General features: G+C 36.7%; 2 protein-coding genes and 1 non-coding gene across 3 annotated transcripts; all 3 read right to left on the bottom strand.

Moving 5' to 3' along the window:
- Positions 1–27374: 27374 nt before the first annotated feature.
- On the bottom strand, positions 27375–30368 carry LOC145064259 (uncharacterized). Its single transcript, XM_079011741.1, has 5 exons — positions 29962–30368; positions 28830–29256; positions 28283–28523; positions 27848–27910; positions 27375–27561 (listed from the first exon to the last, which is right to left on the bottom strand). Exons 1-5 carry the CDS (start codon positions 30257–30259, stop codon positions 27505–27507), a joined length of 1086 nt encoding a protein of 361 aa, XP_078867867.1. The 5' UTR covers positions 30260–30368; the 3' UTR covers positions 27375–27504.
- Positions 30369–35600: 5232 nt separating this feature from the next.
- On the bottom strand, positions 35601–43362 carry ALATS (Alanyl-tRNA synthetase). The gene is made up of 22 exons (XM_079010937.1): positions 42860–43362; positions 42404–42642; positions 42184–42324; positions 41959–42105; positions 41713–41865; positions 41483–41612; positions 41241–41337; positions 40965–41085; positions 40514–40624; positions 40338–40433; positions 40140–40241; positions 39921–40043; positions 39616–39759; positions 39120–39191; positions 38952–39027; positions 38526–38668; positions 38325–38433; positions 37455–37642; positions 37214–37303; positions 36524–36706; positions 36272–36451; positions 35601–35849 (listed from the first exon to the last, which is right to left on the bottom strand). Exons 1-22 carry the CDS (start codon positions 43218–43220, stop codon positions 35778–35780), a joined length of 3078 nt encoding a protein of 1025 aa, XP_078867063.1. The 5' UTR covers positions 43221–43362; the 3' UTR covers positions 35601–35777.
- A 4573-nt stretch (positions 43363–47935) lies between these two features.
- LOC145065130 (small nucleolar RNA R71) lies at positions 47936–48042 on the bottom strand. Its single transcript, XR_013688280.1, has one exon. It is a non-coding gene; the product is annotated as a small nucleolar RNA R71 (small nucleolar RNA).
- Positions 48043–72089: the final 24047 nt, after the last annotated feature.

Below are 72089 nucleotides of genomic sequence, written 5' to 3'. Positions count from 1 at the left end.
TCACTATAACTCATGGTGAATTTGTAGCCTCTGCATCAAATCGATATAGGATCATGGTGAACAACATAACGGCACATGGAGTAGTCTGAACTCCACTCGTGTGCAAACTCAAGTTCATCAACAATCTTGGAAAAGGATGGGGAAATATCAAGTCATGTCTTCAAAGTAATTGATATCTAAAGAAACTGAAGCTTTGTCAGTTGTTTGATGAACTGCAAGGTCATGAATCCAAAGTTGCTCAAATGTTGAGAGAACTTGTAGCACCTGGTTCTTGGTATGTATTATGTTACTAAATCTTCATTTATTTTTTCATTTTTGGCCTTGGACTCGGCGAGTCGAAGGGCTGACTCGCCGAGTAGAAGCGGGATGAGGCATGGGGTTTAAGTTGCAGACTCGGCGAGTCGAGTCCCGGACTCGATGAGTAGAGACAGGTATGAGGTCTGATGGAAGGATAGGGACTCGGCGAGTTGGCGAGCCAACTTGGCGAGTCAGGTCAACTAGAAGTTGACTTTGACTTTGACTTGATCAAGGGGTAACGTGGTCATTTTACCCTAAGGGTAGATGTCAGTTTCTAACTAAGTGTTTTGTGGGAATTATAGCCGGAGGATTTCCGGAGCAGCAGCGGCAGCAGTCAGAGGATTCCCGCACAGTTTAGCAGCTATGAGGTGAGTTACCTTCCAGTAGGGGTGGGTCTAAGGCCACAATGCCAGCCCACCATTGAGGAGTATTTAGAAGATAATTGTCTTTGTGATAAGTTATCATGGTCTGGTATGCGTTTGGTTATGAGTTATATCTGTATGCTATGTTACACGATAGGGATAGTTTCCCTGATAGTGGTCCTTAGGACCGAGGGGTAGGTCAGTACCCGGATATGTCTGAATGTGTGCTTATATCTTGCTATTGTATGCTAGTGGTAGGGGTGGAATAGTCCCCAGTTACCGGTTGAAAGATACCGATGACGATTACCGGTTGAAAGATACCGATGATGATTATCGGTTGAAAGATACCGATGATGATTACCAGTTGAAAGATACCGATGGTATTGTATGGTATGTGGTATGATGGGGGAACTCACTAAGCTTTGTGCTTACGGTTTCAGCTTTTGGTTTCAGGTACCTCTTCGTCTAAGGGGAAGGAGTCGGCGGCGTAGCATGGCATCACACACACACACATATGATTTTTCCGCATGGTGTTTTCTGGGATTGTACTCTGATATGACATTTGTTCGTGGTTGTGGGTTTCAATTATGATACTTGGTTTTGAGATGTCATGTTTATACAATACTTTCTAATGAATGTTTTATGAATTAATTAATCAAAAACGAAATTTTTGGGATGTTACAAGTTGGTATCAGAGCCCTGGTTTGAGGGATTCGGACACGCCCTCGGGGGTGTCTGGACTCAAACTGAGGGGCTAGAAGATTTTTACAATAAAATGGTTTTCTAAAAATCTAAACTAAATGATCTTACGAAAGACAAGGTGTGTGATGCATGCGACCGGCCGAGCTCAAGTAAGTTTTCCCCAAGATACCCATACATGTTATGTTATGCTATATGGCTTGATTAAGAATTGCATGCTAGAATAGGACTAAGGATCTAGGAAGCCGCCTTGAGTGCCTGATATATGATTCTGATAATCGCATGCTAGTTAGGGCTAAGGATATAGGAGGATGCCTTATATGCCTATTGTATGAGTTGTATGTTAGGGCTGTTTAGTCAGCAGTAGGATGGCATGTATAGGTTATGCCTGATTTGGTTACTCGATGCACGAATACTGCTCGCTTTGTGCTATGGGGGTTCTGGCTATTTCCAACTAACGAAGGAGCGGATATGTAACAGTACCTACAAGTTAGTTAGGGGGAAATGGTAGGGGCTCCTGTGCAGCTGATGGCGGAGAGTAGGTCGGAGAGTGCTCTAGGGAAGCCTAGGATGAGGTTAGTGGAAAGGCGTATCGGTAAAGGGACCTGGTGAAGTCGAAGCAATCCTTGAGGAAAGCACGGGTAGATGTGGAAGGTAGTATGGGCCCATACTACTGAAAGCAGAGGACCCGTACTCGAACCAAGGAGGGACTAAATGAAATCGAGAACCTTGGAGAGTGTGTTAGATCTCTCGAGTATATGTATGATCCTGACTTTTATGCGAGTGTTTTCAGTATCGTGACCACACGACTTGGAGCAGGAGGTTCCGGATCCGGATCAGGATCAGGCTCAGGTTCGGGATCCGATCAGGTTGATGTTGGGCTACGTGAGTTCATCGCGTCTGAGATCACGAAAGGCATCCTTGAGTCGACCCCTATCATCTACGGGTCGATCAAGGAGGGGATTGTTGAGCTGATGGAGGCTCGTCTCCTATCATTCAGGAGTGATATGGCGTCTAGCCAGATGGGTGCACGCACACTGTCCTCTAAGGACTTTCGGGGAAGTGGTGCGCCGGATTTCCATGGTGTGAAAGACCCCATTGCTGCTAGGAGATGGATCGCAGATATTGAGTCTGCGCAGCTGATGAGCTTCTGCCCAGAGGGTTCGAAGGTGCGATATGCAGCAGGATGCTTGCGAGACAGGGCTCGGGGTTGGTGGGAGTATGTTGGTGACTCATTGATAGCCTCGGCTGTTGAGGCTATGACTTGGTCGGACTTTGTGAACAGATTCAGGGCGGAGTTTGCGCCAGCTATGGAGCTTCAGCGGCTGGCCAGGGAGTTTTTAGATATGAGGCAGACTACGGAGACTGTGGCGGAGATCACCGCCAAGTTCCGGGAGAGGGCATTGTTGGTGCCCCAATATGCGGGTAACGAGGATATGAGGAGGACCCGCTACCATGACATGCTACGAGCTGACATTGGCGAGCATGTTAGTTTTTCGACTTGCCCTACCTTGGATTCCATGATTGCCAGGGCTAGGGAGAGGGAGATTGATTTGGAGCACGTCCTGAAGAGGAAGGCAGTGGAAGGGCTGACGACTGCGGCTTCGGGGAAGAAGCCCAAGGGATCTGATGGTAGGCCGAAAGGACAGGCAGGACGGGACCGCTGTGGGAAATGTGGTCGGTCACACGAGGGAGCTTGTCGCACTAGGCCGGGTTCAGGCTGCTATAAGTGTGGCAAGGTGGGGCATTTTGGCAGGGATTGTACTGCCCCCGCCCCTGCGGTACAGATGACAGACCTGATTTGCTTCCATTGCAATCAGATGGGCCATAAAAGGGCCAAGCAGCGTGAGCAGCAGTGCCAGCGGCAGCGCCGGTCTCAGCGACGGCGCGGGTTACAGATGGCCGGAAGTTCAAGACAGAGGTTCCAGTGGTGCGGAGCCGAGCATTTCAGCTGACAGCCGAGGAGGCACGCGTTGCACCTGATGTGGTGACGGGTATGATTCTTTCCCTCTGATCTTCTTTTTGTTGTGATTGTGTTATTGACATGTGCTCGGTTTAGGATCGTTCCATATGAACGGCATCCCAGTTCTGGTGTTGTTTGACTCGGGTGCTACCCGATCATTTGTGTCTGTTGCGCTTAGCAAGAGATTTTCCGAGTCTTCGGGCATGTTGGATTGCCCTCTAGAGATAGAGATTGCAGACGACCGTTCGGTGCGGGCATCGACGGTATTTCGAGAATGTGTGCTAAGGTTATTTGAGGAGCGCTACTTGGTAGACTTGGTTCCCATTCCATTGCGTGGGAACAAAGTGATTATAGGCATGGATTGGCTCAGCCCTAATAGGGCAGTGATCGACTGCGCGCAGCAGTTGGTGCGGGTCAGGACCCCAAGTAGGGGAGAGTTAGTGATTCAGGGCGAGAGGCCACAGCGAGGACCAGGTTTATGTTCAGTAGCGAGAGCTAGGCGTTACCTTCAGTAGGGTTGCGCAGGTTATGTCGCGTATGTTATGGATACCCGGGAAACGGGTAGGGAAAAGGTGGACGATATACCTGTGGTACGGGATTTTGCGGACGTATTCCCCGAGGAATTGCCTAGGATACCTCCGGAACAACAGGTGGAATTCAGGATCGACCTAGTTCCTGGTGCGGATCCGATAGCAAAGACACCGTATCGGTTGGCTCCTCCTGAGATGCAGGAGTTGTCTACACAGCTGCAGGAGCTGTTAGACAAGGGTTTCATTAGACCGAGCAGTTCACCCTAGGGAGCCCCGATTCTATTTGTGAGGAAGAAGGACGGGTCGCATCGGATGTGTATAGATTATCAGGAGCTGAAAAAGGTAACGGTGAAGAACCGCTACCCACTCCCGAGGATTGATGACCTCTTTGACCAGCTTCAGGGAGCATCTTGGTTCTCCAAGATTGATTTGCGATCAGGGTATCATCAGATGAGGGTCAGAGAGGAGGATGTGCAGAAGACTGCGTTTCGGACACGTTATGGCCACTATGAGTTTGTGGTGATGCATTTCGGGCTTACCAATGCTCCTGCCGCGCTCATGGATCTCATGAACCGCGTGTGTAGACCGATGTTAGATCGGTCTGTGATAGTATTTATTGATGACATCTTGGTTTATTCCAAGACGCAGGAGCAGCATGAGGAGCATCTGTGGGAGGTTCTGGAGACTTTGAGGAGGGAGAACTTGTATGCTAAGTTCTCCAAGTGTGAGTTCTGGTTGCGCGAGGTACAGTTTCTTGGGCACCTTGTCAACCAGAATGGGATTTCGGTAGATCCGGCCAAGGTAGAGGTCGTGATGAATTGGGAGGTTCCGAGGTCTCCATCTGAGATTCGGAGCTTTCTAGGTTTGGCAGGCTACTATCGGAGATTCATTCAGGACTTCTCCAAGATAGCGGTTCCGCTCACCCGACTGACTAAGAAGTCGGTGTTGTATCACTGGGGGCCTGAGTAGCAGGCCGCATTTGAGACGCTGAGACAGAGATTGTGCGAGGCGCCAGTTTTAGCCCTGTCAGAGGGCATGGAGGATTTTGTTGTGTACTGCGATGCATCCATCACAGGATTGGGGGCGGTATTGATGCAGAGAGGGCATGTCATCGCCTACGTGTCGAGGCAGCTCAAGCCTCACGAGGCGAACTACCCAACGCATGGATTGGAGTTGGGGGCTGTTGTGTTCGCCCTCAAGATTTGGCGTCAATACCTCTATGGGGTTCGTTGTACGATTTACACGGACCACAAGAGTTTGAGGTATCTCATGGACCAGCCAAATCTGAATATGAAGCAGCGTCGGTGGCTTGATGTGGTGAAGGATTATGATTGTGAGATCCTCTACCATCCAGGGAAGGCCAATGTCGTGGCCGATGCGCTTAGCCGCAAGGCAGCACTGTTGGGAATAAAACCCTAATTGAGATTTGATGAACAAGATGCGGAAAATAAGAACAAACACAAATATGAAGATTATGTCGAATGATCACTCGATTTATTCAAATATGAGGAATAAATTACACTTCCAGCATAGACTAAAGAATCTAACACTACATAAGAAACCTCACAACGTGGCGGCTACATTTTGCCTCACTCTTAACCCTAATTGTGAATAATACATGACTATTTATAGGGAAAAGACAAGTCTTGGGCTTTTAACCTAGAATTCATCAAAGGGGCCCATTGTCATCATCCATGGAGTGCTTTGAAACCCTACAATCTCCCCCTCAAAGTATGGAATGGATGACAATGCTTTAACTTCCAAAACAAGCATCTAGCAAATAAAAAGATCTGCAATGAGGAATATATGAAGCAATCCACGAATCTTGATTCTTCAATAGTCTTCAAACACGGGCTCTAGGATATATAAATCAAGCACTGAAGTAATGTCTTTAAACTTCATTTTCGAATGTAATCCCAAAAAATCTTCATGAAAACCAAACCCGCCATGAAAACCCACTTTAGAACAAAGAAACCGAATCACTTCTTGTCTTTGAAGAGCTCCCCCTCCAAGTCACAATGATCTTCAAATAAGATAATGATATAAGCCATCAAAAAAATATCATGTAACAACCAAAACTTTAAGATTCGTAATGTCGCTTGATCGAGAAAATACTAGAATTCGGGGATATAACAAGTCCTTAGCAGAGCTCGATAAAGAACTTCCGCTGTAAAGGATATTTCTCTGTAAAAGCTTTAGCAGAGCTCGATGAAGAACTTCCGCTGTAAAAGCTATCTTCATAATTCTACCACTAGCTTTATCAAAAATCTTCAAATTTGAAAAGTTACAAATATGTGACTTTCTGAACCACCAAGACTTTATGAAATCTTTATTTTTCTGTTCACGAAAAAATATGTGCATTAAAAAATCCAAAATTGTTCACCAGCCCTCAAATACGCAAACTTTTTTTGAAAAATGGGCTGAAACTGTCCCTTTTCTGAAATTCAGGGGACAAAATTAATAATTATGCACCATATTCTCCTTTATATGTAACAAAATCTGGAATGGTCCAAGAACGCCAAACTTTGAAAACAAAACAAGGATCAAAAGTGTCAAATCATTGAAGTTTCAGGGACCAATAACGTAACTTGATATCTTCATCCCCAATAAAACGTCTGATTAAAAAGAACCACTAGAACGGTGAATCAAATTATCGTTCGCGTACGAAACCTCAAGCCCAATTCCAATCAACCAATAACATCGTTCGATCCTTTCATTCTGTTCCTGATGTTCGTGCCTACTGGGACTCCGAATCCGAGTCCAATAGTGTCACCGTTCGTTCCAAATACACCCAAATCACAGTCAACTTTGACCTTTCGTTTTAGCCCATTGTTCATCCCAATGAGATTCGATTTCAATCGTTCGCAAGTGAGATTTTCAAACCAATTTTGATTTTCATTCATTCGTAGGAACTAATCATTCTCTCGTTCTTCATCACAATCCTTCTTGTGCCGATTGAGATTGTTTTGCTAAATACGATTCTGAGACCAAGCTCTAAACTTAACATTAACACTTTATCAACTTAAGTTCTGATTTCGATTGAGATATCTTCAATTCTGAAACCATTTGCAAGGTTTGATTTTGTGTAAATTGCGATTAACACCTTCTGTTCCGATCAATATCAAACACGACACTAATTCAGATTTGAGCAAATAAACCGATTCACATGATATCAATATTAAGAAAAAATTCAAATACTTGATAAACACCAGATTGATTTTCACAAATCGATTTCCAGATCAAATCCACTTCCAATTAAATTCATCACCATCTTCATCTGTTCTTTATCAGACTCTTCAAACTCAAAACATCGAATGACAATTCTAAATTCCAAGATCACAATCGACCATAATAACAAAAGGTGATTCATGTTCAAGAGTGTCCAGAAAAATCATCATTAATCAACAAACAAAGTCGATTTTGGAACATGACAGATTAGATCGACTCAATTCAAACATATAATCGAATTACAAAATCAAAATCGATTTTGAGAATGATAATTTTCAGAAATTTTGACTCAAGAACAGAAATCGATTAATAAATCAAATAAGCATAGTGAATCAAAATATAAGAATGAATCGCTTAATTTGAACAAAAGATTTCGAGATACAAGATGATTCGACTTGCGTGATACGATTTCAAAGAACCATATGTGGGCTAAACCACTGAGCAGTAATCAAGAACTATGGGCTCAAGAATGGAACGAATGAACAGTGAGAAAAATAATAAGGATCGGCTGAATGCATAGTGATTATATCAAGAATATGGATAAAAAACAATTCGGCTAGACGATTTGGTTTAGGGTAAGAAAGCATATCAGATCCAAAAACAAATTAAGAATGAAAAGAGACTTGGATCGAAATTATACCCGGATAAACAGTAGAAAACTTCATAAATATTCATGAACACTAGCTCGAACAAAAATCTTGATTCCAAAACGCCAAAACACCAATAAATCTTCAATAACTTGTGCAGAAAATCATCAAATCAAGAACCGATACTTCAAAAATCAATAGATTTTCAAAGACCCGCTCTGATACCACTTGTTGGGAATAAAACCCTAATTGAGATTTGATGAACAAGATGCGGAAAATAAGAACAAACACAAATATGAAGATTATGTCGAATGATCACTCGATTTATTCAAATATGAGGAATAAATTACACTTCCAGCATAGACTAAAGAATCTAACACTACATAAGAAACCTCACAACGTGGCGGCTACATTTTGCCTCACTTTTAACCCTAATTGTGAATAATACATGACTATTTATAAGGAAAAGACAAGTCTTGGGCTTTTAACCTAGAATTCATCAAAGGGGCCCATTGTCATCATCCATGGAGTGCTTTGAAACCCTACAAGCACCGATCAGGGATATCTGTCTAAGGATAACAGTGGTGACTCCGCTTCTGGAGCGGATCCGGGAGGCTCAACAGGAGGCTATGAAGGAGGAACATCGGAAGAGTGAGCGGATTGTGGGGCAGGTTTCCTCTTTCGACTATGATAGCCAAGGGTTATTGACTCTTCACCGTAGGGTGTGGGTCCCTTATAATGGAGGAGTGCGCCAAGTCCTGATGAAGGAGGCGCACAAATCTCGATTCTCAATTCATCTCGGGGCGACGAAGATGTATAGGGATCTTCATCTGGACTATTGGTGGCCCTGCATGAAGCGGGATGTGGCATGGTACGTGGAGTGGTGCTTGACCTGCAGGAAGGTCAAGGCCGAGCATCAGAGACCTCACGGCAAGATGCAGCCGTTGGATATCCCGCTGTGGAAATGGGAGGATATTGCGATGGATTTTATCACGAAGCTTCCCAGGACCGCGCGGAGGATGGATTCGATATGGGTCATCATGGATCGATTGACCAAGAGCGCCCACTTTATTCCAATTCAGGAGAGCATCTCGGCCGAGAAATTGGCTGATATCTATATTAGGGAGGTGGTGGCGCGACACGGAGTGCCAATTTCGGTGATTTCAGACAGAGACTTGCGGTTTACTTCCAGGTTTTGGAAGAGGCTTCATGATGATCTGGGTACTCGTCTGCATTTTAGCACCGCTTTTCACCCGTAGACGGATGGCCAGAGCGAGCGGACCATCCAGACTCTGGAGGATATGCTGCGGGCATGTGTTTTAGATTTCGGAGGTGGCTGGGATACCTACCTCCCGTTAGCGGAATTCTCGTATAATAACAGCTATCATGCGAGTATCAATTGTCCTCCCTTCGATATGTTGTATGGGAGGAGGTGCAAGACCCCGATATGTTGGGGCGAGGTCGGCCAGAGAGTCATGGGGAGCACTGAAGTAGTGCTCGCGATGACAGGGAAGATTCAACAGGTCCGGAGCAGGCTTCAGATTGCTCAGAGTCGGTAGAAAAGTTATGTCGATAAGCGTCGATCAGACCTAGAATTCCAGGTCGGAGATATGGTTCTCCTGAAGGTGTCGCCATGGAAGGGCGCCATCCGATTCAGGAAGCGGGGCAAGTTGGGCCCAAGGTATATCGGACCGTTCAGAGTTGTAGCCCGGGTGGGCAAGGTGGCGTAACGGATGGATCTGCCAGCCGAACTCAATCAGATCCATAGCACCTTCCACGTCTCTCAGCTACGGAAGTGCCTAGTGGACGATACGACGGTGGTACCCTTGGAGGACATTCAGGTTGATGGCAGCCTGAATTACATCGAGCGGCCTTTAGCGATCCTTGACCGGAAGTCGAAGGATCTGAGGAACAAAAGAGTAGAACTCGTGAAGGTGCAATGGCAGCACCGGAAGGGGTCGGAGTGGACTTGGGAACCGGTGAGTGAGATGATGGAGCACTACCCCGAGCTGTTTCAGGATCGAGCGGCAGACTTCGAGGACGAAGTCTAAAATAAGTGGGGGGATTTGTAGCACCTGGTTCTTGGTACGTATTCTGCTATTAAATCTTCATTTATTTTTGCATTTTTGGCCTTGGACTCGACGAGTCGAAGGGCTGACTCGCCGAGTAGAAGTGGGATGAGGCGTGGGGTTTAAGCTACGGACTCGGCGAGTCGAGTCCCGGACTCGACGAGTAGAGACAGGTATGAGGTCTGATGGAAGGATATGGACTCGGCGAGTTGGCGAACCAACTCGGCGAGTCAGGTCAACTGGAAGTTGACTTTGACTTTGACTTGGTCAAGGGGTAACATGGTCATTTTACCCTAAGGGTAGATGTCGGTTTCTGACTAAGTGTTTTGTGGGAATTATAGTTGGAGGATTTCCGGAGCAGCAGCAGCAGCAGTCAGAGGATTCCCACACAATTCAGCAGCTACGAGGTGAGTTACCTTCCAGTAGGGGTGGGTCTAAGGCCACAATGTCGTCCCACCATTGAGGAGTATTTAGAAGATAATTGTCTTTGTGATAAGTTATCTTGGTCTGGTATGCGTTTGGTTATGAGTTATATATGTATGCTATGTTACACGATAGGGATAGTTTCCCTGATATTGGTCCTTAGGACCGAGGGGTAGGTCAGTACTCGGATATGTCTGAATGTGTGCTTATATCTAGCTATTGTATGCTAGTGGTAGGGGTGGAATAGTCCCCAGTTACCGGTTGAAAGATACCGATGACGATTACCGGTTGAAAGATACCGATGATGATTACCGATTGAAAGATACCAATGGTATTATATGGTATGTGGTATGATGGGGGAACTCACTAAGCTTTGTGCTTACGGTTTCAGTTTTTAGTTTCAGGTACCTCTTCGTATAAGGGGAAGGAGCCGGTGGCGTAGCATGGCATCACACACACACACATATGATTTTTCTGCATGGTGTTTTTTGGGATTGTACTCTGATATGACATTTGTTCGTGGTTGTGGGTTTCAATTATGATACTTGGTTTTGAAATGTCGTGTTTATACAACACTTTCTAATGAATGTTTTATGAATTAATTATTCAAAAATGAAATTTTTGGGCTTGAATTTTGGGATGTTACAGAACTTTCAGGAGATCCTCTCGCTTTAGTTAGTTCGGTCAATCCATTAATTTCGAACTCACCTGTTTCGTAACCTTTTGGAGTCATCCCACCTGTTCAACCTACACCACCTATTACACCAACCTCTCTAGTTCCGAACTTTCCATTTGAAGAAAACCTTGATCCAGACTCTGCTGATTCTGAGCTTCGTTTCCAACATGATTTTGCACTTCTATCTATGAAATACAGACGCCCATGTAATCCTAGTCAAAAACCTACTCAAACCTGATTTCAAGCAAATTGTCTCTCGTCGGAAAACATCCTCTTCTGTTTTTATTGCTACGTCGGATGGCAAAAATTTAATATTGCAACAATTTCCAAAATCAAATGTGCCTATGGATGCAATGAACTGAGAAAAACATGTTTGGAACACTGATGTTCAGAAACCTTCTAAAGGTTCAAAACAAAAGTTTGATTGGAAAGTAAAAGTGTATGAAAACTTAATTCAAACACCTCTGAACACAGTTCTTCCAGCAACATCTCGGAAAAATCTTCTTCTGAAGAAAGTTGTGCCTAAATAACCAATGGTTGAATATGACTTATTGATAAATGAAAGGACTCTGACATTTTACGTCTTTCCAAAAGAATCTCGGAAAAAGCATTATGAGATACCAGTTGTTCAGAAATCTCAAACCAAGTCCAAAGCCTTGCTAAAGTCTCTAAATCTAACTTGGAGCCTAAAAACTCCAAAACTCACTGATTTTGCTGGTTTTCTATGCTTCAGAACAAGATACAATATGGTATATTGATAGTGATTGTTCCATGCACATGACTGGGTAGAAAGATTTTCAGCGTGATCTCAAACTTTCTCCAAATGTTGGTTACGTTACTTATGGAAATAATTTAAACTCTCAAATTCGAGGTTATAGCATCCTGACCAACAGGAATTTTAATGTCTCAAATATGGCCTATGTATCCGATCTTAAGCATAATCTGATCAGTGTGGCTCAACTTACTGATGCAAATCGAAGATTTGAATTTTTCAAGAATCATAGCTACGTTATGACAGAAGACTGAAAAGAATGTCTCATCAAGTCTAATCGCATTAAAAACATGTATCCTCTGAACATCAACATGGTCACTGGAAAGCCTCAACTTTGTCTTCTATCAAAAGTTGTTCCTGACGTCGGTTGTATATGGCATCGGAGGCTTGCTCATCTTAACTTCTGATACATGAATGATCTGGTGTCTGGTAAAATGGTTTGAAGTTTGCCTCTCTTCAATTTTAAAACGATCATCTTCACTTTCCAATCAAACTTTTGTTTTGAACCTTTAGAAGGGTTCTGAACATTTGTGTTCCTAGCATCTTTTTCTCAGTTCATAGCATCCATAAGCACATTTGACTTTGGAAATTGTTGCAATCTTAAATTTTTGCCATCTGACATAGCAATAAAAACAGAAGAGGATGTTTTCCGACGAGAGACAGTTTTATTGGATAAGGTCTCAGCGATAACATTTCTCACATTTGTGACAGATGTATTGAGAATGTATAATATTATAGTGTATAAGGGTTCAATTTTAACTTTTAAAATTCTAGGGGTTGGAACTAAAGTTTACTAGATGACTTTACATGTTCCAAAACTTGAGGGCAAGTTTTGTAACTTTACAAAAAATTTCAATTCATAACTTATGAGTTATTGTTTATTAAAAATGAATACTCTTCATTTTTTGTAACTTATGTTTTCTTTTAACGGATTTATTACAAAGTGACTTTTGGTTATCCATAACTTCAGGACAAGTTATGGACTCCATTAAAACACATCATGATCATGAATTAACTACCAATCAATAGCACATAATTCCTATGATCTTGCAAGAACTCATAAGAACATGAATATTCATATCAAAATTTCAAGAACATATGAGCACATACAAACATAGAATTTTAATATTAGCCATTGTAAATGGATTAGAACAACCATTACACCATCTAAAACAAGTTTTAAAACACCAAAACAGTTTAGGGTAATGTTTCTAGTCCATTTCCAGCAGCAAAAATCAAAAATCTGCACTCTGCCTGGCCAACTCGTCGAGTACAGGAACTGACTCGCCGAGTTGGTTGAAGATACACTTGGACTCGTTGACTCCCCCCATGGACTTGGCGAGTCCCCTGTGCAGACAGCAAGAATTTCTACTTTTTCAGCTATTTTGCATCAAGTATCAAACAAACAAGCCTAGGTTCTGATACCACAGAAGGGTTTTGAGCATTCTAACACTCCTAAGCTGTTCATGCAACCCTAGAAACCTTGGATCTATGTTTGACTAAGATACATTCCAAATTGTTATTCCAAGGTTCATAATCCTATCTAGCATACATGGGGAACTTTTAAACATAAAAGTTAGCTAGAAAAACATACCTTGTAGTAGATTGGATTCCTTGAAAACCTTGTGAGCCTAGCACCCCAAGTGTGATGCCTCAAATGTCTCACACAACACCAAATGCTATTGGAATGACTTGAGAGAAATGCAGAACACTTCTAAAATTGGCTTGCCCTCTCTATTCTTTCTAGTGACCGATTTTGGTGAGCTTCATGTTACTTATATAGTGTGTTACAATTAGGGTTACACCATGTAAACCCTAATGTGACATGACTCTTCATTTCCGTGATCCATGGGTTTACACCTCCATAGAGCATCCATGGAGCATCCTATGGGTCTTAGCCCAACTTGATAATCCATGGAGCATTTAGCTCACTATACAAGTATGGATGATTTACACAATCAATCCATATATTTAATTAGTCACCTTTTTGATCACTTAATTAATTCTAAATTAATTCTTGATCAATATTAATTAAATAATATTATTAATATATTAGAACTTATAATATATTAATAAACCATAAGTGTTATTTCTCTTATTTTAGTCTATCCAAATGCATGATGCCATGCAACCCAAATGGACCATGCCAAACCAGGTCAAGTACATACCAGAAATAGTTATGGACTTAGACACCTTATCCAACAGAGCAATCATACACACAAGTGGCAGCTACAACGGCTCCTCACACTGAACACATTCAAACCAACCATAATCACTATCTAGGGTAATAACCCACAAATAAAGTTCCAAATCATAAACCCTCTCACAAAGGGTAAAAGACACTTTTACCCTTTGTACTTCGGGCCCAACAAGCTATGACCCAAAGCCCAAACTAGACCAAGGCCCAAAATAACCCAAATGGGCTTTAGGTGAGTACTTCATGCGTACACCTTGTGTATGCCTAGCATATTGAACCTTCATCGAATGGGTACACGGGCTAAACCCGTTACGTCGTACATACCTAGAGGGTACACCTAGCGTACTCGCCAACTGCCCATATTTTCTTTTAAGCTCTTAATGTTTAAAGATCTTTCATCCAACTCAGAGATCTTAACCTCAGGAATGTTTTAACTAATAAATTCGACAACTTAATGCCTTTTCATGGCTCAATGAGGCACAAATTCAAACCCTAAGTCCAAAGTACACTCTAATGTCCAAAATCTCATGTCTGGATGAATGGGAGTGTCCAAGCTCCCATTTTTATGACTTCATCAACTTAGAAATGACCAGAAATGACACTCATGACATTTAGAGTAACCTATACCTCAAAAATCCAAATCTTAGGACCAAAAGCATAACATAACATGGACCAATTCTAGATCTAGAAAAAGAAACATAAAGGTACAAGCTTTATACCTTCTGAAGCTTGCAAGGATGATTAAAGTTCTGGATCTAGGAGCTTGAGCTTCACCAAGCTTCAATGGTGGACTTCTTCTTCTTCTAAGAGTACCAAAAACCCTCAAAAACACTCAACGGTCACAAACTTTCACAAATGGGGGCTAGGGTTTCAAATAATAGCTTTGGGTGAAAGGAGGTTGAGCATGAAGAGGCCATAAGGGTACATAAGGTGTTTAAATAGGGCCTCAACCCTAAAAAATTAGGGTTTCCCACTAGCATGAGTACGCCCTCGTACCCATATGTACGCCCAGTGTACTCAAAGAAACTTGTGTCCCTTGTTAATGAGTTACACCATGTGTAAGGACTAGATTTGCAAAAATATTTAAGTTAAGCCATAAATTTTAAAGGTTCCTAAAAGACGAGCGTTACAAATTACAAACACCACATGTACATATTGCTCACATGAGGAAGAAGATGTTGGGAATATTTTGATTCGGTGTCCATTGTTGGTTACAGTATGGGAATGGATCTTCAAATGGTGTAATATTCCTGACCCACAATTTGACACCATTAGATAACTCATCATTTTCGCGAATAACTGGGGAAGATGCCCAAATAAGAGAAATAATGTCATAAGTGTATGCAATGGTACTATATGGTTGATATGGAAATCAATATGTTATTGGGTATTTAAAAACATTTGTATTGCTCTAACTAAGATAGCAGACAATGTCAAATACCTAGTGTATATGTGGGTAAAACATAGGAGATCATATTGTCATTATAAGTGGGTTAAATGGTATGTATGTGTACTTAGATGTTTATAAAATCAAAAAACTATGATGTAATCTTCTTTTCCCTGTTTTCTTCTTGCTCGGCGATGGCCTTCTATAATATATTTGTTGGTTCCAAAAAAATGTATTATCATCCTCTTCATCTTTTTCTTTCAAATTTCCATTTTCCACATTGTATCAATTTTTAATCAACCTCTTTTTCTTTTGTTTTTGATAATTCTCTTGTTTTTAGGTTCCTTTTATTCATAGGAAAATTAGACAAATCAATATACTAATCTCTGATTAATCAGTTGCGGTATTTAGATTTAGGATTATATGTTAATAAATTTGTTAAAAATGATATTACCATTGATTGATTGTAAAATAGCTCTACACATTAAAATCATAAAACTACAAATATCATATAAATAGAAAAAAAAAATTGCACATAAATTATACACTAAAAGTGTTATAAAGTTGTTGAACTAGGATTTTTGCTTTAAAACATAGTTTCACTTCATAAATTTTTATATTGATGCAAACACTATGGTTAGAGAGCATGCGGATCACAAAGGTGGATGGGATAATCCCCAAGAAAGAGCATCAACTTAAATCGGACATGAAACATACTTTAAAATTGTGACATCATTCTGGACCAATCAACAAATATGGTCACCAACACCCTAGAAGTAGTGAGTATCCTTTCATTGATAAAATTTATGATAAACTATACTTCATTCTCTAAACACAATACAGGGACCTCATGTCATTTGGAATTTTCTAGAATTAATGGTGCATTTACAAGATGGTTATTGCAATTAGCCATCTTCTTGGACCAATTTGTGTAGAATGCAAATTCCATTCAACTTGGGAGTGGAATCCGCCTAAGACCTTTGGAGGGAAGAAATTAGACATTCTTAAGCTCCGGACCAAAACCTCATGCAAATTGGATTTCCCTATATCTAATCATGAATTTTACAAGAGAACAAATACGATCGGTAGGTTTTATGGCTGAATCTACATTGGATGTGATATTTACGACATTTATAATTGGAAACTGGTCAAACCTTTTGTATGGAAGAAACTAGACATCTATACCTTTTCACGGACATAAATTTCATACAAATTGGATATCCCATTAATTTTATAATATTTTTGAAAAATGAGGGACAGATTTCTTAAATATATGCATTAACATGTTTAAGTATACTTTTTACCCCACTCATTGAAAACTTAATGAATAAGCTCATGACTATTGATTTCAATGAAAATCAAGCTATAACCATGTATTTTTAGATGTATAAGATAAAAATCTTAATAGATTAAGAACTATGCTTGAAATCAATCATACAACCCATACTTTTTCACTTAATGATCCTTAGAAGGAAATCGTGGGTTTAGTCTTCAATACACACCCATTAAGCACTTAATCCCTACAGTTTTAAGTTGGAAAATAAAACACCACTCAACCACCATGATTTGTTGGTGACATGGTAGCTTAATGGTGGTCCTAGGGTGACAAAAACCTTCACACCATTGTTATACCAAAAAGAAGAAGAAATGTCTAAATTCAAAATTCTATCCATGGAAATTGTAAGCATTCATGGCCTTACCACCACCCAATTTGGACATAGTATTGATAAGATGGATTTCCGGAAGCCACAACCATTGGCAATGGTGGTTTATGGTGGTGGTGTGTGGTGTTTGAAGATAGAAATTAAAGAATAAGCTAGAGGAGAAGAAGATATACATATGTCATGCATTAACATCACTTCCTCCTCCTTCCTCTCTTCTTCGGCGAACTTCCACTCAGTCACCACCCAACTCGTAGCTTCTCCTTCTTTTCCTGGTGACACATTCCCCCCCCCCCCTCTCTTAGCTTATAAATTGTCTCCGCCCCTCTTTAAGTGGGCTAGGGTTCGACCCATTGGGCAATAAGATGTCTTGGATATTGTCCACTGGTCCATGGGTTTATACCCACATTTTCACTTCATCATCTTAACTTTCCATTTTGAAAAAAACAACCCTTAAAGTCAAAAGTCTTAACCAATTTGATGAGTTTTAGCCATAAGATCATCCTATGTGCTCATACAAACCCTAATGCTTGGATCTAGGTTTCTCTATTGTACATGCAATTCATCCAAGACTTTAAACCCTAGATCTAGCATATGATAATCAATATTAACATAACAATGGGTTTAAGATATTACCTTGATTATTATGTAGCAATAACAATCACAAATCCTCCTTGTAATGACTTTAGAAAGCTTAGAGTCACAAATGTCACTCCTCTAATGGTTCACAAACACCAAGAGCAAGAGGACGAAGAATGAGAAGAGAAGGAGGCTGCCTAAAACATGTGAAAATCCTAAGGATCTTCTTCACCACGTTTTTGGGGCTTAAGGGTCCTTTATATACATGTAGGCTATTAGGGTTTTGAACTAGGAAACCCTAAACTGACTGCTTAAGCCCTAAGCAGCCCATGGACCCTTCTTTAATAAACCTTGGACGATTTCTAATGGGTTTCCCCATAGAATTCGTCCAACCTTATATTATAAGATTATCCATAGCCTAATTGCAATTATCTTATAATTACAATTTCAGTCCCTTAAGTTTAATTAATCTCTTTTAACCACAAAATTAATTATCAATTAGTTCTTGACTAATATTAATTAAACAATATGATTTCTCCTTTAATATATTATTCTCATAATATATTAATAAATCATAATCAATCCTTTCTCTCCATAATTCATCCTATCAAGTTGCTTTGGTGAAGGCAACCCAAAAGGACCATGCACCATCGGGTCAAGTACATACCAAAATAGTTATGGACTTAGACACTAATCCAACAGTCTCCCACTTGGATAAGTCTAACAACTATTCTGCGTATGACTTCAGATCCTGATCTGCAATCGTAGCTTTCTAAAGCCGCTTTCAACTCTAATCTTATCAGATACGCGTGTCCTTAGATAAGGGATCATATATTCCTCCATTCTAGATATCGTATAGATATGACAAATGAAATATATAATCATTCTCTCTATATTGTTTCCCGATTTCCGATTTATGATGACTGACAACACACTACAATTGAACACATCAAATTAGTCCTGGCTTGGCCAAGCGCTTAGGTTCCATCACTAAATCATCGAGAGGCCCAAAGATATCGCTTTTATCCTACTTTGGATAAAAGGAACGGATAAACTTTGACTCAATGCTCACTTGCACTCACTTACCGAGTTACACACAACAATATGTTTTATAACACCAAGTTACTGGTGCGTTTACATATTATCAATGTGCAACCGACTCGCAAGATACAACTCACACATCTCGGTTTCAAGAATATAAGATATTATCGTCTCACCAATCATTCGTGATACAATTCATGAAGTGATCCAAGTGAGTGTGGGTTTAATCCAATGCTCAAATCAGATTCATAAGCACTCATGAACGTTGCAGCAAACATTTGCTTATGTCTAATACTCTTTAGACAATCCACACACCAATTCACGACAGTCTTCATTCATATCTACTTCCAACATATGAACGACTGTGGCCCGTTCGAATAATTTGACTGTTCTCAACCAATTAAATTATTCAGGAAGTCAAAACATACAAAGTGAAACACATGAATAATACTAATCCCATATGGCCTCAAACCTTTGAGTATAAATAAAACACCTTTTATTTATCACCATATCGATTACTCATTATTTGTCGTTTCGGGTAATCAACTTCTTACTTGAATTATTACAACACTTGTCCCATTCTCTTAGCATGCACACAATGTTTATCTATGGTTCTTACTTTGTGAAATAGATCAAATGAACACATTTCCAATCATACTCATTTCACAACTCCTAATCCTTTTAATAAGTGAAAGAATTATCAATTCTTGCCACTTATAGAATATGCTAGATTCTAACGTTTTTATGCAATGATCCTTTCGTAATGTCATAGCACAAAAGTCACAATGACTATTGCCAACGAAATTACAAAGCTCTCTATCGGAAATTGTTACAAGATAATTCCATAGAGGTGATGTCTTTCACTCAAAGTACATTCCTTTGAACATCCTTTTGCATAAAAGTTTCTAATCTGGACATAGATTCTCAATATCCAACTCCGAATATGGAACCATTTCCATATTTGCCATATGACAACTCATTCTTAATAGAATCTTTTCTATTCATAATAATGTCGATATGGTCCATCCAATATCATACTTCTAACTACTCACAAGCAACCAATCCTCAGCGAGATTTGGATCGTCCTTTGATAGTTGTTTAATTATCTTAGTCAAAGCCGATTCTTGTCCTTTTTTCCTCTAAATGCGCCAGACATTTGGAAAATTTTAGAATGGTCAAATATTATAGCATTTGCAATCGATCCTATACCCGAAGCGTATAGGACACGATGCATAATGTCTTACATAAAGATTTGATACTTTATCAATCTTCTGCCATAATATTTTATGTGCTACGTTCTCACAATTCGAACTATGAAGAGGAATGTCGTAATCATAATCGAAATTTAAGAACACACTATGTATCCTTGACTAAGTTTATTAACATTCCACAACCTAAGCCTTTAGTATTTGAAATGAAGCATAATATTCTCTCCGTTAATTATAGAAAAACAATTATTCAACCCTTGCAACTTTGCAAAGTATGACTCTTGTTTTCTATAACTAATATTGCTAACTTGCAATACTTGCCTTAATAATCATGCAATCATAACATTTATGCTCTCACTATCACGATGATTATTATAAACATAACACTTATGCTCCCACTAGCTTTGACACGTATTCAGAAACAGCTTAACTTTCAGAAAAACAATACCTATTGAATTTCTTTAAGTTCATATTTCTAATACCCAATGCTTTGATAATCTTTTATCAAGGCTTCTTAAACTTATACACCTTTTCCTTAGATAGCTCATATGTGTGTCTAAACAATTCAGACTAATTGCCAAATCTCACAATTCGAATCATGGAAAGGGATACCGTAACCATAATCGAATTCGAGAATACAATTTTCACAATCACTATCTCCTTAAAATCTCTCTTAGTGAAATCATTTCCTCACAGTCATTTTCATGAAGGAGGAAATCTTATGACACTTAGATTTTAATGGTGTATGTGTTCCTATCCATGTGAATTTGTTAAAACCGAAGTTTGCGACAAATCCAAACTCATATGGACCGAACTTCTAAATCTTGATTTCTTGCCTTATGGTAACACGAGTGCCCACCGTGTCTTCCAAATAGTTAAATAGCTCACCCTTTCCTATCAATGTACTTTTCATTGATCAAGGTCCTTGCCTTTTATGCATTCAACTGAGAACTCATAGGACTCACATGCATAATTAGCTCAATTGGAACGGCACAGAAACAATATAGTGTCAACACGATAGGTTGTAAACCTCAACTCGTGTGCTAGTGATGATCGATAAGGTTTATTCTTGATTGTTCTTGAAACTTTTCGAGATCATTAAGACTCCCACTGATTCCTTGACATATAAGATTCTTTTGTCAATAAACATTTCTTGACAAACCAATGTTCAAGAGTTAGTGTAGTTTTTATCAAGACAAAACACTTCACAAAATTGGTCCTAGTTGGTCTTTGTCTTATCCAAGACATCACAACTTACCAATTCCAAATGTGCACGAATAAGAAAAAACTTTTTTCTAAATTCTACATTTGATGAATGTTATAAACCTTCTTAAGACTTGTCACTCAATGTCACAATCTTAACTCTAAGACTTGTTTTGGAACGAAGTATGATTGACTTCTTGATTTAACCATTTCTTCAATTCTTGATTCCTCTTCTCAGACATACAATTGTACCAAGATTTACTTAGAAGATCAATTGAGATATGGTTCTTAATCATTAAGACATATCATAAAGCATAAAAGGTACTCTCCCTTCTTCTTAGAATAGAGAAACTTTTATCTTTCTGCCTACTTGATTCTTCTTATTCGTTCTGCTATTGATTTAAACTCTTTCAATCAATTCAGAATTACACTTAATCTTATAAGTATAATCATATTTACTAAACCTTTAGTAAATCATGACGAATATCTTTGTTACTCTTGTGGTGGACTTGATCAACACACAACTTTGTGTACTCGATCTCCTAGTCCTTCACTTGACACTTTGTCAACGAATTAGTCTAATTTCCAAATATGAAATTTCTCATTTATCGTGCAACCAAGTTGCATAATTCCAAGTTTCTGTCCAATTGAAACTTGGGCGATGAGAAACTCTCCCTATTTGGTAAATTCTTGACATTTCCATAAATAACATAATTAAGAATCACATTTGTTGTAGAAATATGCGAACATCAATTTTTCATAACGATTTCATTGCAAGAAATAAATAAATGAGTCAAACCAAAATTTATTTTATTCATAAAAGCAGCGGAAAACATTTGTCCTTACAATGAAAAATCAACTGAAAACTATGTAGTCAAAAGGAAAAATTCCTAACAACTCTATCATAACTTTCTAAGCTCAAAATCTAATCTTCAAATCCATGCGATTGAGATCCATTTCTTCGTGATTAGACTCATCTTGCTCTTTCATCAAGCTTCCTCTCTTTTCATTGATCCTGCAAAACATTCAAATGCAATCTTATCACATCATGTATTAAGAATCAACGAATAGGAACTTAATGGAGTTAGATAGTGGATTTTACCTGAAGCACAACCATGCTCTTTGACTTTCCCATCTTCTGGACTCTTCAGGCTCTTAGGGTAGACTTGTATCCAACGCCCTTTCACTTGGCAGCAAACGCAGTTCGGTTCTCCTAAAACTTCCTCGGAAGCATGGTTGGTTGACTTTTCCAACAAATATGCTCCATTGCTTTTCCAAATCATTTCTGATTCAGCAGCAATGAGCATGTAAGTTAGGTCAATGAGGTTTTCGTCATGATCCATCATATAATACTTTCTTTTGAACTCATTATATGATTCAGGGAGTGACTGCAGAACCCAGTTCACAGCCAACTTATCAGGGAATGACGCACCCAACATTATCGACCTATCAATGTGTGATTTCATTCCTAGAACGTAGGCACACACGGGTTTACCATCTTCATGTTTCATTTCCAATAGGGCTTTAGTAACATTGAACCTTTCAATTCTTCGATCTTGTAGGTTAGGGAGAATAATTGGAAGAGGTGGAGGAAGTGAAGCATGATCTCTTGTTCCTCGATTGAATCGTGGAACATCATCTTCATGTGGAATGCTTGTTCCACGGGATTTGGGAAGACCATAGTTGTCGTACTTTGACATTTACAAAACGGTAGAAACATAAATTCAAGTTAGTTGATTGATTGAGTCCTTAATAAATCACCCAAATGAGATATCAAGGCTAGGACCCAACACAATATTCCACAACTCGGGAGAGGGATGTCGTAACCCAAATTGCAGAACATTTGAAGGTAAGTGAATGACGATTCACTAATTTTCCACCATGAAAAACAAGAAACATATTAAGTTTTAAATGTATTGAAAACTCCTAGATCCTTTGAGATTCATTGAACTTTTCAATGGCATGTTTAAATCTCGATATGCCCCTCTAGTTTGTGACTGGGATGCCGAGGATCACAAAGCGGGTGTGAATAACCATGCAAACTTACATGGTGCCCCCACATGTTACAGTCACCTATTCGATGTGCCAGTTAACCACACACGCTCCACCGAACTATGACAAACATTGAGTTACCCTTTGCTACCTTTGCTTGGAACCATTTAGTGTGTCACTTAACCACACACGCTCCACTAACGTCTTCGCAAGGGTACAAAGTGTAATTTCATGGAATTGCATCAATTCACTTTTGCCTAAAGTAACTAAGATTGGGAATTTGTAAAACATTTAGTTACTTTTGTACTTCATTATACTTATAACGGAAGGTTTCTGTCCTATCCTACATGTTCGGCTAATGACCCTCCACTAGTCAAGAGTGCGGTGGGTAAGAGTGGATACCCATTCAACCGCCATTTTATAGGCAATTTCCTTAAACACCCCTTATAGACCAGCTTCGTGAATGAGGCCTACTAACGGTAAGATTGACTTTTACTCATACATATATATAATGTTAGAGTTTTAATGTTATATATAGTATAGAGTGTATTTTACACTTTTAAAATACTAGGTGGTCAAATTTAACAATTATACCTTTAATTTAATTAAATTGTGAACCAAAACTTTATATGGATTTATTAAATCTCTTTTAATTATACACCTTAATTAATTAATAAAACCATAAGGGTGTGATTTGAACTTTTCAAAACAATATTAGGGTTTTAGAATATAACATTTCTAAATTAGACTTTTAATCAACTTTTAAATTCCAAAAACTTGAGGGCAAGTTTTGAAACATTTCAAAACATTAGGGTTTAGAATTTAAATATTTCAAAATCAAACCTTTTAATCAAAAATTTAAATTCCAAGACTTGAGGGCAAGTTTGAAACTTTTCAAAACACAAGGATCAAATAGCAAATAACTTAAATTAAACAATTAATTTTATCATTATCTATATTTGACCTAATTTCAATTTCTTGCAAAGTAAGTTACCCAATTAATACAAATAATCAAACTTTAATCAAATAAGGAAGTTATTATCTAATCAATTGGTAATTATCTTTTGTTTAATCAAGGATACACTCAAAATATGATTAAAATTCGAATTTTAATGACCCAAAATAGTTAAGGAAAGTATCCATAACCAAAACAACAAGAAATCCCGAAACTGCCTCTTTCTGGCGCTCGAACTCGTCGAGTTCCTCTATGGACTCGCCGAGTCCACATTGGAACTCGCCGAGTTCAGCAGTCAGAAAGCCAAAATTTCGATTTTGCAACAAGAATGAACATGCAAGGCATCAATACAATAGAAACCAATCAAGGCTCTGATACCACTGATGAGTTTTAGCCATAAGAACATCCTATGTACTCATACAAACCCTAATGCTTGGATCTAGGTTTCTCTATTGTACATGCAATTCATCCAAGACTTTAAACCCTAGATCTAGCATATGATAATCAATATTAACATAATAATGGGTTTAAGATATTACCTTGATTGTTATGTAGCAATAACAATCACAAATCCTCCTTGTAATGACTTTAGAAAGCTTAGAGTCACAAATGTCACTCCTCTAATGGTTCACAAACACCAAGAGCAAGAGGATGAAGAATGAGAAGAGAAAGAGGCTGTCCAAAACATATGAAAACCCTAAGGATCTTCTTCACCACGTTTTTGGGGCTTAAGGGTCCTTTATATACATGTAGGCTATTAGGGTTTTGAACTAGGAAACCCTAAACTGACTGCTTAAGCCCTAAGCAACCCATGGACCCTTCTTTAATAAGCCTTGGACGATTTCTAATGGGTTTCCCCATAGAATTCGTCCAACCTTATATTATAAGATTATTCATAGCTTAATTGCAATTATCTTATAATTACAATTTCAGTCCCTTAAGTTTAATTAATCTCTTTTAACCACAAAATTAATTATTAATTAATTCTTGACTAATATTAATTAAACAATATGATTTCTCCTTTAATATATTATTCTCATAATATATTAATAAATCATAATCAATCATTTCTCTCCATAATTCATCCTATCAAGTTGCTTTGGTAAAGGCAACCCAAAAGGATCATGCACCATCGGGTCAAGTACATACCAAAATAGTTATGGACTTAGACACTAATCCAACAAAATTAAGTTTCTAATTTTAACCATTTTAGTCTCTCACTACATATGAATTCTTTTTATGTTAAATGATCATTGCTAACTTTTTTAATTAATATTTTTTATTTTATTTTATTTACTTATTATTATTATTATTATTATTATTATTATTATTATTATTATTATTATTATTATTATTATTTCATTTATGAAATTACGATAATTAATGGAATAACAAAAATAGGATGTTACATATGTTATTTTATAAATGTAAAGCATTGACATAAGGTTCACTTTAAAAGGTTTTATTTAAAGGGTTTTAGCATATATGAAAAGTTCTCTAAATAATCTATCATGGTAGAGAAAATGAAAGAATAGGTTAATGTATGTCTTTTTTGTCTAAATAATCTTTTGTCTTTTTCATCACTATGCAAATGATAATATTATCTCCCATCCTTTCTTAGTATAGTCACAAATATATGACTATAAACGAACCGAACAAACACGAACAAGACCTTGTTCATGTTCGTTCGTTTAAGTTAGCCGAAAAATCAAACGAACATGAACGGATAAACGAACAAGTGTTTTTGTTCATGTTCGTTCGTTTAACAAATTACCTTATTCATGTGTGTTTGTTTATGTTCATGAACATGTTAAACGAACATAAATGAATAAAGATAAACAAATTAACATATATGAACATAAACGAACATTTAATATAGTAATGTAATAAAAACATTTGAACATATATGAACATAAATAAACTTAAATTAACGAACATAAACGAACGTTCATGAACATAAATAAACGAACGAGACTATTGTTCATGTTCGTTCGTTTAACTAAACGAACGAGAATTTGTGTTCATGTTCGTTCATTTTATTAAATAAACGAACATAAACAAACTTCCCGCCGAACGTTCAGTTCGTTTACAACCCTAATAATATGTAAAAGAAAAGCACTAGAATATTTTCAAAAATAATCTGGTTAACCAAATGATATGGGGTTCAAATTGGTTGTATCATGGTTATTTATGCGGTAGCAAACGAAGGTTTAAAGATTTTTAAATTGAATGTGGTTATGCATCAGCATCATTTATGAAACTAGTTATTTTGTGGATTGGTTCATCATACCACTTGTTCTAAGCGTCTTTGATAGTTCAAATTTGGTACATGGACCTTATTCTTAGATCGTTAACGGCATGTTTGGCTAGGGATGAGCATGAGTTGGTTTGGATCGGTTTTTGGCTAAAACCAAACCAAACCTTAGAAAGTCGGTTTTTTGGTTTTTAAACATATATAGGTTCAGTTTTCGCATGGTTCGGTTTTCCGGGTTGGGTTTATGGGTTTTCGGTTTTAAACCATAGGTTTATGAGCTCCTGTTTTTTTCTAGTTTTTTGGTTCAAACCCAGTGAAAGTATGTTGTGATAAATAGTATTTTATCTACTTCAAATATACTAAAATAAAGAATACGGATTTTAATATTCTAAAAGCGTAAAAATGTTCAAAAGATCAAATTTTAACACCATTAACAATCTGTTGAAAATAAACATAAAGTACTAAAAATATAAAGTCTAAAGTCTAAAACTAAAAGTTTAAAACATAATATATATATATATATATATATATATATATATATATATATATATATATATATATATATATATATATATGGGTCAATTCGGTTTTTATGGGCGGTTTTATACGTCAAAACCGAACCAAACCGTTATTTTTCAGTTTTTGTAAAATTCAAACCTAAACCGTCGGTTATTGCTTTGGTTTCGGTTTCGGTTATGTCGGTTTTTTTTTGTTTTCGGTTCGGTTTTTGTTCATCCCTATATTTTGCACATGATTTTTTTGGAGCTTTTAAGAAAAAAAAAAACATTTGTTTGGCAATAGGAGTTTATTGTTTTTAGTTAGAAAAATCTTCACAAAAGTCTCAATATTTTACTATAATTTATAAATAAGTCTCAAACTAAAATTTGTTTACAAAAAAACATAAAGTACCCGTAAAAATGACAATTTGACCTTTTTTTCCGGTTTTATTATTGACTTGATTCCATTAAAGTCTCATTATTTTAATATAATTTACGAATAAATCCCAAACTAAAATTAAATGATGATTTGACCACTTTCTCCCGGTAACATATTTTACATGTTTCATTAATTGATGACATGTACGCCTAGTCGTTTAGAATGCATTTCTAATAGTTAAAAGAATTATATACCATTAAAAAACTGTTTACAAAATTTAAGAAAAAAATAAAATAAAATACCATGAAATTTTTACATAAAATTATATAAAAACATATATTTTTTATTTTTAAATTGATTGGGGTTATTAAAGATTATATGAATAAAAATAACTGATAATTACAATAATAATATATGAGCCCAAAAGAAGAAATCGCATTCCGTAAGATATATTCCATTCCATTCCGTTCCTTTGTGACAAGCAAACACTATTTTGTCATTCCATTCCATTCTCTTTTTGATTACTGTATTTACCACTATTTAATTCATTTATTCTTCTTAGCAGATTTCCTCTTTGCCTTTTTAAACCATGATCCACTCTCCTGCCACAATAATACAAATATTCAGCAACACTCACTCACAATAAGAAACTAGCAAAAAAATTATTATTTAGATGAGTGTTTTCCATGTGATATTGAATAATCATAATCAGATAAATTTAATTATGGTGAATTTTGACAAATTTAATTGTTTAAAAAACTAGGTAACATAAAATAAGGAGTTCATACCAAAAATAATCAAAATGGGATGCTGTACTATTAAGATACAAATTTAATTTTTTATTATTATTATTTGGTATATTTGCTTTTTATAAGCTGGTCATTTTACCTTTTTGTACTGCATGTAAGCAACTCGTCCAGTCAGCTCCTGACCCCTTTTACCAACATAAACCTGAAGGTTTATGAATACTTTAAAACATTTAAAACAACAAAAGAATAACTAGTATTTCAAGAATTGCATTTTAATGTCTTCAAGTATAAACCACAAACAATAACTTCTGAAGGAGTCGAATGTTTGAAATCTTTTGATTATTTAAGAAAGAAATAGATAAAATGTGTATATAAGTAATCTTATAGTACCATCTGATGATGATATCAAACAAATTATTTAAAATAAACACTTAGAACTTGAAGTCAACCATAACAAACTGGATAGCATTTGAAAACGATGATTAAACCAAATGTAGAATTAATTTAAAATAGTTGTTATAAGCAAATAAGTAAAACTTTGTAAATTACGAACTTTTTAACCAATTAAACTTACCCTTTTTCCATCTTGACCTATTACCCAATATCCAGCAGATTGTTGAGCTGCATGAGCCTTTCTTTTAGGAGTGTCTTTTGTTATAATCTTGTTATCAACACAAAGCTTTGGGTTCACCCAACCTTGTGATGTCTCTTCAACATTCTCTTTTCTTGAAATTTTACTTCTAGTTTTTGAGCTTTTCTTGTCTTTAATATTTCTAACACCTTGTTTTGAGCTTGCACCACACTTAAATTGACCCCTGTAACAAACACACAAACATGTCACTCTAACAAGAATATGTCATAACACCATAAACCCCAATTTGATAAAACAAGTTATATTGTGTTTGGTGTTGTACTAATGTCAATTGTAACTTTTTTGTGTCATCCAAAAATATGGAATAAGGTGGGATTAGATAATGGGACAAAAACTACAGCTTTTTGACTTTTTGTTTTTGTCATCCAAAATGAGACAAAACTTGCAGCTTTATGTCCCATTTAGTGTAACAAATGGCAGCTTAAAAACCATCAGTCAAATAGTTAAATGAATTGGAAGCAAAGATTACATGTAATCGATTTCTAATGTGCTGGGTTGCTCAAGCTCTCTATTTGAAATTTTACACAGAGGAAAAAAATTAGGAAGGCGACTTTGAACAAGCTCTTGGATCCTTAAATCATCATGAAAAAAGTAATGAACAGCAGGAGGAAGAGAGTCATCAAAATTTAATGAACTTTTCTCTGATTTGAAATCTTCACATGGACTTTCTCTTTCTGTAGTGGATAAATCAATTGATTCTGATATGTTACATTTGTTATTATTAACATTGTCACTGACAGAAGGATCATCAGAATCAGAGTCAGAAACAGTCAACAGAAGTCGTCTCCGACGGAAAGTTTGACTTTTGTTTCCTGGTTGACTAGTCAAAACTCCAGGCGTGTTTGGTAACTTTGAACTGGTGGAGAGAGGATGGTTTTGTGTATGCAGATGTTCATCTGATATTAGAAATAAAAATAGTATGCATGAGAAGAATGATGTGAAGACAATTTGAAGATAGAAACAACAGATAATTTAACAAACAAGTGAACAAAAGTCTCAAAATGGGTAAATCTGAAACGTATATCAAGCAGAAACACAATCTAGGGATCTTCAGTAAGAACGTTATGAATAAGAGAATCACCAAATGTATTAAAAAGCTTAATATTAACAATTCTGAAATACGTGTTTTGGTAGTTCAAAGAAATCTGACAATTAGGGATTCAAGGGTTATTGAATACCGAAGAATCACGACTTGTTTAAGGTAGCATTGAAGAAATAACTTCAGCCGAGAACATACAACTTCAGGTTACTAATTATGATCTTAATAGATTAGGATATGAGCTAAAGTTAAGCATGGATTATAATGAGTATATTGATCCTTACTCGGCTGATTAACATTGTTCCACTTATCATAATTTCAAAATGGATTGAATGCAAATAATAATGCAAATAATAAGGTGACATTGATCTTGGTCGTGACTAAATCCCTAAATGAAACTTTTAGCAAAGTTGGAAGTGTTCTCATGGTGTTCCAAAGTGTATTTCTTTCGTGAGGCATGTAATTGACTGATAGATACTGGTTGTTTAAATTAATTTGATTCAATAATTTATCATTCTATGTTCATAGAAATGAGAAACAATTACTGGAAGTAGATTGTCACCAGTACGCATATCCTCCTTTGAACAGAACACGTTATCATCTTCATCATCAACAACCGCACTGGAACGCAACTCCACCTCAGGATTGGCTGAAACCGTTGATGATGTTGTCACATCGTCGGTAAGTACACGCCGGAGGCGCTTCGACTTCGGAGGAGGATCCGAATATTCAGGCTCCGAATCATCGACAATTAGAGTTTCATAATCATCATCTTCACTTACAGAAGTGATTTGGGGCTCTGAATCGAGTAGGTCATAATCAAGCCCTAAAGAGAATGAAGGTGCTTCAAAATCCACCATGAACCCAGAAGCACAAAATCAGTATCTTTTTATTGTAAGAAGGTTTTCGATTTTCCCAAACAAATAAGTTATGCAACGAAATCAAAACAGGAGAAATGGAGAATTACAATGTTGTCTCTCTATTCATAGTAGTATTACATTTTTAATTTTTAATTTTGAAAAAATTACAAAAATAGCCATTTACACTAATTGCATTACAAAAATAAACAAAAAAAAATCGAAATTACAAAAATGGCCACCCATTTCGCAGATGAGAAGGTCCCATCCGCGAAATGGGCTTCTCATCTGCGAAAGTACAAGTACCTAAAGCACAGTTGTGCATTAGGTACTTTTACTTTCGCAGATGAGAATTTTTTTTTTTTAATATTTTTTCTGTATAAATAGGGTTAATTTCGCAGATGGAATAGGTCCATCTGCGAAATCCTCTCAGTCTATCTGCGAAATGGTGTATTTTTTTGTATTTTTTTTTTTTTTTTAAGTTTGACTATGAAATGAATTGGTTTAACTACGAAATCACGTTGCTATATAAAAACTTTTGTAGAAAAAATATCATTTTGGTTGTTATTTGTTTAGGAACTCTCTCTACAATTTGTTCAAAAAATAATTGAATATTTGGTTTGTCTTGTAACCGGTGGGAGATGGCAAGTTAATGGAACTAATCTAGAATACATATGTCCACAGGGAGGTATTTCTGAACTCGCTTTCAAACCAATTCATTTCATAGTCAAACTTATAAAAAAAAAAAAAAAAAAAAAAAAAAAAAAAAAAAACACCATTTCGCAGATGGACCTATTCCATCTGCGAAATTAGCCCTATTTATACAGAAAAAATATTAAAAAAAAAAAATTTCTCATCTGCGAAAGTACAGGTAACTGTGCTTTAGGTACTTGTATTTTCGCAGATGAGAAGCCCATTTCGCAGATGGGATCTTCTCATCTGCGAAATGGGTGGCCATTTTTGTAATTTCGATTTTTTTTTGCTATTTTTGTAATACAATTAGTGTAAATGGCTATTTTTGTCATTTTCTCTTTAATTTTTTTTCTCAATAAAACTTATTTATTTTAGTGAGACAAGGAACAATGACAAAAGGTTTAAGGTTTCTAACCAGGTATCAGATGGCGTGTGTTTTTTTTTTTTTTAAGTCAAGGGTTCAAGTCATGTCCGTAGTGGATTTAGGTGTTAATATATAAATAGATTATATATTGTAGTTGCTGGTTCAAAAAAAAAGATAAGAAAGAACGATAAAAAAATTTAAAATGATATTTTTTAATAGCATTCGACAGGAAGAATTAATATATACAAACAACTATTTAATGTGAGACTTGGTGGAAATGTCAAGTTTTAAGTCTTATAAGCCGTGGCGACTGGCGAGCGATGACGTTTGTTAAGGTGGTAATTTTATTAATGATTATATATATAAACAACTATCTAATGTAAGACAGTATTTTTCTCAAATGCGTTGGATATAAGTCTTGAAGAAATGACGTGTTATGACAAAATCATAACGAATATTTTAAAACCATGTAATACAAATAATAGAAAATATAATTGTTAAAGATATTTTTAGATAAAATACTAAAAATAGGAATGTGTTTCATCTTCCATACATCGAAGATATTTTGGGAGAACATTAGATAGTTGAAAAATGAAACAACAAGAAAATTAATCTCTAAAGTTTTTTATTTATTGCATGCTAGTTGTAAGATATATGTACTATATAAATTGATTAAAAAATATTAAATATAAAGGTATAAACATTAAATATTTTTATAGTAAAATTTCAAAATAAATATAATCGAAATAATGAATAAATAAATACTTTAGTATTAAATGTCCTATTGCTAAATTTACCATCTTTGTCTAAAATTAATATTTGGGAAAATTTAACTATATATTTGTAAACTTTCATAATTACATGTATATTGTTGTAAAATTTTAAATTACATAGATATCCTTATAAAACCTATAAAATTACATATATATATCCAAATACTTAATTTAATCATTTTTAATATATTAAAAAATAAAAGAAACAATCTTTAAATTAATTTTTTCTTATTAAAAATATAATTAACTTGTAATATTACAATAATATCCTTGTCCTACATTGCTATTCTCAACCTATTTACTTTTTGAAGCCTTACAAAAATATTAAAACCCACATTGAAATTAATTTTTTCTGTCATTTACATGTGTAATTATAACTGAAAACAAAGGAAGAACAAAAATGTTTAGAAAAAGAATAATCGGAGGTCCCGTAAATCGATAGTAGGAGATGCACTATATTATTTAACAATTTTAGTATGCAATCAATGACTTTTGCTAATCGATTATGTGTGGATAACCTTGTTGTGAATAAGAAGATCAATTATGAGAGAGATTGAAAATAAGTATTTGAGTAATATAGTTATAATTTAATTTAAAGATAGTGTTTTTATTTATTTAGTATATTAAATACAATTAAATTAAGTATTTGGATGTATATGTAATTTTATAGGTTTTATAAGGATATATATGTAATTTAAAATTTTACAAGGATATACACATAATTATGAAAGTTTACAAGGGTATAGATGAAATTTTCCTTTGATATATTTAATCAAGCTCTGTTTTTAACTCTAGACAATGCAACATACAACTAGCAATGATTGAATATTTGTTGTCTCAAAAACTCTGAAATTTTAAGAACAAATTTGAAATCCGATAAACAGTTCTAGAATTTCGAGCAAAATTTTTATTTTTACTTAAATTTAACAAAAAGTTAAACAATGTACTAAACATGAACTATGTTTAATATTAGGGCATGAAATCAGGAATTAGATTGAAAAACTATGATATTAAATTTCAAAATTGACATTTCAGACATAAGCAGATTTATTTAGAAAAAACAAAGGAAAAAACAATATAGAACTCTGAAATTTGAAGATCAAATTTGAAATAGGTCATTCAAGAGTAAGTGGTTATTTTTCAAATATCGAAAAATGGTTATTTTTTTTTTAAAAGGTCATTATGATGGTTGGTTTACTCGATATCCCTCTTGTAAATACAACAAATGGGACATTAAGATTTTTAAAATGACATTTAACATTTTTTCATTTCACGTATATCTAAAGTTAATAGTTTGTTTTCATTTAGAGCAGCAAAGATAATTAACAACTCTTAAAATGTTTATACAAAAAAAAAAAAGAATAGACAAGTTATAACTTAATGTAATTTATAGTAAATTATGTAGTGAAACTAGTTGTTCAGGAACTTGTTTGTACCTAGCATAAACTCGAAGATAAAATTGAATTTTATCATGTCATAGATACTATTTAGTGAATTCTAGTCAATTATATCACTATACTAATTTATGTATTTTGAAATTAAAAGGAAATCTCCATTAATGAAATTGATATCTATTTACGGATAATGACTTAAAAGGGTAATATATTTTTTGATTTGTACACATTTGGTCACTGAGTTTTTTTTCGTCAACATTTACCCCTTCAACTTGTTAAATTGTACACATCCAGTTCTTATGACCGGTTACTACAGGTTAGCCGGGAAAAATGACTTATTAGGGTAATATATTTCTCATTTTGTACACATTTAGTCCTTAATATATTTTTTTGTTTCAAAATAAGTCTATTTTTGTTTTTGTACCCATTCAGCACTTATGAATTATTTATTTAGGGTTTTTCTTAGGACATCTTACATGAGAATATCATTGATGATGTGTTTGGGGTTGTTGATGCTTATGTCTATCGCGGCCTCGACTGCTTGTTGCATAGGTCTTGTGGTTTGGCTTAGGTTTTGTGTTCCGAACGTCGTAACTTCTTCATACGATATATGATTTTAACGATCTTTATATCTACGTGTTCGTTTTTTAAGTCTGTTATAACTTTCGTTAAGATTAATCCTATTAAAATATAATAAGTTTTTACTTACGATTTTATAAAAAAAACAATCATACATGCATTTATAAAAAACGTATGGATATAAAGATCATAAGTAAAAAATATATTATTTTTTGAGTTGTACTAGACAAAATACAAACACATAGACATACAGATCGTTAAAATACGAGATAGTATGAAAAAGTTATGACATTCAAAACACATGATCTAAGCAACCAATTAATCGAGAATGTGATGGACATAAGCATCAAAAGCCTAAAACACTTCGTTAATGATTATTCCACGTAAGATGTTGTGAGAAAAACCTAAAAAAATCATTCATAGGTATTGAATGAGTACAAAACCAAAAATAAATTATCTTGCAACAAAAAAAATAAGGACTAAATGTGTACAAAGTCAGTCATATATTACCCTATTAAGTCATTTTACCTAATAGCCAGTCATAAGGACTGAATGTGTACAGTTTAACAAATTGAAAGGGAAAATATAGACAAAAAAAATAAACTCAGTGACTAAATATGTTTAAATCGAATAATATATTACCTCTTAAGTCATTATCCCATCTATTTATTATGACATTTATTATTATAAATATTGCATATCAATATTATGTGGAATTTAAAAAATAAAAATAATAATAAAACCCCATAAAATATCATATGAAAAAAAATTAAATAATTACAAAATAAATACCATTGATGTCTGAAATTGTGATTTCAAATGGTCTGATATTATTGTTTTTCGATCAAATATCATATTTAAAAAAAATTCTCCAATTTTAAGATTTTGAAAGAAACTTTATTTTAGATCATTTGAATTTACTCAAATTTATCGTTTTAGACAATTTGAATCTACATAAATGTTAAAAGATTTAGACCGTTAATATGTGATCTTTATATATTTGGATATTGATTAAACTAGCCAAACAAAAATAACAAAATTTTGTGTTTTGCAAAAATGATTATCTTCTCCTAAATGGGTTATTCTAGACATTTTCTTGAAATTCCTTCTCATTTGTACGTAAATTTTCAGAAAACCCTCTCAACTCATGTCTAGATTATCCTTCTCATCAAATGTTTGATTTTAAGTAATTGTATTTTATGTACTATTTGTTGTCTGTTTTTTTTTTTGTTAGATTTAAGTAAAAAACAAAGTATTTTCTCAAATTTTTGAATATATTTCGGACTTACTTTTTAATACTTGGAGCAGTTTTTTTGTCTGGAGTCTTAGATTTTTAATTCAAAAAAATCTGTGAAAAGAAACATTCTAACAAAATGACCCAGTCCAAACTGTGGTTATTTTTCAAAAAAATAAACAAAAATTGGTTACTTTCTTTAATGGATACCCCTAATTTATTTTGAGGGTACTAGTAAATTATTTAATAAGTGTGAATTACCAACATGACAATGCAATTAAAAAAAGCACCAATTAACAATATAAGAAACACATAAATAGAGGTTTTCTAATTTGAAAAATATTAACACAAACCAACATGGTTTCAACTATGAAAAAATAAAAAGAGAGAAGATTCAAGTTTCAAGACCATTCTGTAGATTCGTATATTGAAATAAGGAAACCATAAAAATAAACCATACGAGAGAAGAGAAGTGTTATACTTTTCAGCCGAGTTTGAGGGCAGCAAATGACTTGGCAACATCTATTGCTTCATCTACATGCTTTATATCAGGTCCCTGAAAGAAAGTACAGTATTATTGTCATAAACAGATCCTATGAAGTGCTGAATGTATGTATGTATAAATGATAGATTAAAAAAATATTTGAGAAAATAAAATAGCATCAAACTTAAGGTAAAAGGAAGGAAAATTACATGCCGACAAGACTAGAAAAAATTAAGGGGAAAGCCTCCCTGACTTTTTCTATTAAATGGAATGGATGGAATGAGGAAGGAATGGAATAAGAAAAAGGTAATGAAATGAGTCATTACATTCCATGATCATGTATGGGTCACCCATGTCATAGGAATGGATTGAATTTTTTTATATATGTTATAGTTACAAAACTATTCTATTATTATATTATTCAACAATAATCACAGAATTTAATATTTACAAAACTTGAAATAATACTATAAAATGTAAATGGCAATAATTACCTGGCCTTGAGCAAGACCGCCTTTCCCTCCACCACCTTTACCATCTAGCGGCTGCAGTGCCGCCTTGAGCCACTCCAACACCTTCAAATGCTGACTTTTATCACTTTTTTCTGGTACACCCGCACAAATTAAAGCCTTCTTTGATACTTCATCAGTGCTAAAAACCATCACTGCCATTCCCTGCTCACAAAACCAAAATTATTAAAAAAAAAATAAATGGATTTTTTATTTTAAAAAAAAAGGACAACCTACCTTTTGCTCCATGACTTTCACAACTGCTTCACGAATGGCAGCAGTGTCTGAGCCAACTTCAACATGTGAAATGCAGAAAGCCTTTCCTTCAGATAAAGCAACTTCTGCTGCTTTAGTCGCACTTTCAACAGCTTTCTGGATGTTCTCTTCACCCATTTTCTTTTTATTTTTTATCACTTGATTCTGTAAATACAAAACCACCCAACCCATCTTTATCTTTTTACTTTTACTCAAACACAAATACAAAAAGAATCTAACTATTTTCTCTACTGACTGTTTAAAACAGTCATAAATTTTTTTCACTGTTTAGAAAAAAGAAAAAACAAAAACAATTATTTTCCCAGTTAATCTTTTACTCATAATAGCCACCTGCTCATATTTTTTTACCTTATACCTTGAGCTTATAAAATGCTTACAAGTTTCATTTCACATATTGCTGTTATTGGTATAGAAATGTAAGAAATTGTAAGTATAAGTAGTTAGGAACATAGTCATTTCACAAATTGCTGTTATTGGTATCCAAAAATGATAGTTCAGTGGCTAAATCGATAAGTTAGTGAAACCATGTTATGCAGTTATGCTTATCTCTTTTAAAACCCAAAAAATAGTTTTTTTAACTAGAGAAAATATTTATGTTGTTAAAAAAAATTAAAAATTAAAAAGGATGAAAGTAGGTTGTGTTTTTCTTACCTGTAGGATGGAGATTTTTGCCTTTAGATCAGCCTTCTTTGCTGATGAAATAGCTGCAGACTCTACTTGACCATTCAAAGATGATACTTTCTGAAACAAAAAAGAACACATAATTTTTCCTAAAAATATAAATACATTGGTATCATCGGTAAAAACTATAGAGTATGTTGTCTAAATTGATAAAAAGAAGAGTAAAGTGTGTGGCTATTCCCCTTAATTTTCCATAAACTAAACAACCAACCTGTTCAAGGAGACTTCCATCCAGCTTTGATGCCTGATTGACTTCCTCCTCGAGTGCAGCTGCTTTTTTGATAGCCTCAAAAGCATAATCTGTAGTAACAGCAGTAACTCGCCTAATCCCCTTGGCAATTCCCTCTTCAGATAAAAGTGCAAATGCCTTTGCCTCTCGTGTATTTGAAATATGCGTCCCTAAAATATATCAAAAATACTTGATATAATTTATTAAAAAAAAGAGCGCTATAAAGCCCCATTTGTATTTTGTAATGAATGACATAACAAAATAGAGAGATATAAAGCCCCATTTAGCATGCTTTGGTCTAGATTAATGATAATGGGAGAAAAATTACTAAGAATTAAAAACATTTTACTCTTGCCACATCAGATTTCGATTAACCTGTATTAACACAAACCTTCTCCAATGCACAACCTTTTCAAAAGTATATTTTTCTAAAATTTAAATTATTGATCCTTGTCTATATGAAATATTTTATCAAGCAACATACAACATATTTCTCAATGAAACATTACTTGGTGTTAATATTTAATTAAATAAATACATCATAATGTATGTCAGTTACAAAAAAAAATCATTCTAATTTCAAATATTCAATATTGGTGTTACTATGTTTTTTAATGATAAACGTTTTAGAAACATATTCATTATTCTTTTGTAAAATTAATAAAATAGATTAACTAGTAAAAAAGAAAAAAGATTTAAGACTCAAGGATGATTAATGGGGTAAAAGAAAACGGTTAAAGGAGAGAGTGTCGTTAATGCACTATAAGGTAGGACACAGACTTGCTCTCAACCTCTCATTTGTACGAAAGACATTAATGCCCTCAAGTCATCAATATTAAAATGCATATATACCTCCGCAGAGCTCTGCAGATATGGATTGCCACTCATCATTTTCAGGATTAGCCAAGAGTTCATCCACTTTTCGACCAATAGCAACAATCCTAACTGGATCAGGATACACCTGTATATATCACCAATTAATTTTTTTTTTATTTTCTCTGATTTTAAAAGAAAAAAAAAAGAACAAAAATTAAATAGTTTTATACTGCTTACTTCGCCAAATACAGCACGTAATCCATTTACACGTTTTGCATCAGCAAGGCTTGCCTCTTTTGCAGAAACTTCTAGTTCGGCTTTAATTTGTTCATTCACAATGGATTCGATTTTGCGAAGATCTTCTGGCTTTACTGGCTTTCCTGTAGAAATTTTATATGTAATTTTTATTGTTAGTGCAAAATAGCAATGTTCTTATAAATATTTGTTTGCTATAGCATCCTACTTTCAGTTGTTTCTATCCACTTTTGCTTCTTACTATGGTATATAGTACTTCAAAGAAACTACAAAATTATTGCATCGTATTTTTGAAACATCTACAGAATTATAGTAGTGAAAAGTTCTTTGTATTTGTAGGACATCTCTATAAATGTGTAGATTTTTCAAATATAATGTTGTGACAGAAAGTAGAATGATAAGCTTTACCATGGGAAAAGTCAAATCTTAGTTTTTCAGGAAGAACAATTGATCCTTTTTGGTCAACATGTGTTCCAAGTACTTCCTACAAAAATCATGCAGTGTTAGGGAGTTTTGAGAATGATCAGCCAAGGTGACAACAAATAAAAATTATAAAATCAATAATTTTTCAATTACCCTTAAGGCAAAATTCAACATGTGTGTACAGGTATGGTTAGGAGCAATGCGCTGACGCCTTTCATAGTCAACCTAAACAACAAGATATTAATCCCAAAAAGGTGAAACAAAGTACAACAAAGCCACCATAAATATTAATGAAAAAAGTGTGGAGACCACTCTTACTACCAATATGGCAATTTACTTTATTACTTACCTATAATTGCAACATATTTGTTTTCTTAACCAATAATAGCAATGTACTTTACTTTTCGGTTTTCACCTATTATAGCAACATACTTACATTTTGCTATCAATAAGAGCATTGTACTTTATTGTTACATATTGCCATTATTTGTATAGATATGTAAGTATGTTGCTAATATGTAAGTGCATTGTGGGTAAAGAAATGTAAACATATAGTTATTATGGGTATAAAGTAATGTACATTGTCTATATTGGTAAAAAAAAATAAAAGTAAAGTAAGTATGTTGCTATTTCCTGCAATTTAGCTTACCTTACAAACTACTTCATCACCCACATGGAAAGTGCCAGACTTCCCACTAATTTTACCAAGATGAATCACATAACCAGCATAAACTTGAACATTCACAACGTCAAATGATCCAGATGAACCTCCAAGTGCTCCAGTATCAAATATCTAAAACCCCAGTAAACTATGTCAGATTTTATAAAAAGAAACATATAAATTATGTGGTACAGCTCAACGCCCATCATATGGTGTAATTTACATAAAAAACACTGTTGTATATCTCATCATTTGTCTAAAAAGTGAATAGGTCAATAACACTAATGACTAACCTGACCACCTTGCTCAGCATAGAAACTTGTGCTTTCAAGAATTATACCAACGTCATCACCAACAGATGCACTTTCAACATACTCACTACCCGTGTAAATGGCTTTTATCACAGTTTTATGGTCCTGGAATTTTTATAAAAAAAAATGATATTTTTAGCAAAATACTAAGTTGACAGATGGTGAATGAAGTTATATAAGTAAACAGGCTTGCCTACATACCTTAAACCATGTAAATTTGAAACTATCATTTGTTGTAGCAACCCCTTTCTTATGCAGTGCTGAGGTGGCATCTGCATCCATGACAATCGTAACAGCAGCTTGCTGTCACAAATATTACATTAGCAATGAAACTACCAAACAGGGATTCAGTTATTTTTCATGGACGCAGGCAAGAAAAAAGAACACAAAATGAGGAACCTTATTCTGGGCGTTTCTTGATCTTTCTCTGGCTTCATTCATTGCAATATTAAAACCATCAACATCAACAGTCAACCCTCTTTCTTCTGCCATCAACTGGAAAAAGAAAACATATATGTTTATAATAGAAAAACAAATGGCATAAAAGTAAGTAGTCAAAAGAACCCTCCACACACCTGAGTTAGATCCAATGGAAATCCAAAAGTGTCCCACAACAGAAATGCATCATGTCCACTAAATATCTTTCCTTGAACATCTTGAACAGTCTTCTTAAACTTCTCAATTCCCTATATACACAACCATGGGCAATTTAGTCATTGTAAAAATCTTGTATTTTCCTTTCCATTCTGTTGTTTTTTCTTCTTGAAACAAGAGATTTTTTATAGAGATAACTGTTTATACATCTTGTATTTTCCTTTTCATTTCTGTTGTTTTTTCTTCTTGAAACAAGATATTTTTATAGAGAAGTGTTTAAAAAAAGAAGCCTAGTGTAATCCTCTCTATATGCAAAACAGAGATAGAGGTAAATTCATTTATACAACCATTTTCATTTTTTTCCAATTTGATTTTCAACTTTTTTTTCTAACAAAAATAGGGTTGTAAATTATAAATAAAGATTAAGCTTACATGGAGTAATGTCCTCCCAAAGCTTGCTTCCTCTTCTGCTATAATCTCCCTGATATGCGCCTCTTGTTGCTTTAGCTCGGGAAAAACATGACCCATTACATCCACCACAACTTTTACCAATCTGTTACCATCATAACAAAATATTACCAAAAGTTGCATATACTATAATATACAATGTATTGTAACCCTTCAAAATGATATTTCTATTGATAGAAAAAAACGTATGTTGCAATATACATCATAATGTTGATTTTGAATCAGACTTTCAAAATTTACCCATTGAAAAATCCTTGTTGTGCTTTCAATACTTCTGTTCCATAACGTACAGCTCGCCGAAGAATGCGTCGCAAAACATATTCACGCCCTTCATTGCCTATAAAACAAGAAAACTTATATTATTATAAAAATCAAAACAAGTTATATAGCACAATTAGTCATTATGGTTAAATAATAAAGAAAATTAAACATACAACTTATTGAGTAATACTAAAGCAAACAATTCAAACAGTGGATTTAACCTGGACAAGAACCATCTGCAATGGCAAATGAAAGAGTTCTAATGTGATCAGCAACAACTCTGTATGCCATGTCAATTCCATCCACATCATCTGCCCCCACTTTGCCAGAATATGGTCTAGCACCGGTTGACTAGTCAAAAGCAATGAAAGTCAGACCATGTATATTGCAATTTTCAACTAACATATGTAAAGGAGTATTTTTGTATGTGTTCTTGCAGTTTTTATATTACCTTCTGGATAGCATCAAAAATAGGTAGAAAGACATCAGTGTCATAATTGCTCAGCTTGTTCTGAAGAATTGAAGTCAATCTTTCAAATCCCATTCCAGTATCCACGTGTTTGGCAGGTAGAGGTTTCAAGGATCCATCAGCTTCCCTGTTAAACTGTGGAATAGGAAAAACAAACATGAACCACAATGCCAATGGAACATAAAAACTATGCATGCTTACAAATGAGACAAGCTTCAAGATCTTTACCTGAATAAACACATTATTCCATATTTCAATCAATGTAGGGTCATCATTGTTAACTAAATCTGCAGCATCACGCCCACCAATTCTATCAAAGTGTATTTCAGTACAGGGTCCACATGGGCCAGTGTCACCCATCTCCCAGAAGTTGTCCTAACAGAAAAATAAAGGAGCAAACATGATTAGTTAGCTGAAACCTAAGCATGATTAGAACAGATTGAAAAAACTTACTTTACAACCAAAAGGCAAAACTCTTTCGGTTGGAAGATATTTGAGCCATATCTCTCTCGCTTCGTTATCCGCAGGAAGGCCCAGTTTTTCATCACCACCAAAATAAGTAGCATATATTCTATCAGTAGGTAGCTTAAAAACCTGTAAACCAATATAAATGGCCCGAGTCATGGACATGAAAGAGTAATGGTAAAATGAGATAAAAAGCTGTGGTCATTACCGTTGTTAGAAGCTCCCATGCCCATCCAATGGCTTCTTCTTTGAAATAATCACCAAATGACCAGTTACCAAGCATCTCAAAGAAGGTATGATGATAAGTGTCTTTGCCAACATCATCGAGATCATTATGCTTCCCACCAGCGCGAATGCACTTTTGAGTGTTGCATGCACGAGTCAGTTTGCTCAATGATGTGTTAGGATCAGCAGTACCCAAGAAGATAGGCTTAAACTGGTTCATTCCTGTAATTCAAAGTTATTGTTGTTAGATATCATGATGGATACCTAATTTCAAAACTAAGTACCATATATGTACACATGTTCTATTTACTTGATCAGTTTCTGGATTCCAAATATCAGTTGTCAAATTAGCATTCAACAGATATGAGTTATCTAAAATTACGTGAAATTAGCAATACAGTCATATAGCAACCAATCAGATGAGAAGAGATTAACATACCAGCATTCGCAAAGAGAAGGGTGGGATCATTGACAGGAACGACAGGACTTGATTTCCAGTAAACGTGATTCCTTTCTTCAAAAAACTTTACAAAGGTATCTCTAACTTTGTTGGCCGGCCACTCGACCTCCGCCGCTGCTTGCGAACCCATGGTCTTCACGCAGGAGGAATCTCGCACCGAAGCAACAGTCGAAAAATTAAACCTACCTAAAGCAGACAGGTAATTCTTCCTACGAAGATTTACTAGTAAACAATCCGCCGCTGCTGCCGCCCGGAGTGATAAAGGAGGTGCAAACGAACAAGTGACGACCCGACGGCAATCCAACGCTAAATTAAAATTACGAGTGATGTGAACCCTCATCCATCTGTATACGATTTCCAGCAACTGAAGCAACAGCAGCAAGGTTAGGTAGACGTGTTGACCGGCGGGAGTTCAGCTACGTGATGCGGCGGCGATGATAGCTGAAGGTTTAGGGGAGGATCGGATAACTAGGGGAGCACCACCAAGTTTACACTTTTTCTAGCTTTAGAAACGACGTTGTTTTACGATATTGGGCCTCAAAACTCCGAATGCTAATCCAATGCCCTATTTTGATTTTGGAAAAACTTAGGGCCGTTTGTATAGGATCAAATTTTTAAAATGGTCTCAGAATTAGGATCAAATTTTTAAAATGGTCTCAGAATTTGTAAGGTGCTGTTTGTTTTTCTGAAGCCAAAATGTCTGCAGTTTACGGATTACATCTGCAAGTCTCTGCAGCAGAAGAGGTGAACCAAACGTCTGCAGTCTGCAATAAGAAGATTGTTTGTTTTTATACGTCTGCAGACTGTTAAAATCAAATAAAGTTTAAATAAACCAATTTTTTTGAACTTAAAAGAGTTTTTAAACTTTCAAATTTAAATAATTTTATAATATTGAAATATAATTCTTACAACCAAAACAATATTTTTTAAAAAATTTTTACAACATCAAACTATCATGTTAAACCTCATATAAAATTTGTAAGCTAGTGATGTTAAAGATAATGTTTATAAAGTTTGATCAACAATCAAAAGGTGATTAAAATTGAAGTAAAATCACACTTTTGTTACAATTACATTGATTACAACATTCAAAACACCAAAAATTGGGACTGTTTTACATGTAAACTAAACACAAAAGATGAATAGAAAAGAATCGTTGGTATAACCAATGCAGCTTGCAACTTGCAACAGGTGCTTGAAATGACTACAACTTAGCATTCCTTGGGAGAGATCATTGAGTCCTAGAAAAAAGATAACACCAAGTTAGATGTTCTTGATCGTATAACCAATGCAACTTGCAACAGGTGCTTAAAATGACTAGAAATAAATAACTTTGAAATAACTAGAAATAAAAAGTCTAGCATCTTTGAAGACTTTAATCAAACAGTTGGCGTGCTGTGATTATCAACTAATTTCTGTTCCATTTAGATCAATTCAACCATACATAATTTATCAAAATTAAGACCAAATATCATACTAAGCAGCATAACAACAATCAAAACAATTTCACTAATGCATATGATTATTTTTGCTTCTGCACTACTTGTGAGATATAAACAGAAAAAGAAAAGGCAAGACTTTCTTAAATTATTGATCTTTAGCAAAAGCAAAATACGCCATAGTGCAAATCCCTAATCTTTTTATATATAAAAACCTAATATGATCATGTATTAAGCAGATGGAACTTATTTCCACAATGCAATTTTGAAACTGATGGAACTGATCATGGAGAATTTCACGTTGAAACTGAAAAAAAAAACGTAAGGAAAATGTTGAAACCTGTTGTTCGCAGGTGGGCTGGATCGCAATGTCGGCTGGTCGAGATGTCGTCGGTCGCCTGGTCGCTGGACGCCTTCAATCGGAGAGGATGCTCGCGACGGCGGTGCTGATCGGTGGTGATGGTCGACGGATTGAAGATAGAGCAGTCAAGGGTTTGCCGGGTGGAGAAATATGGACCAAGTAAGAAAGCGACGATGGAGGCGGATAGAAAAGAGGGATGCGTTTTTTTTAGGTTAAAAACAATTCGCAGACGTGAGAAGAGGTTGGGCCAAGTTTGTGTGGTGAAGACCTCGCGCAAACATTTTTATGTCTGCGCACTTCAAAAAAACAAACACACTGCAAACCTTTAGGTCTGCGCGTGGTCTGCGCCGTGCAGACAAAAGAGTCCACGCAGATCTGCAGAGAAAAAACAAACACCCTCTAATAGAGTGTCACTGTGTTGGATCATTTTACCTTTATTTTTTGTTTAATTGAATGTTTCTGTTTATAAAACAACCATAATAACTTATTGAATAAATATAAACACAATATAAATCCAAATTTAACAAAAAAACCAAATCCAAACATAAATATTTTACAAATTCATCCGATTATAGCAATCAAAATTGTTTTGTTTTGGATGTCATTGCTATAATTAAATATATTTTTTCAAAATACAATGCTCTAATTGGGAAAAGTGAAAGTATGATTGTAAGATGCATTCACTGTATGCATTTGTTTAGCATGTTTAGTTCACTCATTTGCATTGCAATTCAATAATTAACCATGTATTTTACTTGCTTTTGGAATAAAATTTGGCACACTTCATTTTCACATTTTTTTATACTATTTCAGACGGTTTCGGGGGTTGGAGGTGATTCAGAATGGTGAAAAGGGTCAATAGCAAAGTGACGGAATTTTCGGAGCTCAAACGAAGAATTCAAGATTTCATCATAAAAGTTTTGACACAATGATATTGTCATATTTATACATATTTTTAGGTAATATTTATTTACATTTTTACCGATAATTTGGTTATTTGCATAAAATATTGGTACTTATAAGCTTAAATTATATTTTGCAGCCAAATAGAAATATTTTCGAAGAGAGGGACTAAAATTGACAAAACATGGAACTTTTGAGGCTTAAAGGAAAGAATAATAAAAACTCAGCAAAAAAAACGTACTCACGACATGAGTGGAGTATTCTAGAAGATATGCACCGGATGAAAGAAGAGTCCTTGTCGAATACATTCATCTCGCACTCACGACGTGAGGCTTATTGGCTCGCGACGTGAGGCTTATTGGCTCACGACATGAGATTGGAAAAATCGAAAATTATATAAACCTTTGTCCATTACGACTTGAGAGACTTTTGGCTGCCTTGGAGGGTTCCTAAAGACGATTTGCGGAAGAAAAGAAGTTCCGGAATAAGGTATCAACACAAAGAAGAAGAGAAGTTCATAAGTAAACTTATAGTTTGATACATTTAGTATGCTCTTTAATATTACTTGTGTTTGTTTAATTGCTAGTATGTCCAGCTAAATCTAGTTGCTCCTGTTAGCTGGATGAAGTTGGAACTCATAGTTTTAATACATTAGATTTGACTTTACTTGTTGGTAATATGCTTGTGTTGATTGATTTTACCTAGCATGTTTAATTTAATATTTGATTGCTTTAAATTCTTGTTATGTGTAGTTAGTGAATACAAATCTGCATAAATTTGAATACCTAATAATTCAGTGAACAGTAGTTTATTAGAGCTAAGATCAAACCAATGTTAGATAAGTAATTGAATCATTAAATTAAGTTGTGCTAGAGAACTCATATTATGATTGTAATTGTGTTTTGATTAATAAATTTTACATGGCTCCAATCTTATTCAATAATTGATTATGTGTTAACTATTGTATGACCATACATTGACTTACATGAATTAATTAAAGTTAGTAGATTTATAACTAAATTGCTAATACTATCTTAATTTAAACCACTGAGGGAAAGTGGATTCGAACTAACATAATTGTTTTAGTAATTGATTGAATTTTGTATTAAGAATTAAGTTCATCTAAACTTGCAAAATTAGATAAAACTCATTCCTTGTTAATAATTAGGTTAATTTAGCAGTAAGTATATTAATTAGTCAATACCGTTTCCTGTGATCGACACCCGACTTACCCCAAGTTATACTATAGTCTAACTAGGTACACTGTCTAAGTGCAATTAGTTAGTTAAGGTAGTTAGGTTATAAATTTAAAATTAGGTGTAGCTATTTGCACACATCAAGTTTTTGGCGTCATTGTCGGGGAACGGCTCATTTAATTGTTGATTTATTTGCTTTAGGTTGATCGATCCTTTTTGAGGGATAATCCCTGCAAAAAGTTACTTTTCCAACTTAGTTTTTTACAGTACTTGACTCACGACGTGAGCCTTAAGCTCATGACGTGAGTTCAGTATATTCACGTTTTTTTTTTCGTTTTTCTTTTTTGTTTGTTTTTCTGCGACAACACGAGGTGGTAGCCTTTACCACGTTGTGGTAGCCAGTCAGTAGGAAGTTTTATTTAGTTTTTGCTCATTTTACGTTTTTATTTTGTTAATTTTGCAAGAGTTCATGACCAGAGGCTCTTACACACCTTTGCTGCCACCACTTGAAGATCCAGAGTCGACCCTTCACAAAAAGAAAGATAAGAACGTGAAAGAAGATCAAACACCAAAGAAGACACCCTTACAAGAATTCACGTCGATGTTCTCAAAGAAGTCAGGGAAGAAAACGGAAGAGTCGAGTTCATCTTCAAAGAACAAGAGCATGGTTGAAAGTTTAGATCAAATACCTATCCCAACCGAATCCGAGTACGACTCTGAGACCGAGTTTGGACTATATACGAGTGAACCCGAGAACGAGCCAAGAAACGAGATGGAAAACATTGAAGAAATGTCAATGGGAGCTTATAAGAAGCGAATTCGAGATGATGTAGGTCCAGGTTTAATACAGCCAGCGATTCTTGTCGCTGCCACATTCGAGCTGAAGGGACACATCCTTACCGCACTTAAGGATATCCCATTTTATGGGAAGGATCATGAGGATGCTTTTAAGCATCTAGATGAGGTCAATGACATTGTTGATTAATTCAATGTCCCGAATGTCAATAGAGATACCATCTTACTAAGGATGCTACCAGTCACTTTCAAGGGAGCTGTAAAAGACTGGTTGAAAGCACTCCCACCTGGTACAATCACTACTTGGGCTCAAATGCGTGAGCAATTTCTAAATCAGTTTTGTCCACCTTCCAAGATAGCTAAACTCAATAAGGCAATAGCCAACTTTGAGCAACAATCGGGGGAGTCACTATACGAAGCTTGGGAGCGCTACAAAGGGTTGTTAAGGAATTGTCCTCAACATGATCTAAATGTTTAACAAGAGATGTTTATTTTCTATGATGGGGTCAATGTTATGACAAGACAACCCCTTGATTCTCAAGGGCCACTGAAAAAGAAAAATCCAAGGGAGGTCAAGGAGTTAGTTGAAGAATTCGCAAAACACTCTCGTGAGTACCACAACCCAAGACAAGATGGAGCAAACAGCAGTGGGGGTGCACATTCTGAAGAGATGGCTGCTATGATGGCAATGCTCAATACTATGGACCGAAGATTGACCCAAATGGACCAATCAATTCATGTAATAAGAGTTGGATGTGAGAAATACAGTGGGCCATGCTTGACTAAGGATTGCCATTTGGATGAATATGGGAACAAGAAGGCTCAAGTTTGCTACTCAAGTGGGGATAATCATGATGAAGACTGGATGAAACCAAAGAATGAGTGACTGCCTTATAATGAGTACAAGAAACAGAAGGAAGAGAAATTTAGGCAGACTGGTTGGGGTTTTTACCAAAAAGAGCAATCACAAGCTGAGAAGAAAGCTGATTTGGAGACTATGTTGGTTCGTTTCATGGAAGCTTCAGAAAAGAGACATGATGATATTGATGCAAAATTGAAGGATCAAAGAAAAATGATGAAAGAACAACAGACCTTGATGAAAAATCATCAAGCCATGATGATTGACCAGCAAAACCCACTGAGAAATCAGCAAGCCTCCATCAATAACCTTGAAGCTCAACTTGGCCAACTTACAATTTTGGTGAATGAGAAGCTATTTCCTCAAATTCCTGAAAAGAAGACTCAATCCCATGTTATGGCGATTGATACTGAAGAAGAGGCCGTCTCTGAGTTTTTAGAAGCTCTATAAGTGGAGCCAAAGCCATTCGGACCAAAGCCAAAGAAGAAGAAGCTCAAAAAAGGAAATTGTTGTTGAAACACCAGACTCACGTCGTGAGCCCGCCATACTCACGACATGGGATCGGTATGAACAGAAAAATTCAGATTCCATTCCGTCTTACCCACCGCCTTTGTCGTTTCCATCTCGAGCACATCTCCGTCCACTGGAAAGGGAACATCTGGAGTTTATTCAACAAATAAAGGGTATTCCTATTAATACCCCTTTTATCGATTCACTTTCAAAAATTCCAAAATACGTGAAGTACTTACAAGATCTTATAAACACTCGGCAACAATTAAAGAAGAACTCTAAAGTAATTCTCAGTGAACAAAGTTCAAGAGTTGTATTAGGAGAGATACCTAAGAATATGGGAGATCCCGGATGCCCCAGTCTTCCATGTGAGTTTGGAAACAATTTGAAGACTTATGTTTTAGCCGATTCCGGGGCTCGCATAAATTTGATGCCATATTCATTTTATCAAAAGCTGAATATTCAGAAAATAAAGGCTACAAAGATGACCATACACATGGCCAATCAATCGGTGACTCACCCGATGGGAATTGTAGAAGACATCCTTGTTAAAATTGGGAAATTTGTTTTCCCGATTGACTTTGTGATTATGGATATGAAGGAGGATGTTAATGTCCCAATAATTCTTGGTCGTCCTCTACTTAATACTGCTAGAGCTTTAGTTGATGTTCGTGAATCCAAGCTTACATTGAGGGTTGGTGATAATGAGGAGACTTTTGGAATACAAGATGGTTTTCAAGGAAAAGATGTAAAAGGTGAGGTGTTCAATATGGAAAAAGATGATGATCTTGAAGAATTGGAAAAGCTCGTGGAGGAAGAAATCAAGAGAATTCATCAAGTCAAACGCACCAAACCAAGAGCATCTGTATCGTTTTTCGTTGAAGTCGTTACTTACACAAAACCAACAACTTTGATGAGTGAGGAAAGCGATGATTTGTCGAGTAATGAAGACGAGGCTGCTTCCAGGGAGACGAGTCCAATGGTAAAGGAAGAAAAAGGATACTATGGAGCTTCAGAAAAGTGAAGAAAAATTGGAGACTAAGGGGATCAAACGCAAGCTCGATGGAAACGAGACCAAAGCTAAAAAGGAGAATTCAAAGAAGGCGTACATTCGACGTGTCCACCAGAGTTGATCAGTCTAGACTCACGACATGAGTCTAGACTGATATACGGACTGTAATACTTTGATGATCAGCCCACCAGAGTTGATCAGCTCATTTAGAATAATCCAATAAGTGTGTTAGTTCAGTTTCGGTTGGTTAACCATCCCAATTGTTTTAGCCAAAAAATAGCTCACGACGTGAGGTCCTTATCCTCACGACATGAGCAAGAATGAATCGGGACCACAGATAAGAAACAAGAAACCTTTTGACCTACACATTTTGTTTATTCCCCACAAAGTGAAGTTGTTTTCTGGTCCCCCCATCTTACCGATTGCGGCCGATTCCAACTCTTAATCTCTTTTTGCTTACGTAGTCTTCCAATTTAAGGTAATAATACTTAGTTCTCATGGCTAATTTTGCTTTAATAAGTTGCATTTGGGGTAAGGGTTTGTAGTTATTTGAATGTTAAAATCAATGCCCTAAATATGAGAAATCTTTACTACATATGTGTTGAGTATACTTAGAATCAAGTTGGCATAAAACCCCAACCAAGTATTTGGCCCGATTTGTCGAATGTCATGACCGATTCTCGATGTGGCATCGAACTCACGAAGTGAGCTTTATTGCTCACGACGTGAGACTTAGGATATGGTATCTTGTTTGCTGCTAGCCTGTTTACCTTGTGGTGTTTTTTTTTGTTTTTGCAGGAAATGGCTTCAAGAGGATCCAATGAACAATTTCAAGGGCATGTGTCATCTCGCCACATGTTATACCGCCTTCCTGTTGACATGCCAACTCAAGTTTTAACCAACTTCACAAACAAATTAGGATGGTTGCACAACAGGGAGTTTGCAGTTTCTCCAAGAATTGATTGGGCTATATTTGAGGAGGTTGGCTTGATGTAGAGGATGGCTCCATTTTTGACACAACATTTTTTGGTGGATAACTTTTCTTTCACCTGTAATGGGTGGAGAAATTTGTTTGCAATCAGTGAGCCTGTGTATCAGGAGCTTTGTGTGGAGTTTTTCGCTTCTATTTCTTTTGAAGCCGCCATAGTTGATCCCTTTTATCCAAGGGCACTCGTATTCCGTCTTGGGTGCGAGTATAGGGAATGTAGCCTGAGCGAGTTTGCATGGAGAATGGGAATTTATGAGCAGCATGAAACCCAGCTACATGCTTTTGAGCTTTTTACGAGAACGACATCAAGGGAGTATTTATCGGGCGCATTGGGTCTAGATTTTTGGTCGACAATTGCCAATGGGGTATTTCATTATAGGGTATCACAAGAGAGTCAGATTCGCTCCCCAATTCACCATTTTCTCCATCGCTTAATCGGTTTTTCCATCAATCACAAGAGACATGGGGATAAGGTTACTAGCCTTAACATATTTTTTCTATGGAGCATTGTTACATCGGGAGTTTTCTACAACATCCCGTACCATTTGGCAAATTATTTGGGCAGCAAGGCTACGATTTCTCGAGCTGGTAGCCCCGTTAATGGGGGTAATTTTGTTACGCACCTTGCGAGTTCCTATGGTATTCTTGTCCCACGTTTGACCCGAACTTTGACACACAAACTTGGGGATGATCTCACTATGGGATACTTAGAGTCCATGCATGTGGTAACTAATGAGGGATAACATTGGAGTATCCCGAGGGATGATGATGTGGAGTACCAAGAGCAATCAACACCTCAACAAAGGCCTAGAAGATGGAGGAATGTGAGAGCCCGGGGGGAGGTGGAGAGAGATCTTCAAGCGACACAACAACATGCGGGAGGAGTGCCAACCGACCCTTTCCAAAGTCGGGTGGGTACTTACTTAGACAACCTTCATGGGAATGCTATTTATACTACTCAACTTGTTGAGGGTATTTATTCTGATCTGGGTGTCATTCGACCACACTCCATGCCGCCACAATACCCGTATATGCCAACATGGGAAGAGTTATGGATGCCAAGAGGCGACGGAGCGGTAACAAGTGGAGCCCAAGATGACGAGGAGGATGATCGATTATTTTTAGTTTTTGTTTGTTTTTAGGAAGTTGGCCTTCTTATGTCCCCTCTGATTGCAATGGAAGCAAATCAGGTATGATGTCTGGACTGTGGGGGCGGGGGCAGTACAATCCCTGCTAAAGTGCCCCGTCTTGCCACACTTGTAGCAGCCTGACGATCTTGCTCTACAAGCTCCCTCATGCAGCCCGCCGCATTTCCTGCAGCGGCTTTGGCCTGGATGGCCCTTCGACCTGACGTCGGATCCCTTGGGTTTCTTCCCCGAAACCCCTGTAACCTGCTCAGTCTCCGCCTTCCTCTTCCTGAGGTGCTCCAAATCAATCTCCCTCTCCCGCGCCCTGGTAATCATGCACTCCAAGGTCGGGCAGGCTGAATAGCTGACATGCTCCCGAATGTCAGCCCTCAACATGTCATGGTAGCAGGTCTTCTGCATCTCCTCATCCCCAGCATACTGAGGTGCCAACAAGGTCCTCTCCCTGAACTTGGCGGTGATCCCCGCCACTGACTTTGTAGTCTGTCTCATATCCAGAAACTCCCTGGCCAGCTACTCAAGCTCCACTGCTGCCGCAAACTCCGCCCTGTACCTGGTCACAAAGTCTAACCAAGTCATAGCCTCCACGGCCGGGGCTCCCAGCAAGTCACCGACTGACTCCCACCAATCTCTATCTTTGTCCCTCAAACAACCCGCAACAAAGCAGACCTTCGACCCCTCCAGGCAGAAGCTCGTCAACTATGCAGACTCGATGTCCGCAATCCATCTCCTGACTGCAATGGGGTCCTTTGCCCCATGAAAGTCTGGTGCACCACTCCCTCGAAAGTCCTTAAAGGATAGTGTGTGCGTACCCGACTGGCTGGACACCAAGTCACTTCTGAATGCTCATAGGCGACCATTCATCAGCTCAACAATCCCTTCCTCGATCGACCCGAAAGTAACCGAGGTCGCCTCAAGGATACCTCTCGTGATCTCAGACGCGATGAACTCGCGTAACCCGTCATCGACCTGCTCGGACCCTGCACCCGAGCCTGATCTTGATCCCGAACCTCCTGCTCCTTGTCGTGTGACCACCATACTGAAAATAAAACACATAGACGTCAGGATCATACATACTTTTGAGAGGTCTCACACACTCCCCAAGTTTCTTGGTTCCATCTTGGCCCTCTTTGACTCGAGTACGGATCCTCTGCTTTCAGTAGTACGGGCCCATACTACCTTCCACATATATCCGTACTTTCCTCAAGGATTGCCTCAACTTCACCAAGTCCCTTAACCATTATCCATCTCCAACTAATCTCATCCTAGGCTTTCTTAGGGCACCTTCTGACCTACTCTCTGCCATCAGCTGCACTAGGGGTCCCTACCCATTTTCCCTAACTAGCTCACGAATATTGTTACATATTCGTTTACTAGTTAGTTAAAGTTAGCCATAACCCCTTTATTACAAAGCAAGTAGCATTCGTGTATTGAGTAACCAAATCGAGCATAACCTAATCAGGTTATCTCACTGCTAACTAACAGCTCTAACATATGGTTCATAGAGCTCATGTAGCAGGCATGCAGGGCATCCTTCCTAGATCCTTAGTCCTAATCTATCATGCGGTTCTCATAAACACATAACAGATATACAAGGCATCCTCCTAGATCCTTAGCCCTAATCTAGCATGCAGTTCTCATAAACACATAACAAGTATGGGTATCTTGGGGAAAACTTACTTGAGCTCGGTCGGTCGCACGCATCACACACCTTGTTCTTTCTCAAAACTCTTTAACTTAGATTTTAGAAAAAACTATTTCCTTGTAAGAAAAATCTTTTAAGCCCTCGGTTTGAGTTCAGAACCCCCCCCCCTCCCCGAGGGTGTCCGAATCCCTCAAACCAATGCTCTGATACCAACTTGTAACATCCCAATTTTCGAGTCCTAAAATTTCGTTTGTGATTAAGTAAATTATATATCGTTTTCTAAGACATTGTCATTATCATATCAACCCATAAACCATCATGAATAAGTCTAAAAATCACAACATCGAACATTGGTATAAATCAGAGTACAATCCCAGAAAACTCAATGCGGAAATCAAATGTGTGTGTGATGCGCTGCTACACCGCCGACTCATTCCCCTTGGATGAAGAGGTATATGAAACCAAAACTGAAACTGTAAGCACAAAGCTTAGTGAGTTCCCCCATCATACCACATACCATACAATCACATAACATACATACTGTCGGACAATTATGGGGTGCCTGTCACACCCCAAAACCGAAACGGCGGAAACGTTCGGGGGAGGAGGACGTCATGTACAGTATCACAACAAAGCATAGTAGTAAACAAACATTAACATCATCTATTGCATTAATAATATAGAAGTGTGTTATGTGAAGTTTATAAGACACAAAAAATGTAAATAAAAATACGAGATGAGTCTTGAACGATCACCATCTTCTCAAAACCTGACATCGGTACCTGTTTCCTGATGACCTGAGAATACAAGTTATTTTGAAAGAGTTGATCAACTTTAAAGTTGGCGAGTTCATAAGCATTTTAGTGTCATTATTTGTATGAAAATGTTTGTAAATGTTTGATGTATAAGTTTGTAGGTGTTTGTAGCAAATGTTTGTATCTCCAAGAAAATCCTATATTTTCTACTAAACGTAGCCTTCTACCAAGGCATCAAATGTTCTGTATGTTTATTTATTGTAAGAGTGTGCATTTTCCCAAGTGTGACTATAACCAAAAATATAGTTTTATATTACCGTTTACGTGAGAAGATCGCAATGTGAATGCAATGGAGAAATAATAAAGTACTGTAGTGTTGTATTATAGTAACTACTGTTGTACTAACTACCTTAAACCAATTGTTATTTAAGGTATAATGTGATATGATTGCACCATACTATCGACTAATAACACGATGATGAAAGACGTCGGAAGAAATGACATTTGGCACCCGTAGACTTGCAAGCCCACTGTAGCGAGCTGCAAGGTGTAGGATAGTCAATCCAATATAGATCTATACACAAATTCACGCTCTCCCTCCATTAGACTCTGGCTACAAAACGAGCCATGGCAGTGATGCCATGCCCCGAAATAATGGTTCACATTTATGTTATAATATTATTCTATATGTATTGTATGTACTAGTGTAATGTATGTTTTGTGACAACCGTCAAATTCTGGTAAAGTCAAAGTCAAACAAAGTTAACAAATCAAACCGATCAACTCAGTTAACCCTTGTATACTAGGGTTTACGTTATGTAATTATTGTACAACTCGCTATTCTAATGAGAAATCATCAATTGCAAAGTTCGTATATCTAGATTTCCTTAACCTAAAACTGTGGTAAGTAATGAACCAAACCAATAAAACACTATTGCACACTCATCGGGAGTGTGTAGGACCCTTAAACATGGCTTAACGGGGTTTAAAAACCTCGCGTTGCGAAGCCGGACACTCAAGAATGTCACAAACGAAACCTCTCTCAATCATTTTCACTCTATATCTCTCTATCTCAAATCTCTCCCGAATCTCTCTCAAAAGTTCCCTTAACTTTTTGTAATCATTCGGGTAATCCCGACCCTTAACCGGGTCAAAAACCACTTAAAACGGGTAAAATACCCTTAAGGTGTAGACCTATATGTGATTAGTATGCACTATGTCGTTATACTAATCGTGGGATTTATTTGTTGTCAAAACTTTTCCTTACAATAATCTAGCGTAGACCTACATCTAGGTCAAAGTATTCTCTGAAACCAAAATTTCTAGAATCATATTAACAAAATGGGCTTACGGCAGACCCATCAGACTCAAAGGTCTATTAGGTCTTAATCATACCACTAAGCATACATCAAATGGTTGTAAGAAAGACCTAGCTTGGATCAAATTTCAAGGTTTCACTTGGATACGAAACTACTAAATTCCATGGGTTTATTATATGTAGACTTTATTAGGAATTGCCTTCAGAACACCATAAGAATCGAAATACAATACACTTAGAACTAAGATAAACTTAATTAGATAACTCACGACGCATAGCCCTTTCTAACGACTCATTATCGTCTCACCTTTAAACATTTTGGTTGAAAGGTGCCGTCTTCCACTACTAGAAAACTGGCCTTTAATGACGCGCAAACAACGACACACACTGATAGACGACGCACATTTGTACGTGCCCTAAAAACTAATGTCACTTTTCCAAAATTTTAAGGATTGAGGACGCGCATTTATACGTGCCCTAAAATTAGTGTCAGAAAAGAAAAAAAAAAGTAATGCGGAGGGCGCCTTTCATAAAATGTGCGTCGTGTAAGTGTGTCGCTTTATAATTTTTTAATGAAACACGCCTTTTAGGCGGGAAATGATACGGTGGAAACAAAATCCCCAATTTTTTTGAAGACCCGCTCATTCTTTTCTCTCCACCTGCCGATGACCTTCATTTTCTCCCCTCATTCTCTCTGTAAAACCTAACAGCCGCCACCACCAGAAACATGAAGACCATTCTCTCGATCGTATCTTTATGGCGACGATTCTCTCTCGATCAGATCGAAGACCGCTCACTCTCTCCTTAGATCTCCCCCGATTCTGATCCCCCTCTCTATAACACCCTCGCTTCCTTCTAGAAATCGAAGACCATTCTCTCTTAATCGTATCGTTATAGCGACAATTAGACACAATAATCTCAACATAAAATTGGTAACATAACTCGTCTTCACCTCTACCCTACTCCATCTACAACGAATCCTCACATTTACAAACCCTAGTCCTGTTGCGCTTCTAGCCTTGGTCCTTTTTCTTCATCCGTTCAGCAAATAAGGGGAACACGGCTTCTCATTTACAAACCCTAGTACAGAAGCGCAAGGATTTGGTTCGACCAGTGGGTTGTGTTGTTTTAGTTTAATTGACAGCTTAGGGCTAATCATGGTATGCTCAATTGTAATAATCTCAATGAAATTCTCTCTAGTTGATTTCTACTTTTCCGTTCGTCTATATGAAATGCCTTGTAGTTTTTGATCTATGTATGGTTTAGCAAACATCTTTGGGCTACCTATGTTCAATGGATATGTAATTTCAGTTTTATGTTTAGACCTATGGTCTACTGTTCATGTTTAGCAGAATTTACCGAGTAAAATATGTTCTACTTATAACTATTACATGGTGTGTCTGCCTAACTTTTTGATATCATTACAGAATAACTCTCCATTTCCAAATGGAGGAGATTTAATGGCAGACCTTGAGGAGGCTTTGGTCAAACATCGATCTAATCATATAACAGGTTCTGAAATGGCAGAAACAAGGGAAAAACGGATCGAGATCCACGTCTAAAATCGTTTGACACAACTTGAAGGTTGCCATAAGAAGCATTTTTATTATACTTTAACATTGTAGAGAAATATTCAGATTGCTTGGTAATCTTTGTGTAGTTAAATGCAGTTTCTTTTTGGCAGCATAAACTTGATTTTTGCATTTTGCTTATTCTCATAATTACATCAAGGGTGCAAATTTGATTATGGGAGATTGATATAAAGCACCTTCATCGTTTCCATGTTCTTGCCTTTGGATTCAAGAATGCTTGATATCCTGTAATGGAATTGAGACCAGTCAACTCCAATATATTTCTGTTATTTTCATTGTTTCTGGTTCCCCTTCTTGAAGAAGTTATTACTATGTTGATGGTTTAAAATCACATTACATTGTATTTAAATGGAATTCTCCTTTCACAAAATTCGAATTGTTTTACCATAATCTTTGTAAGGAATTAAAGTCCTAATGCTCTGTAAACCAACATCCTAGACCTTTATTTGATGTCTTATACAATTCTACATGAATATTTACTGGCAGGTGAAGTTGTTTGTTGATATCATTTAACTCATTTGTTTTTTTTTATCGTGAATTTAGAATTACCTTTAATCAGAGGTGAAGACCTTCAGTCAAAGTGTTTGCTTGAACTCCATGGACTTAAGGTATACTGTAGTTTATAACATCTTGCTTTTCCATATTTTCTTTTGTATCTAAAGATTAACATTTAATGGGTTAAAGGCAAGAAACAACTATGTACTTTCATCTATTTCCTTATCATAGCATTCTACTTGCATCTTTTTCTACTACAACATTGTACTTAAGTAGATTTTTTCAAGTACAATGTTGTAATGAGAAAAAGAAATCCATAGTATAATTGAATAGAGTTTTTAAAGTACAATGTGTTGATAAGAAAAAAGTTGAAAGTACAATGTTGTAATAGAAAAATGGAAGATTAATGCTTATGCTTCTTTGAACATCATTTGTTGCAGAGACTAACAAAATTGGAGGAGGAAGAAAAGAATAGAGTAGAAACTAGGAAGAGGAAATTCTTTGCAGAAATACTTAATGCAATAAGGGAACTCCAGTTGCAAGTTCAGGCCTCTCAAAAACGTAGGAAGCAAAGGAATGATGTTGTTCAGGTATGTAAATTGTTTCCCTATATTTATATCTATGTATAATATATAATGTATCTACTTTTATACATCAGGAAGCTTACATGAGAATGGTTGAGGAAAGCAAGAATGAAAGGTTAACTATGCTTTTAGGGAAAACAAATGATCTTCTTGTGCGTTTAGGAGCTGCTGTTAGGCATCAAAAAGATGCTGAACATGATGGAATTGAACCTCTGAATGCTCCAGAAACTGAATTGCCTGAATCATCATCGGCTTCAAAGATTGGAACTCCTGATGAATCACAGCTTGATGTGGATGTCGATTTAATTGAGGCAAAACTTGATAATGGAGTGAAGACCTTTGACTTACTTGAAGGACAACGACAATATAATTCAGTCATCCATTCAATTCAGGAGAAGGTAATGTTTTTCTCCCACTCAAAAAGGCTCTTCATCCTCATATGTGTAAAAGACATCAATGCCATCTTTATCATGATCATTGAAAATAACCCATGTAATAGATACAATATTAAAGTCATTGAGCTGTGGCTACTTAGGGCATGTTTGGATTGTGGGAATTTCGAAGGAACCCAATGGAATTGGAATTCATGATTCCATTCCATGGCATTTCTGTTCCATCAAAATCCTTTGAAATTCAGTGCTTGATGGATTTTACCATTATGAGGGAGGGTGGAAGGAATTCGATTCTGTTTTACAATTTTGTATTAAAAGGCCAAAATATACTTGTAAATAACATAAAAGAGTTAAAGTTATATATTTAAGATAAACAAAGGAAATATATATGCAAATAAAAGAGTACTTTTTTGGTCTCTTGAGTATAGCTGACTTTTTCAATTATGTTCTCAAAAAGATTCCCCTTGCTATTTTGGCCCTTATTTGTGGTTTTGTAACGTTGTTGGTCCCTGTTCCTAAGTAAAATAACTATATTTTTAAGATCAATATTGCAAAAATCAGCCATACTCAAGAAACAAAAATATTCATTTTATGTGAAACAGGGACCAAAAACATCACAAGAACCTAAAAAAAGGGACCAAAATTGAAAAAAAAAAGTCAGCTCTACTCAATTCATTCTAAATAAGAATATAAAATAAAGTAGGATTTAACTTTTTATTATTAGATTTCCTACCAACCTAATAATAATAATAATAATAATAATACTTGGCAGGTTATGATTCTTTCAGATTTCATCATTTTAGAAAGGAAATGCCAAACACCCCCTAATGAGATATGAGCTAATGGTATTTAGTATTTTTGTGGTTGGGATGCATTTTTGTACAGGTAACAGAGCAACATGCAACACTTCAGGGTGGAGAACTAAGACCCTACCAACTACAAGGGCTTCAATGGATGTTATCTTTATTTAACAACAATCTGAATGGAATATTAGTTGATGAAATGGGATTGGGGAAGACAATTCAAACCATCTCCTTGATTGCATATCTCATGGACAAGAAAGGTGTCTCTGGTCCTCACTTGATTGTCCTCACTTGAGTGTAGTGAAGAAAGCACATCTTGGACTTGTTACAACCCTAACCTTCTCACAGGATTCAAGGTTCCCTCTCTTTTTTTCTGATAAATTCTTTAATTCAGACTTCAGACCTTTGACCTTTCCATACCCGTATTTTTTTATATAAGAAAGCTTGTTGTTTTTTTTTTGTAATACAGAGCCCTGGTGTTTGCATCTCTTGATTCAAGTGCAAGGGTCACACAAATCAAAGAAACCAAAAACAATGGTATATCACTTTTTCTCTCCTCACTCACATCATCATATAAACACGTGTACTTTCTATTGGATTTTTGTAGCTTGCTTATAGAAGAGAAAACAAACACTGATAAGAACATGTAAACCATGTTTGATGTGTTGAGAAGGAACATAACTGTAAAGCTTGAAACTTTAGTCCTGAACTGTAAACCCTGGTAATCATAATTTTCTCACTTCCCAGTTCATATTTATATATATTTTCTATGTACCATTTCTTGTCGTTTTCCTTTTTGACCAGGTAATATCATCAATTTGTTTCTTTCTACTTAGTATTTCTTACTGGTTGTGAACAAGCCTATCATCTTACATTTGAGTTTATAGGAATCAACAATTACTGTGAAACTTCCAGTGTTTAGATTTCTTACTGGTTGTGAACATTTGTTTGTTCCCTTTTTACCCTTCACTTGCAGGTTGATGATTTGTCAAGAATGTTCAGACTATTTTCCAAAAATACCCCATGGATTGGATCCTGTCTCTAGTATGTTTAAAAATGTTTGTGATTTAGAAGCTTTCGAGGAAACGAGACTCAAGCAAAAAGTAAACACACAAAGAGTTGTTGGCACATAGTAAGCTAGATAATGCAATTGTATATAAATGAGTTCATTTTTTTATAACATTTACTCACTACTGGAATAATTATTTGTATTTGACATATTAGTGAAATGAATTATCTTTGTTATTTATGGTATTTTATTTTGTATTATGAGATTTTTAATGTATTATTTAATTTGAAAATTAGTAAATCTATAAATAATATTTTTTTTAAACATTTAAAATTATGATACGCAAAAATGTGTGTCATCTTCATTTATGACATGGCCTTTCTTGACAGGGGCTTTCTTGATACGCATTGCGTGTCATTAACACGCGCGTCGTAAGGTTACGACATGTGAATGCGTATCGTCTTCCTTTATGATAGGGCCTTCCTTGATACGCATTGCGTGTCGTAAACGCGCGTCGTAAATGCACGTCGTAAATGAGCGTCGTAAATGCGCGCCGTCTTTCTTTATAACAGGGTCTTCCTTGACGCGCATTTGTGCGTCGTCTGAGCCTTTTATGACGCGCAATGAGCGTCGTAAAAGGCTGTTTTTTTAGTAGTGTTCGTAGACCTATAGGGTGCGATCATACCAGCACTAATGCACTGGCTCCCATCAGAACCCCTCAGCTAAGTATGTTTGGGCAAAGATAGTAACTAGGATGGGTAAAATTAACATTCGTACAAAACCTACTTCTACCCATTTCCGTAACTCCATCTCAGGAGTGCTTAGCAGAAACGTTAAGAATAGTACAACGATGTGCGAAATTTATATATGTGAATATAAATTGTAAGAATGCACTTGAGATAATCATCCCCACTCACGAAGTCGTTTTTTTTCATCATGAAACAGAATTATGTCTTCACCAAGAGGTAACCAACCAACTAGCAAGACACCAACCCTGCAGATAGACCCTACTACTTTTCAAACTGCAGTCACGGCAGTTGTGGCAGCCGTTATGGCACAGCTCAACGCTAACCACACCAACGGGCACGAAAATGATACCGGAAATACTAACAGCAATAACAATCAAGAACACCAGCGGGCGTCTACCAATGAAAATACCTCATACCACAAACCTAAGAGCAAGAAACGGAAGATTTGGAACAGAGAGAAGTGCAACCCATCCCAAAAATTCACTAAGGGACAACAATCTGTGGCTGCCCCTACAATTGCGATAGCAGTCGCAACGCATGCCTCGACACCAGCCACGACATTTGTCACTCGAGCACCAGACAGGCAATATATGGGAACACTTCCAAAGTGTAACAGGTGTAGCTACCATCATAACGGAGCTTGCCTGATTCCACACTGTATCAACTGCAACAGGAAAGGACATACCGCTCGCTCCTGCAGAACCCCGACTCAGCACATTAGTTCAACCACCAATACCAACATAAGTCCAGCGTGCCACCTATGCGGTGAAACGGGACACTTCAAGAGAGACTGTCCAACTGAGAGGAATGACGGGGGAGCAGGAGGAGTGTGACAACTGAACCAGCGGAAGCAACAAGGAAACTTATTAGGACTTTTGTAATGTTTCCAGCAACGAAAACATTTAAGTACCATACGTTTGTAATGAATTTGGTTTGTTTGCTAAAATTACCGCCTCTCGGAAAGTAGTTAACATATTCTCTCGTACAATCAAATCAAAGACACTCATATATGACCTTAGGATCATTGACCGGTAGGCTGTGATGAGATGATGTATACATCATGATTAATTAGAATCAAAATGCTACATAATTAAAGCGAATAATTCCATCCTAATTTCCGTTCCAAGTCTAGTGGTGGTATTTGGATAGAGCCATTCACTCGTCGATTTCGTCAATATCAAATGACATACGACTTGCATATACCGATCGATTATGGAATGATCGGTCGGGGATCACAATATAAAGTATCATCACTAGCTATTAGATCACGCTTATTGTCAGCACGAGATATTGTGGTATGAATCATTTGCAGTGGAAATAACATCGATCAAAACGGAAAACACTAAAAAGAAACACAGGATGTACTACCACTCTAACGAATACTTATTACGAATACGACTTAACACATGTGTCATCGAGAAAATCCAGTGTCGTCATTCGATACGGATTGGTTTGGGTCATCACCTTATCAATTACCTATGTTACGAGAAGACCCTCCACCTAACCAACTAAATATTGAAACCCTCGTCTCTCAATCTAACTCTGACCCTCTGGTCATTCTTCATTACGAAACCCCAAAGAACTATCTGGAGGTGTGTTATACCTTTTGTAACCTTTCCAAAGTATTCCTAGTAAACCCTTCGAGAATATCACTCGTATAGCAGGTCAAGATCAAGCACGAAAGTTGCGGACGAATACGGCTAGTCTATCACAACTAAGTGTATATACGAGGATAATATATAATTAAGATTCTACGGACATTAGATGTGTGCTTCCGCCCTATTTCCTGTTCCTTGTCTGGTTGTGGACTTGGGGCAGAGTCACCCATCCAACTGTCTTACCAACACTAATTCCATACAACCTCTACACACAAGTTAGAGATAGATGGACCAGGTACGAGTCCTACCAGGAACTTCAGGACAAGGCGACCCAGGAGTACGAGTGAACGTCCTACCATCCGAATAAGTCTAGTCGCGTAAACCAAACCCACATGCTTCCTACCGAGCTAAGCAATCGAGGAACACTACAACATGCCCTATGCAACGCTCCGAGGAGAAGTTATTACTTATGACTTAAGACAACTAAAGACGTACGAGGTCGGCTAGGTCACGTATGACCTCGAACTAGGAGCAGTAGTGTTCGCCGTAGAGGTCTAGAGGCACTATCTCCACGACACGAAGCATACAATCTTCACCGATCATAAGAACCTAGAAGGCACGGACGGCGAGGCATGTTATCCCATGAACCGGAACTGGACACCGAAGTTGATGGAATCAGAGATGGTAGATTCCTTTCGTGATTTTGGCAACCCTTGCAGGGAATAGACTAGGCTTGAGTACGGCCTACCACCAGCAACCTGACGGGAAGAGCAAAGGAAACCATCCAAACCTGGGAAAAATACTAATGGCTTGGGTGATTGACTTCGGTAAAGCGTGGGAATGCCCATTGAAGATTCATTGAGTTGTTGCATAACAACAACAATCACCCTAACATCAAGGTCGCTCCATACGAAGCTTTCTATAGCCGTAAGGACAGGTCACCACCGCGATGGGCTGAAGTGGGAGATACACAGTTAGCAAAAGGACAAGTCCCAAATAGCACCCTCACTGGACCTGAAATCATAAAGGAGACAACGAAAAAGATCATACAAATTCAAGAAAGACTGAAAGCGTTTCGAGATCGACAAAAGAGCTACGCAGATAAACAACACACACAATTGGAATTCTATGTTGGTGACCGTATACTTCTGAAGGTTTCACCGTGGAAAAGAACAATATGTTTTGATATACGTGGGAAACTAAATCTGAGATACATCGGGCCATTTGAAATCCTTGCCAGGATTGGCCACTAACGTACAAACTCCGACTACCACAAGAACTTAATAATGTACATCCTACCTTTCACGTCTCAAAACTAAAGAAGTGTCTTTCCGACAAGACTCTCATGATACCCCTCGACGAAATTGAAGTTAATGAGAGTCTCCATTTCGTCGAAGAACCAGTTGAGATCATGGATCTAGAGATCAAAAGAATGAAACAAAGTCGTATTCCCAAAGTGAAGGTTCGTTGGAATGCTAAACGAGGATCCGAGTTCACCGGGGAATGCAAGGACTAAATGAAACAAAAAAGACCCACATATCTTCCCGAACTCTTGAAGTCCCATCCAAAATGAAAATTTTGGGACAAAATTCCTTCTAACGGGGGGATGATGTGACAACCGTCAAATTCTGGTCAAGTCAAAGTCAAACAAAGTCAACAAGTCAAACCGGTCAACTCAGTTAACCCTTGTATACTAGGGTTTACGTTATGTAGTTACTGTACAACTCGTTATTCTAATGAGAAATCATCAATTGAAAAGTTCGTATATCTGGATTTCCTTAACCTAAAACTGTGGTAAGTAATGAACCAAACCGATAAAACACTATTGCACACTCATCGGGAGTGTGTAGGACACTTAAACATGGCTTAACGGGGTTTACAGACCTCACGTTGCGAAGTCGGACACTCAAGAATGTCACAAACGAAACCTCTCTCAATCATTTTCACTATATCTCTCTCTATCTCAAATCTCTCCCGAATCTCTCTCAAAAGTTCCCTTAACTTTTTGTAATCAGTTGGGTCATCCCGACCCTTAACCGGGTCAAAAACCGCTTAAAACGGGGTAAAAATGGATAAAATACCCTTAAGGACCCGAAACCTACCTTATAGGACCGAAGCCTCTTAGGGCCAAAAGTCCCCTTAAAGGACCGAATTGCTGAGCCGAAGCCCCAAGACCCGAACCCGAAGCTGCTGGAACTGAACATCCCTTTCGGACCGAGCCTCGCAGGAACCGAACCCGAAGGTCCTCTCGGGCCCGAACCTCGCAACCAGGGGGACCGAACCCTTCGGTACATTTCGCCTTCGCCCCATTTCGCTTCCTAGCCTACCTTCGTCTTCGAGCCCAGCAACATCAAGGACCGAACCTCCGGCCCAGAACCAAGAGGTCTCGCAGGAAGCCCAATTCTTCCCGGTTTTCGACTACGACTTCGTTTTTCATCATTTTAACGCGGAATTTTCACACAAAACTTTATTTTATCAATTAAAGCCTCACAATTCACTAATTCCCACGTTTTTAATGCAAATATTATCCAAGAAATTAGTGGGTGAAGTACAAAAGGGTGGAGTGTTGACTTTTCTTTGATTTATGACACAAGCAACCCCCCACACTCACTTCATGACCAGCCACACCTCCTCACCATCCCTAGTCACTTCATTGTACTTTTTCCATCATACTCTAGCCATAAACACGTTCTAGAGGCTGGGAAAAACCCACCTCTCTCCTCACTTCATTCATTTTCTCTCATTCCTATGATTGTTTCACATCCTACTACTCAAATCATTGATTTCTTACACAAACTCCATCATCTTTGTGTTAGATTCTCGAATCATCAAGGCATCTTCTTAGTGTTCTTGAGTGGAACACTTATTTTCTTCAACATCCATCCACTAAGAACACATAAGGTGAGTTTATACCCCTACATTATCATGTTTTCTTAAGTTTTTAAGGGGGGGGGGGATACAAGTTAAAACACCAAGAACATAACTAAACTTATCCAATAGCTTTCATCAGAAAAGTTTAACTCCATTCACGGGCTGTTTTGGTCAACTTAAATATTTTAGTTTTCAAAACTGTATTAGGTGCAAGTAGTTCAGGTTTATACCTTTAAAATGACCACTTGCACGTCTCCATACAATTTTTCTACAATTTATGGTGATTTTTACAAAACTGCCTATCATTTCAAGAGCAAATCCGGACCAGTCTGTGATCATGGACTTTTCCACACAAGTTGGATGTCATTAAAAATCATAATAAAATTGATGAGCAAACTATCATTTCCCAAGCTCTCAGAATTTACGGATTCTGATTTGGACCTTTGATGATTTTTCAATAAATTTTCTAAGAACGGTAATAAAAATGTTAACACTAGAAAAATGCTATCAACTTCATTTGCACCTTGTAACTTGTTGAGCAAGGTGTGTATCATTATGTGAATATATGTTTTTACATTACATGTCAGTTCGTCTTGGTGTATTGATATACATTAGAAAACAAATGGATTTTTACCTTCATAAATATGGTAATTAATTAGTTGTTATATTACATGTTATTTCACCTTAGTAAAAGGTATATATATATATATATATATATATATATATATATATATATATATAGAGAGAGAGAGAGAGAGAGAGAGTTAGGTTCAAATATTTTCACTATCTATTATGTGCCTGTATGATTGATTCTGGACCAATCATTTTAGTTATTTTAAGAAACTAATTAATGCATATTAAATGCTGAAAATGTAATTAATACCCATTATATCTTCAACATGTAATATGCATTAATTACTTTGTTAAAATAACTAAAATGATTGGTCCAGAATCAATCATACATGCGCACAATAGATAGTGAAAACAAAATAACCTAACCCTATATATATATATATATATATATATATATATATCGGTATATATATATATATATATATATATATATATATATATATATATATATATATATATATATATATATATCGGTAAACAAAAGAGTTTTTACCTTCACAAATATAGTAGTTAACCATAATAAACAAATTTATAACTATTACATTTAAACGTTTTGATAAACTATAATAGGTATGGTTTATGTTTCCATTAACACAACAAACACATTTCGGAAGGTTTTATTCCCATAGAAAAAGGTTTTACACTCACGCACACCACACGTAAACTTGTTAACTTAAATTGTGAGACATTCTTCTCAAGTACTCCTAGAGTACGGGTTAAAATTCCTGGTAGCTATAATCAGAGTATCTTGTAGGGATAACGTGATAGTTGTGTATAGATCTATATTGGGTTTGACAAACCACACCTGAGTTGCATTCAACAGCTAGACCGGCAGGTCTGGGGTGACAAGTGTCATTATCTTTTTCGACGTATGAGAAACGTTGTTGTAGGTTCATTCAATCATATTATAGTTATAGCGACTCACATAGGGAGTTAACAACACATAAAGTTTATGGGATTTTTATAAATCAAAAATGGTTTTATGTCAATTTAAAATCACTTTTTATATCAAGAAGTATGGATATTACTGTACACTTTCGGTCTTGGTATTTAAGACTACACAGCATTCTTGTGAGGGAAATATTGGATTTTTCTTCGTAACACACAACACATTACAAAGAACGGTTTCCAAACTCTTTATCTAAAAAGCTTATGAACTCACCAACTTAATTGTTGACACTTTTTCAAAACTACTTGTATTCTCAGGAAATCAACAAAACCAAGTAACCACAAGCTTTTGAGGATGGAACGTTACGGCGTTGAACAATTATTTTTATATCATGTCGTGATCAATCATTGAAATATGTAATACTTGAAACCATGTAATTCTTTTCTGATTATTTTTATGATTTGTTGTATTTACTTTGAGCACTATTATACTGTTGTTATGATACTATACATGAAGTCTGTCACCCCCGGACGTTTCAGCCATCCTTGGTTTGGGGGTGTGACAGATTGGTATCAGAGCATTGTTTATAGTGAACTAAGTATATCAAACCACATAAGATATACAAACTATAAATACATTGGGACTAAAGTCTCTGATTTAAAGTTTTCAAAACAATTATACTTTTAGAAATGAAATAGTTTCTTGTTAAAAGTATGAGTGAATATATACATACTAGTATAGTATCATTATCTAGGACAATACAAAAGTAAAACGAGGAGTTGGAAATTACGAGTAGACCTTGGGGTATGTAATCATACTTTGGATGAATATAGCCTAATCAACTATATTTATCCAAAGTTTGACTATTGTATGTCGGGGCATGGTCGTAGTGAGCAACAAGCCTAAAAACTTCCCATATCATAAAGATACTAAGAACCAAACATAACATTTAAGATACTATAGGAGTATTTTGTAATATTATAACTTATGTGAAAACTAAACAAATCCTTAATAATAGGTCTATAGTCACTAAGTGGATACTCTACAGTTATATATAACTTAGAGATCATAGACTTAGAGTCTGTGGTCATTACCTTACCTCCTTTTCCTTGTTTGGATGTGGACCTAGGGTAGGATCACCTATTCAAAGGTCTATCATATCTTTGTTATATGTGATTAGTATGCACTAAGTCGTTATAGAAGTAACTAATGAGGATCAAACCCCTAAAAATATTTCTAGGAATACGACTAATGTATGCTTCCTACCCCTCCTATTCTTGCACGTATAGCATGACAAGATTCAACTTACCAGGAGACCCCTACTTTCCCAACCAGGGAAATAGTGGATGGTTAGGAGAAGAAACCAAAGAGGAACCGGAGGCGATCAACCCTCCGTACATAGCCAGGGTTCCCGCAAACTGTTTCAACTATATCAGACTTGTGCCCCGTTGGGCAACCGTGATCCAGGGTTGTAGTCGACAGCAACGACAAAGATCACCATTTGGAGACCAACAAGGTTGCTATGACCTCAACCACGGGGGACCAACTAACAGAGCCCTCCTGGCGAAGACCCGACAGATCACGAACATCGGGGATCAAAACAGGGAGACTGCGAATCAAGTCCGGGAACTGCGTACTACTACAGACGCTACCATCTCACAAACTCGAGACTTGGAAAGAAACTCCTACTAACATATCATGACATGTATGTGTACTTTATTAGTGCATAAACAACTAATTATAAGGGATAACACCCTAATAGACTAGAAAACTCTTAGTTTGAAGGGATACAATCACATGCGATTGCATAACTAGGGTATATGGCCACCTTATTGAGTTTACGGTCCAACTGGCATGACCAAGTGGGTTTACGGTCAAAATGGTATGACTTAGGGAGTTCACAGTCCAAGTGTTCACGGTCTAATGACCTTACGGTCATGGAGTTTACGGTCTAAGGAGATCCAACCGTAAACTCATCAAATCATTCACAAATGAAGGTTTTCATGGGCTTCATTCAAAGGCATCGGATTCTAGGGACCATGCTTAGCCTTATGAAGGGTTTAAGGACTCTAAATCACCTTTCATTAAAGTTTACGGTCTAAGGAGATACACTTAGACCGTAAACACCTTTTTCTTGGCTAAAAATGATGTTTTCAAGGTGATTTAACTAGTGATTCAAGCATATATCAAGCTAAGGGTAGTGTACTTACTTCTTAGAAGCTTGTAAGGGTGATTAGGATCCAAGAACACTAGTGTGTGTTCTTGGTGAAATGAAGAACACTTGAAGATCTATCAAAATGAAGAGATTTCATGGATGAAATCATGCATAATCACTAGATAAAGAGATGCAACAACAAATCAAAGGAAGGAATTCTTACATTTTTGGAAGATCAAGATGAAGATCTTATGATACTTGAGAGAGAATTCGGGATTCTAGGCTTGGAAAGGAAATAAATAATCAAAATGATCATGAATTATGTATATATAGGGAGTTTACGGTCACCATGACCGTAAGCTCTAAGCTTCCTGACCGTAAACTCCTTTTCAGGAGGTTTACAGTTTGCTAGATGGTTTGGAACATTAACTGACACATCCAAACACTGATTCCCTTGATGCACTAGGCTCAGGATGCTCAAAAAGACTCTAAACAGTGCTAAAAGTTAGCAAAAACGAGTCTGACTTAGATTGAAGTGAATGGTTTGTACAAGATAGAAATTTCAGGCTGTCACATCATCCCCCCGTTAGAGAGAATTTCGTCTCGAAATTAGAATTTAAACAATTAAGTTACAAATAACTAAGCGAGAACATGAGGATATTTCAGTTTCATTTGATCCTCACGCTCCCAAGTGAATTCAGGTCCTCGTCTGGCGTTCCAGTGAACCTTCACTATCGGGATACGACTTTGCTTCGTTTGCTTGACCTCTCGGTCCATGATCTCTATAGGTTCTTCCACGAAGTTGAGGCTCTCGTTGGTCTCGATCTCGCCGAGTGGGATTACAAGAGTCTCGTCGGACAGACACTTTTTCAAGTTCGAAACGTGGAAAGTAGAATGTACGTTACTGAGTTCACGAGGTAGGTTGAGTTTGTAAGCTATAAGGCCGATTCTAGCGAGAATCTCGAAAGGCCCTACGTATCTTGGGTTAAGCTTCCCACACTTTTCGAAGCGTATCAAGCCCTTCCAGGGTGAGACTTTCAAAAGAACGCGGTCTCCCACTTGGAATTCCAAAGGTTTCATTCTCTTGTCTGCGTAGCTTTTCTGTCGGTGTCTAGAGGCTTTCAATCGTTCGCGAATCTGAACGATCTTCTCTGTCATTTCCCGAATGATCTCCGGACCTGTGAGAGTGCTTTCAGGAACTCGCTCTTTAGCTAACTGGGTGCCACCCACCTCAGCCCAACACATAGGGGATTTGCACTTACGGCCATAGCGGGCTTCAAATGGAGCAGCCTTTATGCTCGTGTGATAACTGTTGTTGTAGGAAAACTCGACAAGGGGTAAATGAGTATCCCATGCCTTCCCAAAGTCGATCACACACGTTCGCAACATATATTCCAAGTTTTGAATGGTCCTCTCACTTTGTCCGTCGGTTTGCGGATCGTAGGTTGTACTCATGTCCAACCTCGTTCCAAGGGAACTTTGTAGCGACTGCCAGAACCTCGAAGTGAATCTACTATCTCTATCAGAGATAATGGATATGGAAACACCGTGCAGTCATACTATCTTTCTAATGTAAGTTCTTGTTAGTTTCTCCATCTTGTCAGTCTCTTTGATAGGCAAAAAGTGTGCGGACTTGGTTAACCTGTCAATGATCACCCATATGGTATCGAGACCACCCGTTGTCTTGGGCAACATGGTTATGAAGTCCATTGTGATTTGCTCCCACTTCCATTCGGGTATCTCCGGCTGTTGAAGTAAACCTGATGGTTTCTGGTATTCGACCTTAACCTTGGCGCAAGTAAGACATTTACTTACGAAGGTAGTAATCTCTACTTTCATGTTAGGAAACCAGTGATTTTCTAAGATCCAGATACATCTTATCTAAACTTGGGTGGACGGAATATTAAGTGTTGTGTGCCTCGGTCATGAGTAAGTCTCTGAAGCCACCATGTTTCGGTGTCCAGATCCGATCCATGAAATATAAGGCTCCGCCACCGTTAACTTCCAAGTTCTTATCCATCCCTCTCAGAGATTCACTCGCCACATTTTCATGTTTCAAAGCGTCAAGATGAGTCTCCTTAATTTGTGTGGACAAGTGTGAATGGATAGCCACAGTCAATGATTTGACTCTACGACCAGAGTATTCTTTTCGACTTAGGGCGTCAGCTACTACGTTGGCATTGCCAGGATGATAACGAATTTCGCATTTGTAATCACTGAGTAGCTCGACCCACCGTCGTTGCCTAATGTTGAGCTCCTTCTGGTCGAATATATGTTGTAGGCTTTTGTGGTCTGTAAAGATAGTGCTCTTCGTACCGTACAGGCAGTGTCTCCAGATCTTTAGAGCAAACACAACTGCCCCTAACTCAAGATCATGTGTGGTGTAGTTGACCTTGTGCGTCTTCAGTTGTCTTGAGGCGTAGGCGATGACCTTACCTCGTTGCATTAGAACACATCCGAGCCCTTGATTGGATGCATCGCAATAGACTACGAAGTCTTCTATTCCTACTGGG

Source organism: Lactuca serriola, chromosome 7 (genome assembly GCF_051521515.1).
Source record: "Lactuca serriola cultivar US96UC23 chromosome 7, Lser_US96UC23_V15, whole genome shotgun sequence".
NCBI classification, from domain to species: domain Eukaryota; kingdom Viridiplantae; phylum Streptophyta; class Magnoliopsida; order Asterales; family Asteraceae; genus Lactuca; species Lactuca serriola.
This window is presented reverse-complemented; position numbering and strand designations above follow the sequence as displayed.

Bases quoted from the DNA above. Each gene is read 5' to 3' on its own strand.
- LOC145064259 (XM_079011741.1), bottom strand. From the start codon at position 30,259: ATGGTGGATTTTGAAGCACCTTCATTCTCTTTAGGGCTTGATTATGAC. The intron at 28,524-28,829 runs GTAATCTTTGCT...TGTTTGTTACAG, and splicing joins ACATTAGAAATCGATTACAT to GGGTCAATTTAAGTGTGGTG. The intron at 27,911-28,282 runs GTAAGTTTAATT...ATAAACCTTCAG, and splicing joins TAGGTCAAGATGGAAAAAGG to GTTTATGTTGGTAAAAGGGG.
- ALATS (XM_079010937.1), bottom strand. From the start codon at position 43,220: ATGAGGGTTCACATCACTCGTAATTTTAATTTAGCGTTGGATTGCCGT. The intron at 41,613-41,712 runs GTAATATAAAAA...GCTTTTGACTAG, and splicing joins TTTTTGATGCTATCCAGAAG to TCAACCGGTGCTAGACCATA. The intron at 36,452-36,523 runs GTAGGTTGTCCT...TTTTGTGAGCAG, and splicing joins TGAAAGTCATGGAGCAAAAG to GGAATGGCAGTGATGGTTTT.